Source organism: Cucurbita maxima, unplaced genomic scaffold (genome assembly GCF_002738345.1).
Source record: "Cucurbita maxima cultivar Rimu unplaced genomic scaffold, Cmax_1.0 Cma_Scf00026, whole genome shotgun sequence".
Taxonomy (NCBI): domain Eukaryota; kingdom Viridiplantae; phylum Streptophyta; class Magnoliopsida; order Cucurbitales; family Cucurbitaceae; genus Cucurbita; species Cucurbita maxima.
The window spans coordinates 3,384,501-3,456,589 of record NW_019272042.1 but is presented as its reverse complement, the minus strand read 5'-3'; the positions used below and the strand labels follow the sequence as shown (position 1 = coordinate 3,456,589).

Genomic DNA, 72,089 nt, shown 5'->3' with positions numbered 1-72,089 from the left:
CTTTTTGGCACTCCAAGAAACGAGATTGTTACCAAGATAAATAGAATAGTCGGCTGTAGAACGACGAGTATCGGGACAACCAGCCCAGTTAGCATCCGAATAAGCGACTGCGTACTAGGAACAGTGGATGGACGAAAGGTAAGACCAAAGTGGAGTGTTCCTTTGACATAGCAAAGAATACGTTTGACAGCAAGAAAGTGATCTACAGTAGGGGACAATATAGGCAATATCTAGGCGTGTAATAGTCAAGTACTGAAGGACGCCAACAAGAGATCTATAGAGAGTAGGATCAGAGAAAGGAGAACCATCAGCAGTCAGGGGTTGAGAAACAACCATGAGAGTGTGAACTGGTTTGCTATCGAGCAACTGAGCACGAGTAAGAATATCTCGAGCATATTTTAACTGACTAATAAAGAGACCATCAGAAGTGGGTGAAGCTTCAAGACCAAGAAAGTAACTGAGAGAACCCAAATCTTTGGTAGCAAACTCAGAATGAAGCTTGCGAGTAAAGCTGTCAATAAGAGATGAGTTGTTGCCGGTAACAATAATGTCATCAACATAAAGAAGAAAATAGATAAGGTTAGATTGCTGATAAAAGACAAAAAGGGACGTGTCAGCACAACTGCAAGAAAACCCAAGTGTGAGAAGAAATGAGCTAAAACGCTGAAACCAAGCACGAGGAGCTTGCTTTAAGCCATAGAGGGCTTTCTTTAATAGACAAACATGAATGAGAAATCGAGGATCAATATACCCAGGAGGTTGTTCCATATGAACACGTTCAATAAGAGTTCCAATGAGAAAAGCATTCTTGACATCAAGTTGTCGAAGAGGCCATTTATTTGTGACTGCAATAGAAAGCACAACACGGACAGTGGTAGCTTTGACAACCGGACTGAAAGTGTCAGTGTAGTCAAGACCAGGAACCTGAGTATAACCTTTGGCAACAAGACGAGACTTGAAACGCTCAACGGATTCATCAAGCAAATATTTAATACGAAACACCCATTTAGAGCCCACGATGTTGGTGTTGGGAGGGCGAGGAACCAAAGTCCAAGTATCATTTTGTTGTAACGCTCGAATTTCTTCATCCATGGCAGCCACCTAAGCAGGATTCTTAGCCGCAGATTTGAATCCTTTTGGCTCAATGGATGCAAGAAGAGCAGAAAGAAGTCCAGATGAGCCCAAAATACCAAGATTTTCTGGATGACGAGTCTTGAATATACCAGCTTTGGCTCGTGTGATCATAGGATGAGTGCCCAAAGAAGAGAAATCAACAGGAGGTTCAATAGAGGTCGAATTAGAAATCGAGGGTGGCAAAGTGGAACCTACAAGAGAAGTATCAATCTACACAGACTCATCTACAAGGTCAGAACAAATATCACATGGGGATGAACTGGATCGAAGAATGTGCGGTGGGGGGGGGGGGGGGGGGGATGAATCAATATGATGAAGATGTGGTTCCAAGAAATTTGAAATAGGAATAGAGGAAAGAGGTTGGGCCTAGGGATAGCAGGAAAGTGAGTTTCATCAAATTGAGCATGGCAAGTGATATATAGCTTAGTGGTGGCAGGATCAAGACAGTGGAACCCTTTATGAGCACGACTATAACCCAAAAAAATACAAGGAATTCTACGGGGAGAAAGCTTGTTAGGCTTATAATCACGCAAATAAGGATAAACACGACAACCAAAGGGATGAAAATTGTCATAATGTGGAGTGTAGCCATAAAGGAGTTCAAAGGGTGACTTACCTCCAAGAAGTGGAGTAGGCAACCGGTTGATAATATAAGCTGCAGTGCTGAAGGCGTCAACCCAAAAACGAGGAGAAAAATGAGAGTGAAAGAGAAGGGTCAAGCCAGTCTTAGTCACATGACGATGTTGTCTCTCAGCACGACCATTTTGAGTAGGTGTATATGGACAAGAGAGTTGATGGTGGATGCCAAAATTACGTAAATGAGTTTTAAAACAAGTACTAGTAAATTCGGTACCACCATCGATTTAAAATACCTTGATACGAGAAGAATATTGATTTTCCACAAATTTTTGAAATTGAAGAAAAATATCAAAAAAGCTAGATTTAAATTTTAAAGTGTAAAACCAAGTGAATCGAGAATAATCATCAATATAAATAGTATAATAAAGAAAACCCGAATTTGATTTGACGGGAGAAGGACCCCAAAGATCACAATGAATAAGATCTAACACATGAAACGACCTACGTTCATTGCGGGAATAAGGCAATCGATACCTTTTTGCAAGCTGACAAGTATTACATAATGATGGAGAAGGCAATAAAGACGTAAGAGAAAGATGACATTTTCTATTTAAAAAAGAAATAACAGAATGATTCACATGACCCAGACGAGCATGCCATAAATCATGTGAAGCACGTAAAGATTTGTTTCTAAGGGCTGAAATAAAAGTAGAGTTGCTGCGCTCCAACACATATAACCCTCCATCTCTTTTACCGGTTGCCACCACCCTTCCTGTTTGACGATTCTGGATAGTAATAAGATTATTAGTAAATGTAACGGAGAGAGGAAAATCAGACGTTAATTTACTTATGGAAAGAAGATTTTTAGTGAAGTTAGGGACAACCAAGACATCTAATAAGTCAACATTTGGAACAGGAGAAAGAGTACTAGTGTTGGTAATGGGTAGGGATGCACCGTTTCCTACGATCACAAAGTCCTTACCCGTGTATTTTTTAGACTGATCCAGAATAGATGGGTCGGCAGTCATATGGGCCGAAGCTCCAGTGTCTAGAAACCAATCAGCAGCATCGGGTCCAGCAATAGAACATGACGTGTTAAAGGCTCCAGCAAGGTGAGCATGAGAAGAATCAGGTTGAACATACCGTTGGTTGCAGCAGTCAGCATAATGGCCCTCTTTGCGGCATATTTGGCAGTGAGGTGGTCAATGACCCTGACTTGAGTGGGTTCGTCCTCGATTAGAAGAGTTGTTTTTGTGAGAATAAGAACGACCTCGCTGGTTGGTAAAGAAAGCAGGGTGGCTTCCATGGGTGCGATCACGATTAGTGGCTGTGAATGCTGTAGGAGTGAGTCAGAGGACTCAAGGGAGCGCTAGAACAACTCAAAACTTTCAGCTTTAGAGATTAAATCTGCAAAACAAGTGATAGGGGTGAGAGCCATCTGAGTAGTAGAAAAAACTAAAAATTCGGTGCCGAGTCCACGAAGGAACTAGTGCACTTTATCAATGTCCTCGATGGGTCTGTCAATGGCATGAAGTTGGTCACAATTTTTTTTTTGAAGGCACAAGCATACTCAGCACCAGGTTTGGTGCTACGTTTCATCAACTGCAAGTCATTCTTGAGTCTCAGTTCACGAGCTTTTGACTGATGGCTGAATGTAGTTTCCAACGCAAGCCAAACATCACGTGCAATAGAGAGACCAACGACAACAACCATGACTTCCTCAGTGAGAGAGGAGAGCAGGAGACAGAGAAGTCGTTGATCGGCTGCTCTCCATGCCAAATATTTGGGGTTGAGTGTTGAGGAGGTTTCTGGTTCAAAGCGAGGTGGTGGAACCATAGTTCCATCGACATAGCCCAGCATGTCTTGACTCTCAAGGAGAGGGAGAAGTTGGTTTTTCCAGAGAAGATAATTGGAGGAAGAAAGCTTGATGGTAATCATATGGATTAGAGTATTGAAAGGAAGAAGATGATAAGAAGATTTGGAAGCCATAGAGAAGAAAGGATCAGGGTTGTTAAACCGAAAGAGCTCTGATACCATGTGAATGTTTGCTGAATCCACCGCACCTAAATGGTGGTGAGAGTTCTCTTATTTATAATCATTTACCATATACAGAAATATGGTAAATTACAAATAATATAGAAATAACGATAAAAGGAAAAAATAATAAATGAATACAATATATTTGCCTTTAATAAAAGGGAAAATATGGTAACCCGTAATTAGATATTTGCCTTATAATGAACGGTCAACTATCCTTAACAACAGGTCATAGCATCACACAACATAATACATAGAGATTAAACAATCACCACAATCACAAAGTCCGACACGTGCAAGGGTCAAAAGGCACTATTCATACTTCAAGCAGTTCATCCGACCCATCCAATAGTAAAACCACTTGCTTAGCTAACCTATGTCAAAGTTGATAATCCACCATTGTGCTAGTCTAGATATGTGATTTATAATTCAATTCCACCCGTTTGACCCATGACATAACAGCTTAACTCACCTAAAGATATCGAATAATCCCAATTTTCTATTCAAAATAATTTAAATTGAGCAGTCAAAAGTCATACGGATCTCAAATGCTTCCAATAACCTCAAAATAGCTTTGAAATGGTCCAAAATGGGACGGGGTCCAAGAGTGAAACTTGAAACATTCAAATAAACCTTTTACATCATCAAAGTGAGAAAATTTACAACTTTGTCTCTGAACAAGTCTGGATGAACTACTAATTGTTTCTCATTTAAAGTGTCCGCTAGACCACATTCTTCAACATTCGGTGTCCAAGAAATACATTTATGCTCTTCCAAAACTCATATTTTGAGAGCTTGGTATAACGCTCACTATATAGAAACACCAAGTTGGCTTAAGGGTTCATTCTGCTACTCCTTTTAGACCTTGACTAAACTACTATGTTCAAGATACACTTTAAAACTAGTCTCAGAACCTCTTCGAAGATCTAGTTCATAAAAAGTATACTAGTCATAGGCATTAGTGAGTCAAAAGACTTCACGATCACTCATGTTGAAATTTAGAGGAAATCTTTGAAACATTGTCCCTCTTGACTCATATACTTAAGAGAACATTTATTTCTCGAAACACACCTTTTCATCATTACTACTTTAATCAGTTTCTAATATTCAAAAAATCGCCGCATGGGTCAATCAATTCCTATTAACGATCAAAACTAACACGTTCAATAGAAAATGCTGAGGTGTTTGAAGTCCTAGCTTAGTAGCTCTAGTATCTATAACTCGATATATCTTAACTTTACTCAATTATTCTATCTATAATCTTAAGAACTTAAAGTGGGTTCATGACTTAGGCACTTTATTGAAATCCACATCTTGTATTCGTATTTGATACTAATACTAGAAAACCTAAAATACTTATTCTTAATTTCCAACTTTCCCATTTCCTTCCGGATGACTTGTTCTCTTCTTTTTAACATGTTCTTTCTTGAGGGATAGCCCCCTTCTGTGCATGATTTTTGTACTGAGAACTTGGGTCTAGGGTTTTTAGATCTTAAGTTCTAAGAAAATCTCCTAAGAAAATTAGTGGATCGTATGTTCAGTGAACAACTCAATCTTGAACTATACCGGAGGCTTCCTGTGTCCCCTATGACATAGTATTAATCCCACATCTAAGGCTTTATGTGTTCCCTACGATGAGATCTACATACCTATGTCTAGGGCTTCATACATTTCTTGTGACATAGTCTGAATACCGACATCTAAGATTTTATGCGTTCTTTGCGACGTAGTCTATGTCATAGGAGCATGTTGCAATATACATCAGGATGTCTTTAAGGTATCTCACCTTCCAACTCTAAAAGATAAGGCTTCTTATAAAATATCACGTCACTTAAAGATCACTCGGATCATAGGCTAGTGAAACTTAACTACAAGGATATTAGGGTCATTTTACACTTATTCTTAATTTAGCCCTTAACATAATCAAATGACCACCAAATTTGTGGATAAGCTTTCTATTAAAATTTATATAAGAGTACAAAATGTGTAGTTTAATCTTACGCGGCTTTCTTGAATAGTCTATTTTTGAACCTTAGACCAAAATCGAATATTCAAACATCTTTTACCAGATTTATTCAAAATTAACTTCTGATGCAGAATGAATCAATCACCTAAAACACTATATTCAAATGAGCATACCTTTAGTTCTTTCTCGAGTCCAGTAATCCAAATGTCCTCATCTATCATGGATATCTAGAACCTTCTATGAAAAACACTCCCAAAAAATGTCTCCCATCGATTTTGAAGATTAGTTTTAAGATTAATTTTTAATTAGAATTTTACCACTGGAGTATTATTGGGAGTGAGTCCCACATTGGTTAATTTAGAGAATGATCATAGGTTTATAACTAAAGGAATACACAATTTCATACCATTGTGGAGAGTAGTGATTCTGAACAACTCCTCTTTCAGGTCATGGCCCTTAACAAAACCTAACCCAATAATACTAAGATAGAGGGCATTATATACAATAATAAGTCTTAAGCGTAGTTTCTGTGACTTTGGCTTCTGTGATCTAGTCATCTGGGTCAACCTTGTCTCTAATCTAGGCCAAAGTCATTCATATGCAACCTTGCATCTCGATATTCATTTTGATTCCCAATAATATGGTCCACACATCATGATGTCATCTCAAGTTCTGATTCCCAATGACATGTCTATCGAGAATCGATCCATCTATCAATCACATCGTTGGGCATCCCAAACATCAATTCATCTGAGTTCTATCGAGGCGTGAACCCTCTGATGTCTATGCAAAGTCATTTATGGGCTATGTACTGGATAATGGGTACGTATTCCAACCTCCGACACATGGGTTGGGGCGCAATGTCAACACATCCGTCCCGTCCAACACTGTCCTAAAAAAACTCATTAAAAAGAAGTTGTCTGAGATGCTCGTTCACACTGTGACACACGTATGTACCATGGAGTAGCTCACTTAGGCCACATGATCTAGGGGTGATGGAGAGATGATACCATGCCTCTCTTTGTTGTACATTTTGAGGCATATTTGATCTTTTTAGAGTAAAAGTGATTTTGGAGAGCGGTCATATAGCCCCGTGGAACGTCCATTAGGTGTCTAATTGACACCAAAATTGGTGAACTTTCATTTTTCATAGACAGGACTTAACTCCAGAGCTGCATGCGAAAACTTATATCGAAATCTCAACTTTTGAGGTAATGACTATGCACCCTACTCAACCCTCCTAGAGCTTGTCTTTGACATTGATGTTCCTATCATTCCCTCCAATCTTGCTTATACTTCAACTTGACTTTAATGCAGGCTCTTCTTTGTGTTGGATAATGCATCGTTCTCCTCTGTTGCATCAAGGCACTTATATATCTCAGCTCTCACGTAGCCAGATGGGCACCTCTTGAGGGTCGTTGCCTCTTGTCTCTCGGTAAGTGGGGGTCACAACCTACTATCTTCATGGTATGGTTATGACACTCAACAACTGCAGTTCCGTCTTTTGTTCCATTCTCAAGCCCCTAAACTTATGAAGTCTCATTTTGGTAGTAGACTTCAACAACCACTTTCCCTCAATGTCAACTTGGGATGAGATCGATTCCTTGCCGCTTCATTTAGATGGCTTGGGCAACTCAACCGGCTTCGTTCCAACTCCAATTCGACTTGGATTGGTTGTTTTGCTCCATTATGTTTGGTTTAGACCATTCTAGAAGCGTTTTCTTAACTTCCCTAAGGCTGAAAAATATCAGTTTGGCTAATGTTATAGTCAATTAAGACTATTTCTCACTATTTAGGGTTATTTTAGGATAAGTGGGTGATATTAGCCCATAAATAAGCTCTACGTTTCATATTTTGAATACATCAAATGATATAGGTGAAATTGAATCATGTTAAAAATGAATTTAGGTGAGGATCAACTTATAAAACTCAAAAACATGATTAATACCTACAATTATTGAGTAAAACTAGGTGAATCCAATAAATACATGTTCCTCTCAAGTATAAATACAGGTGGAAAATAACAAACAAAACAAGTTGAGTGATACATTCAATAATCCACCAAGTAAAATTACTAGAAGATCCCTTCTATAACATGACCTAGAGGGATACCATTGGAAAGACATAAAATAATATCAAAAGTTGATAGCGTGAGGAATTGATGGTGTAGATTGAAGAATTTTAGAGTCATCGTTGTTCAATCTTAGAATAATTTAGATATAATTTAGATTTAAAATACGTGTAGTCCAATGCTTTTTTCCTAGGTCGATGAATAGCTCCACCGCCTTATTTAAGCATTTACCAAATACTGGGCCCTCACCTCTCCATTTTTACGCACAATTTCTTATGATTTTGCTATTTATTTTACCACGGTTGTTTATTTATTTTAATTATAACTATAAATGTAATGTTAGTACTAAACTCATCTACTTTATTATTAAAAAAGAAGATATAAAAGACGTTGAGCCTAGTTGTGCATATAAAAAAAAGAGTTGCAATGGTGATGAAAATAAGGAAGGTAGGGAAAACATGAAATAAAGATTTGATTGACAACCACAAAAGTTGAAGGACACATCTTGATATGAGTATAGACATGTTCATGATATGCTATTGGTTGTTCCCCGCATTTGCTCTTCCTATTGACACCTACAAATTCCTTCCTATCCTTGGTAACTTTAGAACTTGTACATAAGTTTCAATCTGTCACAGTCAAGTCATATTCATCTAAATTTTGTGTTTTGAATTCTAAGAAAAATAAAAAGTTTTTGAGTAAATAGAAAAATCTAATATTTATAACGAACGTTGTGAGATCCTACATCGGTTGGAGAGGAGAACGAAATATTTCTTATAAGGGTGTGGAAACCTATTTCTAACCGACATAATAGGCCAAAAAGGATAATATTTGTTAGCGGTGGGCTTGAGTTGTTACAAATGATATCAGAGCCAGATACTGGGCAGTGTGCCAACGAAGACAGTAGGCTTACAACGAGGTTGATTTTTAAATATTATTTTTCCTCTTACACATGACACCCCTATTACAGTTATGGCTCATTTTTCTGTGCTATAAGTTAAAATTCTACTTTTGCCACTCCCAACTACTTTAACATAATCGACCAATCCCTGCTCCTCCATAAACTCGAGTAAGTCCACGGAGCTGCATCCCTACTCACCTGGTCCATGCACATCGCTCTCTCCAAGAGGTTGGCCGCCTATCCTAGATCTTCCCATTTTCAAGAGGATCCCGAGCTCGATCTGGTTTAGTATCAAGGTGATTCTCTTTCTCTTTCTATATATATGGGTCCGTGCAGCATTTCCACGATATCGTTATGATCAATTAATGGGACTTGGCCGGAAAGTGTTCTTGCCTCTGGCGCGACATCATTTGACATATATGGCCATTGTCAGTCGAGATAAAACTAATAATAGTAGTTCGTTGGTTGTCTCACTATTAGGAACCATATGTCACCAAGTCAAAATGGAATCGACCCTTGTGAACTTAAGGTCCCTAAAGACATCTCTAGACATTTAGATCTCGATTATCTTAGCCTACCTAAGGTTGTCCTAAGACATCTAAGATTTCAATCATCTTTGAAAACGACACTCTACCAACTCATCTCATTAGAAGTAACAATGTGGACCCATACCTATCTAGTTCACTTTCGAGCGCAATTTTGCTTCCTTAGTAATCCTTACATTATTACTCAAGTCTTAGATAGTGACCTTAAATGTACACTACACAGACCCTCATCGATTAGAATGAATTCGCGATTAATATTTATTTGGGGTTCTAATCGTCAATCCATAGTATACAAACAATCATATCTCTATAAGAGTACTCATAGTCATTCGTAAGGGCATGGTAAAATTTCCTGGCTATGCAATTTTAATCCTAAACGTACATGATATTTAGCCTTATTTATTTAGGTTCAAAGTACATGTTTATCCATCAATTCATGTTTTCAAGAAAATTCAACATAGATTTCATTGTAAAACAGCCCTACCCATCAAATATAGTGCAATTAGAGTCTTGTGCACTTAAATGAGTTCATCAAAATTCATATCGATCAATTAAGTGACGCTCCAACAACTCCCTTTATATTTAGATTATATTTGTTGTTTAATTTGTTTTATAAATAGTGTCATGGACTTAAATGTTTGCCGAATCCATTTAAAAGAAGAGTAAACAAAATGAATATGAAATAACAATAAGTTCAGAGTAATGAAAATGCTCTAATTTAACTTAAGGACTACAACTTAAATAGAAATAAAACTACCTTGGCTTCGATTCCATGGTCTTCACAACAACGTTATCATAAGTACATGGGTGTCTTAACTTTACCTGAAAAAGAAGTAGCATGTGGCTCAACTATTTAAAAATATTGAGTAAGTAGCCCCACCATTGGGGTCATGAAATACAATCACATATAATCATGCTAGGGCCTATCCTTTTATCATTATCATGACCTTGGCCTCATTTTCTAGTCCGGGCCGATTGGATGTGCATTACTTCTATACAAATGGCCCACGTACGTACACATGGACCCCCAAGCGGGCTCATATATGTACTCCCTAGACGTGGCCTTCAACAAACGTACACTCACGTTGCTGAAAAAACCATAGAGGGAAAGGAGAGCACATAATATCATAGTATACATAATCTCATAGTGTACATGTACATACTAATCATAATGGAGAAGTATCTTAATGCACATAACACACAAGATATATGAGGTCCCCATGGATTTAAATCATGGTGTATCTGTATTATGCAAGTCATACCTCCATCCTTTTATAAATAAACTTGAAGTGAACATGCTAACATAGCGTGCATAACATATGATATAAAGGCATCATGCATCATACAACATAACATAATATATCACAAGCATCTCATAGTCTAACTCACAACATAACATATCATATATCATATTTCATAGCATAACATAATAGACGTCCATTATTACAACTTTAAAAAAATTTAAAAAATATTCCACCATTAGTTTTAGATGGAAACAATTAGTATTTTGTTCAAAAAATACCTTTAAATTTTCAATAATATATAAAAAATGCCTTTGAATTTTAAAAAATTCGAGTTCAATAATACCCGTGTAGTTAGTACCATATTTAAGAATATTATCAAAATTTAAAAGTAATATTAACACCTTATACCTCCATACAAATCGTTTCTATTCAAAATTAATGGTATTAATATTTTTGAACTATTTTTTAAAATTTAAGGGTAGGGTGGGAATTTCTTAAAGTTAAAATATATCTATTTAGAAAAAATGGGATTTATTTAATTAATTAATTTAGGCTAAAATTAGGGGAAAAAAAACAAAAAACAAAAATTGAATTAGTTTAGTTTGTATTGTTTTAAGGTTTGAGGTTGAGAAAATGAAAAGGCATTAGAAGAAGAAAACGCACCAACAACTTGGTGTGTACACCTATTGATGCCTCTAATTATTGTCCTCCTCTTTTCCACATTCTTTCCTTTTGTAATTGAGAATTAATCTCACAATAATCTTCTTCCCAAATCAACAAACAACCTTTAAATTCAAATGGGTAGTGGCGAGGGAAGCCAAGGGAGCTTCAAGGGCGTCCCCAAGGGCTGTTTGGCTATCAAAGTTGGGCATGAACATGAAGAGAAGCAGCGATTTATAGTGCCTCTCTTCTATTTCAATCACCCTTTGTTCTTGCAGCTACTCAAGGAAGCTGAAGACGAATATGGGTTTCATCAAAAGGGAACCATCACTCTTCCTTGTCATGTCCACCAATTTAGGTTTGTTCAAGCCTTGATTGATCAAGAAACCTCCTTTCACCACCACAACCATCTCTACGGTCCTTGCTTTAGGGTTTGATTCGCAAAATTATTCAACGAGAATGTCACGTTATAATTCTTATCTCTCTAAACACGTCTGATTACTATCTATATCATGCCGTCAGTCTCTGTTTTGTTTCATTCAGTCTTTTCGAATAATTTCTCGTGTGTTTCTTTTTTGTTTTGTTTTATTTTTGGCTGGCTGGCTACGATCATCCCTTTCACCCTTTTTAAGGTTTGTATAAATTTGTGTTGTCATGAAAGAAAATGTGTGGCTAAATGTCAAAAAATGGAATGGTTTAATTATGTTTTTTTTTTTTTTAATGCTTGTCTAGACATGTTTTGAGACAGTGAACTGATTCGGTCGCTTTTCTTTCTTGTTTTGTCACTTTTTTGAGGAAAAATATGAAAATTGAATGTAAAAGGATGCTGGTTTTAAATTTTATTACCGTTGTGTACTTTGATCCAGCGGAATTACAAATACATGTGATTCGAGAAACATACCATCATTGAAAATAGTTATGGCTTCCTCGATTATAAGACGTACTTGATTGATGTGTGTGAAAAAGATAGATAAGTTGCTTTAACATTAATTCATGATATATAGAATGTAGTATATTTGACCAATCTACGTGAAAAAAGGTGAGTATGTCGCTTGAACATCAATTTTTAGCTCATTAGTAGACGAAGGTGTGGAATGCTCATGAATGAATGTTCCATGGTAAATACATACATATTAGAGATGGGATTTGTGTGACCCGCGGAATTTAGCTAAATTATAGTTTTCTTATCAATCTTACCTTACAAAAAGAGGTTGGTACGCCACCCGAAACTTAAATAAGTCGTGCATTTTACCTTTTACCCCATTAACGGTCTAAACTTTACTGAAAAATTAGATCACTAATATTTTCCTTAATTATTATTATTATTTGTTTGTGTATTTATTTGGTGAATGGAGACATCGTTTGGACTGCATTTAAGGAAGGGGAGACAAGAGGACAGAGACAACAAAGCTGTTGAGAGGACCAAAGATGGGTAATGAGTATCCAAAGATGGGTTTTGAGTATCCAAAGATGGGTATTGAGTGTGCATGAGCACTACGTTTAAGTTGGTTCCATTTATGTCGATGTATTTACAGAGTAATAATAACTGTCTTTAATGCATGGTTTCAGGCCATCCCTTGTGTTCTTATTACATGCATTATTTTTTTTCTGGCGTTAGCCTACTTTCACTTCTGTCATCATCATGTCCTTTTGTAATTTCCCTTTGATTTGGTCTATGAACTCATACAACGTCTATTTTAGTAGTAAATCTAAAACAAAAAAGGGTAGAAAATAATTATGAACAAACACCTTGTCACAGTTTGGTATTCTTTTATAAAGACTTATTTATATTTTATGAATGAAATTTTGAAATATAATAAATCTAACTTTATCATGATGGCATGAAAACTAAATTATGTTACCACAAAAAGTTGTGGCACAATGAGATAGAGAAATAGGAGAGTACAAGAATCTCCTCAAGATCGTTCAATAGGTCATGTGGACCCATTGGCAATACCATAGGGAAAGAGGAGCTTATGTGGACCCATTGGCAATACCATAGGGAAAGAGGAGCTTATGGTCGATCCTTTAATGTTGAGAACATTTTAAACTTTGGTATGTCAATTGTGGTCAATCAAGAAGCGTAGACAGGCCAAAACTCTAAAGGTGTTGTTAAATGTGGCACACGATCGAAATATGCCTAAACAAACAACTGAAAGCACGTAGAACTTGAAAAGAAAGGTTTTGAATAGAGAAACCTTGAGCATTTCAATTCTCTTTATTGTTGTGAAAAGATCATACATCTAATAAATATTTAGAGTCGAGAAAGCACTAATTAGTTTCCTAAACTTTCTCCTCAAGTTAAAAACCACTAACAATCTAGTTGCAACGTATTCTACTGATTCTATTAACCGTTCTCCTAAAGGTACCCATTAGTAATTTATTCAACTCAAACTTATTAGACAAGACAATGAGTGTAAAATTGGATGATAGATGACATAATGAGACAAAATTTTTCACTAAAACATCCGATTCTATACACATTTCCACCCCTCAAAAGAGGCAACAAAAAAAAAAAAAACAATCTACAGCAACCCTAAAATGTAGAACTTGCCAATTTAAAACTGAATATAGAATGAAGACCGTAAGAAAAGAAGAAAAAGAAGACTAATTATGTCTTGTATTTGAGCTACGTAGGGTGACACCATGTAAAAACTTTGTATACCCAAGAAAACTAAGCTTTCCATCTCCGCGAATCCACTCTTTAAGAATGGAGTATGCTGAAGAACCAAGGTTTAATTCCTGCATTTACACACACAACATTGTAACAACCATTTGACTTTAGAAAGCATGTTCACATCAGATTTATGTATGCATGATTTTAAAAGAGTAGCATTGAATGAACCCTTGCTAATTCTTCAACCGATATCACCCGGTTGCCCTCGCGCTCGAAATGCTCAAAGGCCACACAGGCTATCTGCTCCCACCGGTCAAGAGCTTCCAATTGATGCGTACTGATAGCAGCACCACAGAACTCCTCAAAGTCTATTCTTCTGAGGGCAAGGGGCTCAAGCTGGAAAAATAAATAAAAAAGCATCTTATTTCAACCATCAACAATTAAGCATCTTATTCCATTGTTATCCCTTATCAATCTTCTAGTTTTGCCTAAAATTCTGTGGTGGTCGGGTTTGATCTTTTGTAATGGCCTTGGATAGGTTACATGCAACTAATTAAATTATTAATTTAACAAAGACCTAGAATCTCAAAACTACCAGCAGACCCAAAAATACAAGCCATAAATGCATTTATCTATCTAGCACGAAAAAAATTATCAGGTGGAAAGAAGCATACCAAATTTACGATTTCCTGAACCCTCGACTCTCTCATAGCATCCGTTGCATTCCGCATTAGAGCCTAGAGCATAGGTATTTACGAGTCAAAACACATAGGGAAGGAGAGCAACGAATGTATGATCCTGCACTATAAAAACTAAAACAGGGTCAAGAGAAACACTGACCACTTTGAAGTTATCAAGCCCAACACGCCCATCTTGACTCGGTTCCAACAACGCAAACTGAGCTCTAAGATAAAAGAGTTCGTTTTCTGTCAAAGCTTTCGAGAGAGCCTGAGATGGAAGGATTTCATGATAGGAGGATTTTAAAACAATAGTTCCACATAGAAAACATCTACGTAATTGTTAAAAAGAATCACTTTGAACTTATTAAATTACAGAAAACAAATCTTTCCAAACCCATACAACAAGAGTGCGACCACAGAGGGCAAGCCAGACAGAAGTTTCATTATGAAAATAAGATATGATTGCGTAGACCTTAAGCTTATACAACGGATATCAATTTTTCAGCAACCAACAACTAAAAAACCAAAAGAGAAGAATTTTTTAACCTTCATAGCGGCACGTCTGAAAGGAGTAGCATGAAGGTATAACTTGACCAACTTATAGATCAATATATCTAAAGGTAGACGACGACTGCCATCCCGCAACCATGGGTGAGCTGCAAAGAGAAAAAGTCTGTTCAAGATTTCCAGAGCTTGGTATAGAAGTTCTAGATGTCATAATTCAAACGTGAAAAATATATATTTTAGTCTCTAATGTTTCAGTATTTTTTTCAATTACTCCCTTATATTTTAATATTTTTTCATTATTTAAACTTACATAGTCTAGTTGGCAGAAATTTAGAAGAATTAAACCACCTGAAAGAAGAAAAGTGAAAAGTTCTGCCAACTTATAAATTTAAAGAAGAATTTAGAAACCTTCTCTTAGAGGTCTACCTAAATTTGCCTCTAAATCCTGTCAAGTCACGAAGTCGGGTCATTTATTGTGTTTTTTGTTTTTTTGTTTTTTTGTTTTTTTGTTTTTTTTTTTTTTTGTGAGTTCCTTCTCTCTTTTGGTGCAATATATTGAAGCAACAATGGAAGTAAAATGATCATTTCTGTTTCAATGTGGTCCACCATCACAGGGAAAGTAAAGCAACAAAAGAAATCTTTAAACATACAGATATTATTCGAATTTTCAACCCATTGGTCTATCCTCCAATAGCCTCTAAGAAGCAAGGACATAAAAAATAAAAACTTACAGAGCGCCTGGACTGCAGTCATTCTCTTTCTATAATCTTTGTTGAGGAGCCTTTTAACAAAGTCTTTTGCCTCAGGAGACACTGTAGACCACGGTAAATCATCAAAACTAGGATCTGCTCTTAACACTGCACGGAAAATTCCTGATTCCGTCCTAGCCCAAAATGGCCGACTTCCACATAATAAAATATAGGTAATAACCCCAATGCTCCATATATCTGCTTCCAACGAGTAAGATCTATGAAGCACTTCAGGAGCAACATAATAAGCACTTCCAACAATATCGTTGAGTCTCCCATCTGCATGTGGATAACAAAAAGGAACGAAGTGAACCATCCGATACATAAATCAATCTAATGATGTAATAAAAATTCTTACTGTTCCTATGCATTCAGTACTGATGCAGTAGTCAAGCACAATAATTTATGGATTTCCTTGGTGCAGTTTTCTATTTTTTGAATTTACACTATAAAAATTGTTTAAATATCTGATAAGGAATTTCATCAAGAAAGAACATAAAAAATTTGATTATTTACCAAGTAATTTTCAGTTTCGAGGAGGAAATACTTTAACATTTGTTTCTTCTTTTCAAAAACAACTAAATTTCATAAATAAAGCATGGCAGAAGTGTTGCAGTGTAAGATTCTGTAATTAAAAATTAAAAATATGTAAAAAAGAAAACTTTCATGGAGAACAAATGATAGAATACAAAGGTATACAAAAAGAGAGCCTAAGTAATTCCTATCAAGTAAAAGGAGGTTTAATGGATAGTTTCAAAAAGGTTTTGGCAGAAGATCTCACAGCAAAACATAGAAAATGAAACACACTGTCGCTTGCCAGGAACGAACTTCCCTTCTAGCAAAAGGAAGGATGGAGAAAAAATTCCTCACTAATCTCTCCTTTTATTGTGAAAAGTATTTAGTGGGGCACAGGTAGTTGATTCTTCACTCCTTTTGATATAAACCAAAAGACATCAATCATACAATATGCTTCAATGAACATGTGAAGAAAATATTGTTGAAATTATCAAAAAAATATTTATTTCATTAATGTATTTTAAGACTTTTAATTTACTTTAGATTACAATTACATGATGGTTAATTAAGGCCATTAAGTATGAATGTTACAACTCTTGGAATGCCTTTAGTAGTTTCATTTTGAGGCTATATAAAGCCATGTGTGTTGTATTTGTAAGAGACTTGGAAAATATAGTAAAAAAAGCATTTGTGCTTTTCTTTAGCCAATGACTAAGTTTATTGCAATTCTATGTAGTTTAGGTTGCATGTAGAATCATTCAAGCTCGACATGATCAATCTTGCTTGTGGAGTGATTCGAATCTCAAAACAAGTGTTTGAGATATTTGATCAACAAGAATCATTCAAGCTAGACATGATCGATCTTGCTTGTGGAGTGATTCAAATCTCAAACAATGTTCTTGCCTTGAGATATTCGATCAACAAGGTAATCTGAATCCTACTCCCCTTGTAGTGGTTCCTTATCTTATCATTTGGTATCAAAGCTTCAGGCTCAAGATCGGATATATGTTTTCTTTGCCCTTTTTTTTTTCTCAATTTGATTTTTATTTATTTTTATCTTTTTAGTTTTTAATAGACCCAGAATTCAAAATCTTTGCTCTATTTCAAATTTTGAAAGGTGAGAATGAGAGCTTCATTTGTGTAACTGAGTGTAAAAAGAGTGACCTAAAATTCCTTGGGTGTATACTCGTGAGAGAGTGTTGTGAGGTCCTTCGTATTTCCATAACTTATTTCTTGCAGCAAAGTTTCACAAATAGATTCGAGGACGAATCCTCTTGAAGAAGTGGAGAATGATATGAACCAAGAGACATCAATCATACAATATGCTTCAATGAACATGTGAAGAAAATATTGTTGGAATTATCAAAAGATATTTAAATTCATGTCACATTGAGGAAGAATGAAGTTTCATGTTTTGAATTTTGAGTGGAGTACAATTTAGAGTAATTTAGAGTTGTTGTATTTCATTAATGTATTTTAAGACTTTTAATTTACTTTAGGTTACAATTACATGATGGTTTATTTTGAGGCTATATAAAGCCATGTGTGTTGTATTTGTAAGAGACTTGGAAAATATAGTAAAAAAAGCATTTGTGCTTTTCTTTAGCCAATGGCTAAGTTTATTTGCAATTCTATGTAGTTTAGGTTGCATGTAGAATCATTCAAGCTCGACATGATCAATCTTGCTTGTGGAGTGATTCGAATCTCAAACAAGTGTTTGAGATATTTGATCAACAAGAATCATTCAAGCTAGACATGATCGATCTTGCTTGTGGAGTGATTCAAATCTCAAACAATGTTCTTGCCTTGAGATATTCGATCAACAAGGTAATCCGAATCCAACTCCCCTTGTAGTGGTTCCTTATCTTATCATTTGGTATCAAAGCTTCAGGCTCAAGATCGGATATATGTTTTCTTTGCCTTTTTTTTTCTCAATTTGATTTTTATTTATTTTTATCTTTTTAGTTTTTAATAGACCCAGAATTCAAAATCTTCTATTTCAAATTTTGAAAGGTGAGAATGAGAGCTTCATTTGTGTAACTGAGTGTAAAAAGAGTGACTCTATTTCAAATTTTGAAAGGTGAGAATGAGAGCTTCATTTGTGTAACTGAGTGTAAAAAGAGTGACCTAAAATTCCTTGGGTGTATACTCGTGAGAGAGTGTTGTGAGGTCCTTCGTATTTCCATAACTTATTTCTTGCAGCAAAGTTTCACAAATAGATTCGAGGACGAATCCTCTTGAAGAAGTGGAGAATGATATGAACCAAGAGACATCAATCATACAATATGCTTCAATGAACATGTGAAGAAAATATTGTTGGAATTATCAAAAGATATTTAAATTCATGTCACATTGAGGAAGAATGAAGTTTCATGTTTTGAATTTTGAGTGGAGTACAATTTAGAGTAATTTAGAGTTGTTGTATTTCATTAATGTATTTTAAAACTTTTAATTTACTTTAGGTTACACTTACATGATGGTTTATTTTGAGGCTATATAAAGCCATGTGTGTTGTATTTGTAAGAGACTTGGAAAATATAGTAAAAGAAGCATTTATGCTTTTCTTTAGCCAATGGCTAAGTTTATTTGCAATTCTATGTAGTTTAGGTTGCATGTAGAATCATTCAAGCTCGACATGATCAATCTTGCTTGTGGAGTGATTCGAATCTCAAACAAGTGTTTGAGATATTTGATCAACAAGAATCATTCAAGCTAGACATGATCGATCTTGCTTGTGGAGTGATTCGAATCTCAAACAATGTTCTTGCTTTGAGATATTCGATCAACAAGATAATCCAAATCTTACTCCTCTTGTAGTGGTTCCTTATCTTATCACCTTTCGTGAGAAGGGGCATTTTTGTGGCTCGCAAGTATACGTGCGGCATTTCGCTGAGAGGACAAAAGAATTTTGGGAGTTGCCAAGTTGGTCTCTTGTGAGCTTTCATGTTTCTGTTTGGACATCCATGAATAAAGACTTTTCTTTTTATCTCTTAGATAGTTTTTTAAGCTTAGCTTCTCTTGTTCGACTGCCTTTTCGTCATTTTGTATGCCCATTAGTACTTTTTTCACTCTTTTTTCTCTAATAAATGCTTGTTTTCTATCCTTTTAAAAACAACAATAAAGAAAACTTTTCAACAATGTTGTTTACCAAGTTATAACTTGGTGTAAGCTATCTAATATTTTCACTTCCAATAGTTATCTCCTCCTTGCAAATTGGGAAGATCTTTTGTAAATCATGGATATTACCATCCCTTTCTGTAAACTTCAATCATCAAAGAAATTATCTCTTATAAAAAAAAAAAAAACAATAAACAATTAGATGATCTATTTGTTACCTGGTTTAACAAAGTCCGAAAGGCCAAAGTCAATGAGCTTCATGTCAGCATCTTCACGTTTAGAAGTAAATAGGAAATTCTGCAGAGCATTGAGAAAAGTGGAAACAACATATGAAACAAAGGGAAGGTACAATATGACTAGAACAAACAACCTTTTTCTTTTCTTTCGGGGAGGTAATCATCAAGAAGCTCTCTCTAAATTGCATGAAATAAAGTACGTTAAATTTATACGTAAAAGTAACACAGGAACACACACATATATGATTTCTTTCTTTGAAATGATGTCATATCAAGAGTTGTAAGCTAAGAACCTAGATCTTGCATGGAAAGTACCAACTCATCCTCGCAGCACAGAACCAGAAAGTGAGAGGAAAGGGTACTATGACGGAAGCTTTCTAGAATTAATTGCAAAAAAAAGATTGTTTGAAAAAAAAAAAGGTAGAAAATTAAAATTTTTATCAGAAAATCAAGACGCAAATCAACATAAAAAAGGAAAAGACCTCAGGCTTTAAGTCGCGGTGCACAACGCCTTGAAGATGACAAAATGCAACTACACTTAAAATCTGAACGACTATATTTTTGGCATCTTCCTCTGTGTATCTTCCTCCTCTACAATGAGGGAAATACTTTAGTATAAATCAAATCAGTCAATGATAACATAACGTGGTTGTACAAATAAAATACCTTGACAAGATTCTGTCCAGAAGTTCACCACCTTCACATAACCTAAAAGTAACGATATACAGGATAACTTCAAATTGAATTAAAATATCTGCAGAAACTGAACTCCAAAAAAAACCTGAAATGTTTTATGTTTTTATTTTTTATTTGGTAAGAAACCAAGCTTTCATCAAGAGGAATGAAAGAATGTAGAAGAACATACAAAAAAAACAAGCTCACAGAAAAGGAACCCAAACGCTAACTAAAGAAACAGACTCCAGACCAATAGGATTAAACTAAGCTCATAGTAACAAAAGGTAAGGTAATAGTCACTGATAATGACAAGTTATACATACTAACAACCTCTCATATCTTCTCTCAAGATCTCTCGACCATCCCAAAAATTGGGCTGCACTTCTCAAGCCAAATCCCCCACCCAAGAAAGAAACAATACTGCAACAAAACTCTTCCTTAATCCCAAAAGGGGGTATTCAAGAGCACCTCCTCGATTTGAAACTGCACTCCAGACCATGATCCAAACATCAGCCAAATGTACTCAACCATTTTCTCCAAAGGGAATGAGCAAACGGGCACCTCCACAGCAAATGATCAATATGATCGTTAAGCCTCCCACAAAAAATTCACACCATTGAGGGCTCAACACTACAGGACACCGGCTCTGAATCATATCCAAGGTATTAAATCTTTCATGCAAAACTTGCCAAAAGCATTTGTCCTACTTGCGGATTTTACTCTTCCTGGCACCAGGGGATCGAAATATGAAAGAAAGAACAATATGAGAAACTCCTCAAACGAGTAGGAATCTAGACTCTAACATCTCTTCTCCTCAGGCACGCCTGAAGGTTAAAAAGAACAAAAGGCTGGGCCGACACTTCCGTTAGTCTTTTTGTCAGACAAAAGCCCGTGAAAATCCACGTAATGCAAAGAAGGCCAAAGAACAACACAAAAGCCATTGAGCGAAACTTCTGGTCAGATAGGCGATGGAGACGAGGAAATAAAGCACAAAGAGAGACCCAAGCCCACTGATCCTCCAAAATATAAATGTTAGACCCGTCTCCAACAAGACATTTCATAAATCAATAGAAAGTTGAGAAACTAGCCAAAGGCTTTTACTCAACGCCCTTACAACCATGCACTGGACCCCTCAAAAGGATGAAAACAATATCTACTAAAAAATCCTAAGTATGGCTCCAAGAAAAAACACCACAACCATTTTGCCAATAACATCTCAATATCTCTCAGATTATTCCCAATAACTAAACCATCCAAGGCCAATGGTTTTGAGACCAATCCCAACAAACAGGATCAACCCCTCCCCACAAAATATACCTTTAACCTTACTAACCAAAACGGGTATCCAAAATAAAGACATGAAATAACTAGAGATGCCACTTAAGACCTCCAAGAACCCTAATCCTTTTTCACTTTTTCCACAGGATTCCAAAAAGATATACACTTCGGATTACCCCCGAAGGGAGAGCACTAGATAAGGAGAAGGCAGTCGGTTAACAGCCTTCCAAGGGTCACCAATTTTCTTTTACCCTTCGTTAGTCTTAAGACCTGGGATAGCTTCAAAGGACAAAAAGCCGTTAAGATTAACAAAGGAGCTTTCTTGACTTGAAGAAAAAGGGTAGCAAACTGAAGGTGAGAAAGCTGACAAGATTCCTTTCCCATATTAAATCCCTCAATCTTACCCTTGTTTTATCATTCTGTAGCTCATTTGCAATATAGGACGGTCCAAACTCATTCAATTCAGACTAAACTGTAACTAATAACAAAGAAAACGCTACATGATTCCTCCTTTATTGCACGTTGATAATCTAAATTCACAAATTTCAAGTTGAATTCATCAAGACCTGTGGTAGGAGAAAGCATGCAATGTTGTATAGCCAGATAGATCCAAGAACTTAAAATAAAAATTGTGACATTAATCACGTAGTGTATATGGTGAATTGTCATAGTGTCATTTTTCAGATCCAGGATAAAAGAAAAAGAAGAAAGAAGAAAGACATACTCCATGACTATGTAGACGTTATTGGCATCCTCACATGCATCAAGAAATGTTATAAGGTGATTATGCCCAGATAAAGACTTCAAAATTTTCACCTCTCTCCGAACATCTTCAATTGAAATTGCCGTTGTCATCTGCCAAATGTATCTTTTGAGACACAATTATAGGAAATGCAATCAATGAACCAGAAGAAAAAGTTGCATGCAGAGAAAGATTTGATAGATGAAGTAATATCCCCAATTTTGTAGCGTTCAGAGAGCTCTAGGTTCACTTTTAGACAGAATGAAAAGAATGGACCAGCTAGAAAAGATAAATATTAAAGGATGGACTTCTTCAATTAAAGGAAGATTCAATAGAGATAATAAAATATGGTGGTCAAATGCACCCTCCTCCCGGGAGAACTTGCACTAAGTAGCCAATTATGCATGTGGAAACTTCAGCACAAACAAACTTTGCAAATGAAAACGCATGTTAATTTAATATTCAAAAGGACTTTATCCAAACTAGCTATGCTGCAAATTAAGTTGAATATATAATTCTACCACCTATAAGCTGAATAAAATGATCCTAATGGCATATGGCGGTGATACCATGTTGAAAACTGTACAAACATTGGCTGTGGATGTTTCAATTTTTCAGTGGAAATATATGCAGGACTAATGGACTATGTAGGAGACTATTAAAGAGACTCAAAGACAATGGAAGAGCTTATGATCAGTGTACTCGAAGCAAAGTCAGACACTCAGTCTCTTACAGTGGACACTAAATACCTGCCCATGCAGTGCAATCGCTAATCATAAGAGAACATCAAGAATGAAACTCAGTCAAAAGAATTAACATAGAGGGAGGCAATCTCACCAACGCACCTAGCACGCCATCCACCTTCACTTAAGGGGTTGCGGTAATTGCCATAATGTCACCAAGAGAATATTTTTGTGGACACTCCGCAAGCACAAAACTATGATGACAGAATTTTTCGTGTCTTTTTTTAACTTTTTCTTTTCTTGATAAGCAACGAGGATTATATAAGAAAAGGCCAAGACGAGGGCCACCAAAGAACAACCTGGGACACTGGTAAAGAAAAACCCCATCTAGAAAAGCCAGTCTTTTATTCGACCCTTGTAGGGCCACCAATGAATAAGGTCCCTTCCAAACATTTAGGAAACTAACATTTTCTTTTATTCGACGTAACAAGCCTCATATTGTATTAACTGTCACAATTGGCACAAGAAACCCATCAACCTACGTGAAATGTGCAAACTCCCAAAATTCTCAAAATCGTACACTAATAATTTGATACACATTTGTATCTTTGGAGACTAAGAGGTAAAAATAAAGTCAAATAGAGAATAGGCAACTAAATTTGTCAATGCCCAGGTGAAACTTGATTTCTTTGAAATACGGGCACAGAATCAGTGGATTACTCACCATCTAAAAGATCCAGGACATAGCCTACCCATCAAGGAGTAGAGGAGATCATGTTTGGTCCAGAAAAGAAAATCTTAGCAAAAATATGCATGTCACATATGACAAATCCAAACTCCAATTTCATTTTTATCCATGTCTGTCTAAACAGCCCTGTACGCACCTTGACTATTCTGAACAGCCTTATGCGCACCTCGACAATTCTTAGAATACAACTGTTCGACTCTACTATATTTACTATATTTGGTTGTCAAGTAACTTGTACCATATTAAATTCTAGATAGGTCACAATGGCAATCCTCCACCCTCTCCAACACCACCAACCACAAAGCATAAAGAAATCAGAGAGAGAAAAACTTTCTGATTACAGAATTGAAAGTACATTTGGACCCAACACAAAAAAACTAAACACCATATAGGTATATATAATTGACGGAACCCATACCCAATTCAGAAACAGAAACAAGTGATACAGAAGTTGCTTAAAATTACTTCAAAATCAATCCTATAATGCAGAAAACAGCAGGAAAATCAAGGTAAGAAAGCAAATCAAAGTGAATGAAATAAGGAATTTAAAGAAAACATGTAACATCACTGTTAAATACCTTGGCTTTAGAGATGATCTTGACGGCCACAGGTTTATCTTTGAGCTCACCTTTCTTCCCCTTAGCAGAGCAAGTGTGACCAAAATGACCTTTCCCAACCTCCTTCCCCAACTCGTACTTGGACCTAAAATTCCTCCCATATCCAAAGCTTTTATCCAAAAACTGCTCCGTCTCCGTCCCCCTCTCCTCCGAAATTGGGCCCTCCTTGGGCTTCGTATACCCAAACCGCTTCGCCAACGAGGCCTTGATGTGCTTGGCTGGCGACGGCGGAGCAAACTTCCTCTTGAAAAACCTTCCCGGCGTCGAAGCCCTAGCCGGCGACGGCGAAACACCAACAGGCAGAGGACTACCACCAACTCCGTGAGGATACGGGCTCGGCCATGGACTGGGGTACGAAGTCCTCGCCGGTGTTGCCGGCGAAGTAGTGTTCACATTTACTATGCCATTGCCACCTGCACTCCCGGAGGTGAAATGCGACGGATCACCACCGTACCTAGTAGCAGAAGTCGGAGACGCTGTGGTGGTAATGGTGGTTGGAGCGACGTGATTGTCAGTAGTCGGAATAGTCTTGCCATAACACTGCCCCATCCGTAAATTCCCCCCAGTCGCTCACTCGATCACGGCCGAGTCAAAGCCCGCACATCCGACGGCCTGTAACCCCACACCGATCTGCTTCAAAACATTACACAGCCCAGAGAATGAATGAAAGAGAACAGAAGTTTGAAACAGAGAAATATATAGAAATAGAAAGAGAAACAACTGAAGCTCCAGTGAGAGAGAGAGAGAGAGAGAGAGAGAGAGAGAGAAACAGAAACGAAAGCGAAAGAGAAGGGATTACGATTACGTAAAATAACATCGATCAAGAATCAGCTATTCATTAATGGCGTCCTCTGGATCTTGATCCGCCAATTGTTGCCGTTGGATCGCCGACGGGTCTACTCCTGTGTATGGTAGTTTCCGTGGGCTATGGTCCACATTGATGCTCTCTCTCCGTTTTTTGTCTTTTCCCAGTTTTCTTGCGTTTTATATGCATTTTTTCTCTTTTTCTTAATTTGGTTTAAATGTAAATGTAATGAGTTCGGTTTTTGTAAGCTGCGGTGAGGAGTATTTGGATGCTGTGCAGCTTCTTTTTGTTCCACGTTGTATAGTCTCCACGTGTGGAATGTGATGCGTTGGAATTACGGGAGTACCCATGATATGCCACGTGGGCTGATGTGGAACGGGCTTTTGGTGATCACGATTGTACTGTAACTACACGCAAATTCGAAACTGAATTTGCTGCCATCAAAAGGACCGTACAACTCCGATTCTTTTTTTTTTAATATTGTAAATACTTTTATGAGTAAATTAGTAAAAATATTTTTGAAATTCGAACGTTTTCTTAAAAATAATTTAAACTTAGAAACAAATTTAAAAAAATACTTTCTTAAATTTGGATGAAAATATAGTATTTTTGTTAATACTATATTTAAAAAAAATACTCATAAAATTTTTAAAATAGCATTTCCATTCTCTAACTTTATTAAAAAAATAAAAAAAAAATTAATATCAATATATGGATGAAAAACGTAATAAATTATTTACAAACGTTTTAATGTTAGTTTGAAAAGTTTATGAGTATTTTTAAAACGTTATAATAGCATTAAAAGTATTTTTAAATTTTCTAAAAAAGTCTTAATTAAATTTTTGAAAAGTCAATAAGTATTTTTTAAACACTTTTGGAAGTTAAGGATATTTTTTCAGTGTATTATTGAAACTTTTGAAAATTTAGGATTCTTTTCACGTTCAAAATTATATTTATTAATTTAGTCTGCACTTATTTGATAAATTTATTTTTGTTATTATCATTAAGAAAAATGTATGTTCGTTCAATGTCTTGGATATGCTTGTTAAGACCATAAATTTTGTAGTCTCGTGCCTGAACTATTCTCAACGTTAGTTATTTTTATAACGGCTTTTATTTTTCATGTTATATTATTATTGTATGATTCCTTGTTTGTTTTAAAATATACTATAGGGGAGACGGAATAATCATCAAATATCTTCCAACCAATTGTTGTATGTTATTCGGAGTAGAAGCTTTCTTGCAACCGTCCATTTACAATGTCTTCTTTAATGTTGTTTTCAAAGTTTCTTTTCTTTTTCTCACGTCTATCCTAATTTTCTATTGAAATAGAGTCACTATTTTATGCATGAGGTAACTTTTTTATGCGGAAACATTCATTTAAAATCATTCTCGAAATGATGTCATGGACTTATAGGTTTGCATTAAAAAGGTTTAAAAAAAGCAACAAAATATAATCAATGTGAAATATAAATAAATAAATAAAAAAGATTGAAAACGATACTCTATTCTAAACTAAGTTCTAAACTAAGGTCTACGAAAATAAAATGCAACTACCCTAATACATGTTTCATGGTCTTCAACGCAAGGCTACCGTCAACCGTACACAGGTGTCTTCCCTTTGCCTGAAGTATAAAAATAGTATAAGGCTTCAGTATTTTAAAAAATATTTAGTAAGTGACTCCACTAGTTGGGGATGCAAACACATGCAACATGAATGAAACCTATAATTTAAAATCGTCTTCTCTTAGGCAGCTCTCCAGTCACACTACCCCATACGTGCGAGCATGAACCCACCAAGCGGGCTCGCACACCCCTTGGGTCTATTGCTCGTGCTAACTTCTCTGGTGTTGTTGCCAGACACCTGGAGAGAATAACGACCATTGTAGCATCATGATAAACATGATGATTATTTCCATTTCATAATGTATGCTTCCATACTCATCCTAAGGAGGAAGTATCCCAACACAAATGAATACAATTGTTCATTATCCTAAAAAAACTAAGTTCATATTTATAATTAGTCTAATAATCCATTTAGGCTTTAAACATTATTAAAATTTATTATTTAATAAATTTTTTAATCTTTCTATTTAGATTTAATATTTCTTGAAATATAAATATGTCTAATAAATATAATGTCTATTGACATATCATACTATGGCGAGGTGCCCAAGTATGAATAGAAAGCGTAGAGGCTAAGTGTTAAGGTCTTATTTGTTAGGTTGTGACACTATGCATGCAATCTCGTTGGCTATCCTTGACTACCCATAAACTTAAGTTCATGAATGCACGTTAGGGTAGTGAGCAGTTGTGACCCAAGGTTTGGACCTACAAAATCAAAGAATACATTTGAGGCGTTCGCTTAATTTCTAAGGGCTAGGTAATCCAAGGGGCGCCTCGAGATTTGTAAGAATAATATAGATATGAGGGATCTTTCAACATACACACAAGGGGCACAAAGACTAAACTACCACAAACAAATTCAAAAGTCTAAATTTCAACCGTGAATATAAGTTATACCAAAAGTGCAGCCTTGTCTAAATAGCCTGTGATTAGTAGACAATTAGAGGGCTCACAAGTCACTCTTAATCGTGAACTCGTGTATGTATAGTGATGATAGTCATGGAGGTCACCCCCCACAAGTTTTATGACGATGTGGGGACTAGTAATCAAACTAGTAGTTTCTATTAGTGAACCTATCATAAGGGTGAGAGTCTAGAATTGTTTATAGTAGTCCTTTAGGAGCTGTTGTAGTAGGGTCCTGCCCTGAAATATAGTGTGCCATAGATAGAAATCATGTGGGTACGATCAAAAAATCTCCAACTATTCCTTAGTCAAGAACTCACTCACCCACAGGGAGGTGAGTAGACGAGCATTATTCATCAAGAGTCGATGAGAGCTTAGATAAAGCAAATAAGAACAGGGAGTTACGGTCTTAAGAGGGAGCAATGCCTTACAAGCGCTCGTTTAGAATCATAGAACCATGTTAGTTGACTAAAACATGGTGACAGAGACACATGGTAACTTAACTTTTATAGAACTACTACGAATTCACTTCATTTTAAAACTTGATACGTTTGAAAAATAATTTTTTATCAAGTCTTTTACATAATAAATCTTAACGGTCCAATTTCAAAGAGGGAGGCGTTTATTCCAATTATGTTTTAACCATGTTTGGATATATTATATTATATTATATTATGTTATGGTTCGTGCACTATTAATTAATTAATTAATTAATTTTATAGTGATGTTTTTCTCTATGAAATTACTAAAATAACCCTTTTCATTTATTTTTATTCTGAAAAAAACAAACATATAAGTTGAAATTTAAATACTTGTTATTATAGTTGAAGGTTTCCCATTCATCTTAATTAGAATGCAAATAAAAGCGCCAAAAAATAAAAATAAAAAACATTATAAATATTATTTTTGTTGAATAAAATACATGCCTCATTGAGTTTATATATAAAATTTATGATTATATTGATAAAGATTTGGTTTTTCTATTTATAAAATAAATAATTTATTTTCGGGAAACTTTTTTTAATTTTTAATTTTGAAATTTGTACGTTAGTACAAGAATACCCAATATTATTATAAAATTTCAAATATTTTTTAAACTCAATTTACTAACTAATTCTATAAAATTTTTATTTATTAAAATTCAATCCAAAACGAATGAATTAAGTTGAGTTGATCCAATTTTTAGTTCATCGAGTTCAAATTTTCATATCTCGTTTATTATATTAAAAAAATAGAAAATAATTAAATCGAAATTAATATCTTACGAAGTTGAAATGGTGTTATATTACTAAACTAAATACATAATTTAAGTTAATGTATGTGGCACCAGAGTTAATATTATTAGCATAAACGAGCCTCAAACATTTAATGATACATCATTTCATACTTTAGTCATATTTGAACTTCTGAGCTTATATGTTCTTATCAAATTTTGGAACTTCTTGAAACTCTGATTTCTAGCTTGAATCTCCGCTAAGTTCCTCACAAGACTTATGTGGGATCTCTTGTAGGCCAACCTACCAAAATATGATTATGGATATGGATGGTTTTAATATCCCTAAAAAGTGGTATCAAAGACATGTCACTGACTTAGCTATGTCCGTGTGCATTGGTGACATAGTTATAGACTGGGGTGTGTTCTAGTGAAGAGAATGGACCTGGTTAAAAGTGATTACTCGAGAGTAAATACAAATGAATGGATATTTTGAGGAAACATTTGGTTGTCTTTTGTTGGGTAGAAAAATTAAAAAAGAGCGACCAAAGTCCAACATTTGGTTATGATAGAGAAGATCACGAATATATAGGTTAGGAATAATATGTCCATAAATATGAGGCAATTTGGATGATTTAAAAAATAAAATTAAGAGAGTTTGTATCTAAAGTAGACGATATCGTACTATTGTTTAGATATCTAGAGGGTCATTGTCCCTGCCCATTGGTATTAGAATCATGCTCCTAACTTAATTGTAATGATACCGCCGAGATGTGGTTGAGCTAATCAGACATGTGAAACATTCGTGGTCTCTAACATACTCTTTAACAAAAAAAAAAAAAAAAAATGTAATTTTAATTTTGGACATTAAATGAAGTAATATAATGTAGGATTAAGTAATATTATTAATTTTGTTTACCTGCATGAAGATGAAAGGGTTAAGGAATATGATGTAATTGTTTGAAGAGGCTACCTTTATGACAATACTAAAAAAAAAAAAAGAAGGATGAAAGATTAGAGACAAAATAGGTACACATAAACGCTTGTCGGGTATTTTCAATACACAACTTTTAGAAAAATATATTTAGGTAAGGAAAAACGCGTATAAAGATTGTGATGGAAGGGGTTGTTTATTGTCACGATAGACCGTCGACAAGTTTTATTTGTATTTCATCTTCCTAATAATTCATTATGAAGTTATCTAGACCTTTCTTATATCTGTTTGCAAATTCGGTACATTATTTATGAAGGTTTGACTGTCATACTTGAAATCTATGAGTTTGTGACATGCATATGGTGATGTCCTTGTACTTTAAAATGACATAAGCATATACGATCTAAGGCGGTAGAAATTTTACTTAGTTATATAATTTTTATAAGGTTTGAAAATTCATTAAATTTATCAATGTAAGCATTATTTATGATTTTCATTTGATCTCATATTCTATATAAATAGAATTAAAGACAAGACATAGAAACCTTTTAAGGTTATCAAGTTTATTAATCTATAATTTCAAGATTACAGTGGCATAGATGGGATGGACGAAGAAACCCTTGCAATACATCTTTTGTAGAGTTTTATAGGATTAGGCTTATAAAGTTCAAAAATTGGATAATTGTACCAACCGGCAAAGTTAAGAGTACACTTCTTTCCCATGACTTTGACGAAAACGCAACAATTCAAGTCCAATTCTTCTTTACTAAGATTGAAGTAATTATTATAGAGCTGCACTTGACATTTCGCACTCTTCATTAGATTCAAGCACGGTCTTAAATAGTAAGCTCTATCTTCGTCTAACCACCTATCCCATATCGGGGAATTGTAGTCATGATCTGCCCGTGTAACTCGAACAAAGCCTTGCAAATTTACTACTAACAAGAGGACCACCATTGATCCAAGTGTGCTAGTTTCTTTTGCCAGGGTTGAATTGAAAACTATTTTTGTAAGTAGCTATTTATAGAAACATTTCAATCAAGAAAATGTAAGTGTAACATAAATAATTTACAAAGAGCTTTGGATAAAGATTTAATTCTACATAGGAGAGAGGCTAAAATATAAATGTCATTACGTTTGTAACTTCCCTCTTACATTTGCATTTTTTTTTGTAATGCTTTAATATCAATTCAAAAAATTCAATATCCCATTCAAATAAATGAAAATTTTATAGATGGATGGGTTAATATGTTTTTCTAGAATTAGATTGGTAGAACTAAAATAATCCAAATTTATCGTTAATGATAAATGAAGTGAAGAAGTAATTCTAATGAAAATACATGAATAAAATATATCCATAGTAGAAGTTCGTGAATATTTATGAGGATTTTCATTCGTGAGAGTTTGTGAGCCAACATTAGAAAATAAATGTAGTGAATCCACTAGAGTTTTAAACCGTAACTTTCAGATTTTATGGAAATTTCTTTGATTAAATTTTTAATGTTTCTTGCTTGATTAGATTCGTTTTGATTAGTTTTATAGGTTTAGTTAAGGAATCATAAACAATCGTAGATGAGAACACATTCTTGATTTTGACGAGAAAACGGAGAGGAAGAAGTTTTCATTCCGTTTTTTGGAATTTCTCTCCAACAAATATAAGTGATGATATAAGACCTTCTACTTTATACGAATATTATTGGATTGTAATTAAATCGCACATTTGCTAGGAAAAAAGAAGATCATGGGTAAATAAGTGATGGACATTATCTCCGTTAGTATGAGATATTTTGGGTGAAACTAAAAGTAAAGCCAAATTTATGATTATGGATATGGATGGTTTTAGTGCCCCTAAAAAGTGATATTAAAGACATGTCCTTGAGTTAACCATGTACGTATGCCTCGATGACATAGTTATAGTGATTCATGGTTGAGCTAAATAGACAGGGGTGTGTTTTGATAAATGGAATTGACTTGGTTAAAAGTGATTACCCTAGAGCCAGCATAAATGAATGTGAAACGGTGCAAAGAAAAATATATGTGTAATCACCAGAAAACTCAAGAATTTCGGCAAGGCACCGAAGTTCTCTTATTTTCAACCAATCCATGACACCTACAAAGACCACGCTCCCTCAACCCTCCAACCAACTGAACGCCTTCTGCTATTTGAGAGTAATAGAGTATAGAGAGAAGGAAATTCGACGAAAACCTTTTTTGGAGCACAACATGGGCAAGACAGAGAGATTCGATCCAATACCGTAATGGACAACGCACACTGCTTAAGTGGAGATCGACGACTTGGAACAGACCACGGTAAAGCTAACGATGTCTTTCTATAATGATTTTCAGGGGTGAAGAGAAAACAAAGACGGAAGGCCTCAAGAAGAGAGAAAAGACCGATGTGAGATCTTACATGAAATCACAGATCTCCACAATGGTATGATATTGTCCACTTTGAGCATAAACTCTCATGGGTTTGGTTTGGACTTCCCTAAAAGGTTTCATACAAATGGAGATGTATTTCCTTACTTATAAATTCTTGATCATTTTCTAAATTAGCCAATATGGGACTCCCTCTCAACAATCCTCCCCTTGAACAAAGTATACTATACACTAAAGGATACACATAGCAGCATGGCGTGGACTACACAGAAGGGCTTTGCCCCTATAGCTTGTATGAATACTATACAATTGATACTTGCTCTAGCGGCTCAAAAGATGTGAATTGTGTTTCAATTGAATGTTAAATCAACATTTCTTCATGGAGAGTTGGATGAGGAGGTTTATGTGGCACAACCTCTTGGTTATGTGATCAAGAGAGAATAGAATAAAGTATATCACTTGAAAAAGGCTTTACTTGAAACGATGTACTTTCTTGAAAAGGGTTTGAAGAAAGCTCCACATGGGTGGTACAACCGTATTGAAACTTATTTTCTAAAGGAAGGCTTTGAAAAGTGTCTTTATGAACATACTCTGTTTTTCAAGAAGTCATTACAAGGTACTTTCTTGCTCGTATGTCTTTATGTAGATGACCTCATATTTACTTGAAACGATGAGGCTTTGTTGAGTTCTTTTAAGGAATCAATGATGAAGGCATTTGATATGACTAATCTTGGACGAATGCGATATTTTCTTGGCTTAGAAGTGTCACAACGAGCTTATGGTATTTTCATTTGTGAAAAGAAGTATGTCTTGGAGGTATTGGAACGATTTAATATGGGCAACTGCAATACTATACTTAACATCTTGTACATGCAAATGGTAGGAAGCTTAATGTACTTAACATCTACCAGACCTGACATCATGTTTTCTATTAGTTTTCTTTGTAGGTACTTGGCTAAGCCTACAAAAATCCATTTCAAGCCATTAAAAGGGTGTTTCGTTACATAAAAGAGACACTCACATATGAATTTTTTCTACAGGCAAGATGGTAATATTGAACTTACTACCTACACTAACAATGATTATGTAGGAGATTTAAAGGATAGAAAAAGTATATCAGGTTATTCATTTTTTTGCTAAGTTCAAGAGCTATTTCATGGTCATCAAAGAAGCAACTCGTAGTCACATTCTCCACTACTGAAGCTGAATTCATTGGTGCTGCAGCTTGTGCTTGTCAAGCCATATGGTTGAGAAGGATGCTGGAAAAACTCGATCATATCCCAGTTGAAGCTACAATAGTGTACTGTGATAATAGGTCCACTATTAAGCTGACCAGAAATCTAGTCTTGCATGGTCGAAACAAATACATTGATGTTCGTTTCCACTTCCTCCGTGATTTAAGTAAAGATGGAACTATGATATTTCAACACTATCACACTAAATAGCAAGTGGCTGATATCATGACAAAGTCTTTGACTCGAGTTGTGTTTGAGAAACTATGCATGTTGCTTGGTGTTTGTCAAGATCCTCAAGTTTAATTTAAAGACTACATCATCAGTTTAAGGGAGGGAATGTTGCAAAAGTTTTAGTTGCTATTTTTATGTTTTAGTAATCTTGAATATCAGGTCACTGCTACTGGTCTTATGCTGCAATCTTTGTTTTGGCATGATATTCTGCTTTCCGTTAGGATTTTATTTTTCTTTTTTTGTTAAGCATTGTACTAACTATAAATATAGTCATTTTTCACATAATAAAGAACTGAATTTCCTTTCTTCTACAAACTTTTCTTCTAATTCTGCATTAAATTTATCATTTAGTATCAGAGCCTTATCACTTTCAGCTGCAACTCATTGAAGCATGTTAGTGGAGAACTTTCTTCGCTCTAAAGAATATTGGCTAGTAGTTGAGTCTGGGATTTCTGGTGTAGCAGATGATGTTGATTACTCAGATGAAGAGAAGAAGGAGGTAGTAGATCAGAAATTGAATGACTTAAGAGCTTAGAACTACCTTTTCCAGGCCATCTATCACTCAATTCTGGAGACTATTTTGGATAAAGAAGCTTTGAAAGAAATTTGGGATTCAATGAAGAAAATATTTCAAGGAAATACAAAGTTGGAACGAGCGCAACTACATGCTTTCCTCAAGGATTTTGAGACCCTTTATATGAAGGAAGGTGAGGTTGTTTCTGATTTCTTTTCTCGTACTCTCAAAATTGCTAATAAAATGCATTTCATGCTGAAAAGATGAGTGATGTTAGAATTATTGAGAAAATCTTTCGCTCCATGACTTCAAAGTTTGATTACTTGGCTTGTTCCATTGAAGAATCTAACCATTTGGACATCATGACCTTTGATGAATTGCAGAGTAGTCTATTGGTTCATGAAAATCGTATGCAATGACATATTGTGGAAGAGTAGACATTGAAGATCGCTCTTGACAATAGTACAGGGAGAACAAATCGTGGAGGTGACACATCTCGAGGTAGGACGTGACACACCAAGTTTTAACAACATTCTTGTTGAGTGTTTTTATTGTCATGACCTTGGTCATTCTTAGTATGAATGTCTCAAGAAGAATGAGGGAAAGAAATCACAAGCTCATTTTGCTGAAAGAGTTATGAACCGCTCCGCTGCTTCTCATAGCATATGTTTAAGAGATTGTAGAACAAAAGGAGGACTCAACAAGTTGTTTGTCTACAAAAGTATTGCTTTTTATGGCATATGTTGAAAAAGCAATAGACCAAACTGCATGGTTCATAAATTCAGGTTGCAATAACCACATGTGCAGATATAAAAAATTCTTTTCAGAACTAGATGAAGACTTTCGTAAGTTTGTAAAGCTAGGTGACAACTTCAACATTCGTGTGACAAGAAAAGAATGCATTCAGATCCAAGTTATAACGTCTCCCAGGTTATCACAAAGGTATATTTATGTTCCTGAATTGAAAATAACCTCTTTGAGCATTGATTAACGGAAGGAGAAAGGCTTGACTATCATATTTCGTGAAAATAGGTGTAAGGTGTATCACCGTGAGAGAGGTCTTATCATTGAGACAAACATGTCTATAAAAAGGATGTTTATCCTTCTCGCCAAGATTCAATCTTAGAAGTATCAATGTTTTCACACGCACACAATTGGGAGAATCTCTGGCACTACCGGTATGGTCACCTCAGTTTTGAGGCCTCAAACCTCTAAAACAGAAGCAGATAGTTCATGGCTTTCCCGAACTTGTATGTTCTATTTTATTATGCTAAGATTGTTTGTTGGGAAAGCAAAATAGAAACCATTTCCACGAGAAAGTATGTGGAGAGCGTCAAAGCAACTTCAACTTCTTCTTTCAAACCTATGTGGTCCAATTTCACGTGTGTCAAACAGCCGCAAAAGGTATATTCCAACATTTATTGATGATTTTAGAAGAAAATTATGGGTGTTTTCTTAATAGAAAAATCAGAAGCCTTCAGAATGTTCCAACTCGTCGGGATCATGAACTTAGAATGATCCAACTCGTTCTAATTAGAGTGATCCTGAAGAGTTCTAAAGCCTTAAGAGAGGGAATGTTGCAAAAGTTTTAGTGTTTTATGGAGGAGCTTTGGAGGATAGAAAAATTATGGGTATTTTTACGTCACATGAACTGTTTCATGATCCGGATGACTTCAAGGGGGTGATGTGTATGAACGTTAAAGGCGTCTCATTAGGCATAAAGCACGTGACGCGTGTAATGATACCCAGAGCTACCTGCTGCATAATTTCGACGGCTAGCGTGGCAGGCGTTTCAGGAGGAATGGGTCCACACGCCTACACAATATCCAAACATGCCATTGTCGGCCTCATTAAGAACACTGCTTGCGAACTTGGCCGCTATGGTATACGTGTCAACTGCATTTTGCCGTTCAAAGTTGCCTCGTTGATGCTCGTTAACGCGTGGAGGGATGACGGAAATGAGTGCATGAACTTCGGGATTCCATCGCCGGATGAGGTGCACAAAAGGGAGGAGTTCCTGAGGGGTTTGACTGGTAAGGACCTCATAATAAATCCTTTTGGGGAAGCACAAAGCAAAGACATGAGAGGTTAGGTTCAGAGTGGACAATATCATAACATTGGTATGAAGATCTGTGATTCCTAATCGTTACAACATGTTAGAAAATTCATTAAATTTACTAATACAAGCATAGTGGTTAAAAGTTATTTAAAATTTTAATTTCATCTACAGTGAGTAAGATTGACCTATCATACTATATTTAAATACAAATAAAGAATAGAGATTAGATTGAAAAGTTAAAAAGGATAGAAACCTTTTAAGGTTATCAATTTTATTATTAATAGATCATAAAAATTCATCTATAATTTCAAGGTTAGAGTGGCATGGGTGGAATTGACGAAGAAAGCCTTCCCAACACATCTTTTGTAGAATTTCATAGAGTTTGACTTATAAACTTTAAAAACTGGATAATCGAACCAACCTGTAAAATTAAGAGTACACTTCTTTCTTATGACTTTGACGAAAACGCAACAACTCAAGCCAATTCCTCCTTACTAAGATTGAAGTAATCATTATAGAGTTGCACTTGGCATTTTGCACTCTTCATTAGATTCAAGCACGGTCTTAAATAGTAAACTCTATCTTCGTCTAGCCACCTGTCCCATATCGATGAATTGTAGTCATCATCTTCCCTTGTAACTTGAACAAAGCCTTGTAAATTTACTACTAACAAGAGGACCACAAGTGTGCTAGTTTCTTTTGCCATGGTTGAATTGAAAACTATTTACCTTACCAAAGTCAAGTATAGTAGCTATTTATCGAAACATTTCAATCAAGAAAATCTAGTGTAACATAAATAATTTACAAGGAGTTATTCATTTTGGGAGTTGGATAAAGAAGATTTAATTCTACCATAGGAGAGATTAAAATATAAATGGCATTAAGTTTGTAACCTCCCTCTTACCTTTGCACTTTTTGTAATGCTTTAATATATAGGAGTATTAAAATAAATTAAATAATTTAAATAAATGAAAATTTTATAGGTTGGATTAGTTGATTGATGTGTTTTTCTAAAATTAGATTAGTAAAACTAAACTAACTCAAACTTATTGTTAGTCGTAAATGAATTGAAGGAGTAATTCTAATGAAAATTCATGAATAAAAAACTTCTCCCCCGCTTAAATCATGAATATTTAGGACTTTCATTCAAGAGAGTTTGTGAGCCAATATTAGAAAATAAATGTAGTGAAAATATTTATGAAAATTTCTTTGGTTAAATTTTTCGTATCCGTAGTAGATGATAACACACTCTTGATTTTGGCTACCAAAACAGAAAGGGAGAAGTTTTCATTCCGTCTTTGAGAATTTCTCTATCTAACAAATATAAGTGATGGTATAAGGCCTTCTATGAATATTGTTGGAGTGTAATCAAACTGCACATTTGCTAGGTCAGAAGAAAGTCATGAGTAAATAAGTGATGGACATTATTTACATTAGTATGAGATATTTTAGGTGAAACTAAAAAGTAAAGTCAATTTTATGATTATAGATATGGATGGTTTTAGTACCCCTAAAAAGTGATATCAAAGGTGTGTTTCTGACTTAGCCTTGTATGTGTGCCTTGATGACATAGCTATAGTGATTCGTGGTTGAGATAATTAGATAGGAATGTTTTCTGATAAAGGGAATTTGACTTAGTTAAAATTGATTACTTGAGAGCAAGCATAAATGAATGTGAAACGGTATAAAGAAAAATATATATGTAATCGCCAGAAAACTCGAGAATTCTGGTGAGGCACCGAAATGGACAACGCACACTACTTAAGTGCGACTGACGACTCGAAACTCACCATAGAAGGCCTCATACCAATGGAGATGTATTTCCTTACTTATAAATCCATGATCATCCTTAAATTAGCCAATGTGAGACTCCCTCTCAACAATCCTCTCCTTGAACAAAGTATACTATACACTAAAAGGATACACATACCAGCATGTATGAACACTAAATGATTGATCCTTGCTCTAGTGGCTCAAAAGAGGTGGATTGTGTTTCAATTGGATGTTAAATCAGCATTTCTACGTGGAGAGTTGGATGATGAGGTTTATGTGGCACAACCTCTTGGTTATGTGATAAAGGCTTTATACGGTTTGAAGCAAGCTCCACGTGCGTGGTACAACAGTATTGAAACTTATTTTCTAAAGGGAGGCTTTGAAAAGTGTCCTTATGAACCTACTCTGTTTTTCAAAAAGTCATTACAAGGTACTTTCTTGCTTGTATGTCTTTATGTAGATGACCTCATATTTACTCGAAACGACGAGGCTTTGTTGAGTTCTGTTAAGGAATCCATGATGAAGACATTTTATATGACTGATCTTGGACGAATGCGATATTTTCTTGGCTTAGAAGTGTCACAATGAGCTTATGGGATTTTCATTTGTCAAAAGAAGTATACCTAGGATGTATTGGATAGATTTAATATGGCCCACAATGCTGCATATAATCCTTTTGTACTTGGATTAAAGTTTGTTACAGATTCTACTAGCTTGTCTGCCAACAACACCCTGTACATGCAAATGGTAGGAAGCTTAATGTACTTAACATCTACCAGACCTGACATCATGTTTTCTGTTAGTTTTCTTAGTATGTACTTGACTAAGCCTAAATAAATCCATTTACAAGCCATTAAAAGAGTGTTTCGTTACCTAAAAGAGACACTCACATATGATATTTTCTACAAGCAAGATGGTAATACTGAGCTTACTACCTACACTGACAATGATTATGTAGGAGATTTGAAGGATAGAAAAGGTACATAAGGTTATTCATTTTTTGCTAAGTTCAGGAGCTGTTTCATGGTCATAAAAGAAGCAACCCGTAGTCACACTCTCCACTACTAATGCTGAATTCATTGGCACTACAACTTGTGCTTGCCAAGCCATATGGTTGAGAAGGATGCTGGAAAAACTCGATCACATCCCAATTGGAGTTGCAGTGGTGTACTGTGATAATAGGTCCACTATTAAGCTGACTAGAAATCTAGTCTTGCACGGTCAAAGCAAATACATTGGTGTTCATTTCCACTTCCTCATGATTTAAGTAAAGATAGAACTGTGATATTACGACATTGACACACTAAAGAGCAAGTGGCTGATATCATGACAAAATCTTTGACTCTAGTTATGTAGTCTTGGTGTCTGTCAAGTTCCTGACTCGATCATCCGTTTAAGGGAGGAATGTTGCAAAAGTTTTAGTTGCTATTTTTATTTTTTTTTGTAATCCTAAATATCAGTCACTGCTATGGTCTTGCAATCTTTGTTTTGGCATGATATTCATCCTTTGTTAGGATTTTATTTTTCTTTTTTTTGTTAAGCATTGTACTATAAATATATTCATTTTTCACATAATATATGAGTTTCCTTCCTTCATCAAACTTATGTTCTAATAATGCATTAAATTTATCATTTGGTATCAAAGTCTTATCTTTATCAGATACAACTAAAGATGACTACTAAAAACAGGTTTGTTCAACCAGCAATTCCAAAATTTGTTCGTCACTACGATCATTGGAGCATGTTAATGGAGAACTTTCTTCGATCTAAAGTTAAATAGTTGAGTCTGGGATCTTTGCTGTAGCAGATGATGCTGATTACTGAGATGAAGAGGAGGTAGCAAATCGGAAATTGAAAGACTTAAGAGCTTAGAAATACATTTTCTCGGCCATCGATCGCTCAATTCTGGAGACTATTTTGGATAAAGAAAATTGGGATTCAATGAAGAAAAAATTTCAAGGAAATACAAAGTTGAAATGAGCACAACTACAGGCTCTCCGCAAGGACCTTGAGATCCTTCATATGAAGGAAGGTGAGGTTGTTTCTGACTTCCTTTCTCGTACTCTCACAATTGCTAATAAAATACATTTTCATGCTGAAAAGATGAGTGATGTTAGCATTATTGAGAAAATCCTTCGCTTCATGACTTCAAAGTTTGATTACGTGGCTTGCTCTATTGAAGAATCCAATGATTTGGAGATCATGACCATTGACGAATTGCAGAGTAGTCTACTAGTTCATGAAGAACGTATGCAATAACTTATTGTGGAAGAGCAGGCATTGAAGCTCGCTCTTGACAGTAGTACAAGGAGAACAAATTGTGAGGTGGCACATTTCAAGGTAGAGGACGAGGACGTGGGACATTAGGTAACAAAAGTTTTGTTGAGTGTTTTTATTGTCATGACCTTGGTCATTTTCAGTATGAATGTTCCAAGAAGTACGAGGGAAAGGAATCACAAGTTCATTTGACTGAAACTTCTGAACCGCTGCTTCTAATGACATATGTTGAAGTGATGGTAGAACAAAAGGAGGACTCAACAGGTTGTTTGTCTGAAATTGAAGCTCCAAAAGCTGTAATAACAAAAGAATGATTATTTATGATTCTTAGATTCAGACTGCAACAACCACACATGCGAATATAAAGAATTCTTTTCAAAACTAGATGAAGGCTTTCACAAGTTTGTAAAGCTAGGTGACAACTCCAACGTTGGTGTGACAGGAAAAGAATGCATTCATCTCCAAGTTAATAACATCTCCCACGTTATCACAGAGATATTTTATGTTAGATAAAAGATTGTTTTTTTCTTTTCCTTAGGTTATTCATGTTTTCATTAATTAGAGGGTTATTTGAATTAACGAAATACAGGTAGAGTGGGAGAGAGTATTTTTAGCTGGCCATTTCAGCATCTTTAGCCCCAAGATTTGTTGGCCAATTTGGCCATTTTTAGATGATAGGTTGTTTTAAATAGTCCCATCAATGAGAAACATTCTCAGTGTTTTTTCCAGCAGAATCAAATCTCAAAGTTTCTTCAGCTTTTCTGTTTTCCTTTCCTTCAAACAAAGTTTCTTGGTCAGTTTTTATTGATTTTTTCACGAGATGAATTGCTCAGTCAAAAGACAATCATTTTATGTTTCTCAATCGAAAATTAACCTCTTAATCATTGGTCAATTGAAGAAAGGCTTGACTACCCTTCACTGTGAGAGAGATCTTATCAAAGACAAGCATATCTATAAATAGGATGTTTATCCTTCTTACCAAGATTCAATCTTAGAGGATCAATGTTTTCACACTCCTGCACATAATTTGGAGAATCTTTGGCACTACCGGTATGGTCACCTAAATTTGGGAGGTCTCAAAACTCTAAAACAGATGTAGATGGTTCATGGCTTGTGAGAACTTGTATGTTCTAATTTATTATGTGAAGATTGTCCGTTGGGAAAGTAAAATAAAAGACAATTTCCACGAGAAAGTATGTGGAGAGCATCAAAGCCACTTCAACTATATATGTGGTTGAATTTCACCTATGTCAAACAACCACAAAAGGTATATTCCAACTTTATTGATGATTTCAGCAGAAAATTATGGGTGTTTTTCTTAATAAAAAAATTAGAAGCCTTCAGAATGTTCCAACTCGTCGGAATCATGAACTTAGAATGTTCCAACTCGTTCTGATTAGAGTGATCCTGATGAGTTCTGAAGCCTTAAGGGAGGGAATGTTGCAAAAGTTTTAGTGTTTTATGTAGGAGATTTGGAGGATAGAAAAATTATGGGTAGTTTTACGTCACAGGAGCTGTATCATGATCCCGACGACTTCAATCTGGTGATGTGTGTGAACGTCAAAGGCATCGCATTAGGCATAAAGCACGCGACGTGTGTGATGATACCCAAAGCTCCCAGTTGCATAATCTCGACTGCTAGCGTGGCAAGCGTTTCAGAAGGAATGGGTCCACACGCCTACACAACATCCAAACATGCCATTGTCGGCCTCACTAAGAACACTGTCTGCGAACTTGGCCGCTATGGTATACGTGTCAACTGCATTTCGCCGTTCGGAGTTGCCACGTTGATGCTTGTGAACGCGTGGAGGGATGACAAAAACGAGTTTATGAACTTCGGGATTCCGTCGCCGGCTGAGGTGGACCAAATAGAGGAGTTCATTAGGGGTTTGGACAATCTTAAGGACCCCAATGAAGCCTTTTGGGGAACCCAAAGCAAAGCCATGAGAATTTATGTTCGGAATGGACAATATCATAGCATTAGTGTGGAGATCTATAATTTCTAACCGTTACAACATGTTTGAAAATTCATTAAATTTACCAATATAAGCATCTAAAGTGGTTAAACGTTGTTATTTAAGATTTTAATTTTATCTTCCGTGAGTAAGATTGAGATCATATTCTATTTAAATATAAATAAAAACAAGAGATTAAATTGAAAAATTAAAAAGATAGAAACTTTTAAGGTTATCAAGTTTATTATTAATAAATCATAAGAATTAATCTATCATTTCAAGATTATAGTGGCACAGGTGGAATGGACGAAGAAAGCCTTGCAATACATCTTTTGTAGAGCTTCATAGGGTTAGGCTTATAAATTTCAAAAATTGGATAGTCAAACCAACCCACAAAGTTAAGAGTACACTTCTTTCCCATGACTTTGACGAAAACGCAACAATTCAAGTCCAATTCCTCTTTACTAAGATTGAAGTAATTATTATAGAGTTGCACTTGACATTTCGCACTCTTCATTAGATTCAAGCACGGTCTTAAATAGTAAGCTCTATCTTCGTCTAGCCACCTGTCCCATATCGGTGAATTGTAGTCATCATCTGCCCTTGTAACTCCAATAAAGCCCTGCAAATTGACTGCTAACAAAAGGACCACCATTGCTCCAAGTGTGCTAGCTTCTTTTGCCATGGTTGAATTTTAAACTATTTACCTTTGCGCTGTTTATTTATAGAACATTTCAATCAAAAAAGAACATTAGTGTAACATAAATAACTTACATCCATATTTATTAAAGGAGTTATTCATTTTGGGAGTTTGGTAAACAAGATTTAATTCTACCACAGGAAAGATGGTTAAAATATAAATGACATTAAGTTTGTAACCTCCATCTTACATTTGCACTTTTTGTAATGTTTTAATAAGCAGGGGTGTTAAAAAAATTAAATGATTATAAAAAAAAAAAAAAAACTCAAATCTAATCCTAAGATTCAAATGAATAAAAATTTTATAGATTAGATGGTTTATGTGTTTTTCTAAAATTAGATGGAATGGAACTGAAATAATTTTAAATGAATTGAATGACTAATCCTAATGAAAATTCATAAGTAAAATATATAATCACCAGATAAGTTTGAGCTAAATAGCTCAAATCATGAATATTTAGGAGTTGGTGAGAGTTCTTGAGGACTTTCATTTATTAGAGATTGTGAGCCAAATTTAGAAAAGAAAGGTTGTGAAAATTGATTTCAATCCCTAGAGTTTTAAATGGTAACTTTAGGATTTTATGGAAATTTCTTTGATTTTAGATGATTATTACTCCATTAGATTTGTCTGGATGAGTTTTATAACTTTGGTTAAGGAATCCTAAACCATTGTAGATGAGAACACACTCTTAATTTCGACAACAAAAACGGAAAGGGAGAAGTTTTCATTCCGTCTTTGAGAATTTTCTCTTCAACAAATATAAGTGATGATATAAGGCTTTCTACTTTGTATAAATATTGTTGGAATGTAATCAATTCGCACCTTTGATAGGACAAAAGAAGATCTTGGGTAAATAAGTGAAGCCAATTTTATGATTATGGATAAATAGTATGGGATATTTTCAACCAACCCACGATCCCTACGAAGACCACACTCCCTCAACCCGCCAACCAACTGAACACTAAACCTCTTGCTATTTGGGAGTTTGCTATTTGGGAGTAACACAACATAGAGAGAAGGAAATTCAACGAAAACCTTTCTCGGAGCACGACGTCGGCGAGACAGAGAGATTCAATCTTGCGCTGTAATGGACAACACCCGCTGCTTAATTGGAGAACGACGACTCGGAACACACCACAGTAAGCCTAACGTCTTTCTATAATGATTTTCCGTAGTCACATCACTGATGAGGAGTTTATTTTCAAATAAATGGTGATGTCGTGCTTCTCTATTAAGTTACACGAATGCACCCATTGCTTCGGGTGTGAAGGAGAATTGGATAGAGACTTAAGGTTGTGGGATCTTAAGCGAAGGGACGAGAAAATGAGACAAAAGGCCTAAGGAAGAGAGAAAAAATTGAAGAAGCAAACTGCGTAATTAAAAATTCATAATCATTCCCTAAATTTGCCAATGTGGGACTCCCTCTCAACAATCCTTCCGTCGAACAAAGTACACTATAGAGCCTCCCTTGAGGCCTATGGATCCCTCGAACAACGTCCCCTTAATCGAAGCTTTGTTCAACACTTTAGTCACTTTTGACTACACCATCAAGGCTTACAGTTGTTTGTTCGATATTAGAGGATTCTATTGACATGACTAAGTTTAAGGCATGACTCTGATACCATGTTAGAAATCACAGATTTCTCCAATTGTATAATATTGAACACTTTGAGCATAAGCTCCTCGTGGCTTTACTTTGTGCTTCCCCAAAAGGCCTCATACCAATGAAGATACACATAGCAGCATAGCGTGGACTTATAGACCCATGATCAATCCCTAAATTAGCCAATGTGGGACTCCCTCTCAACAATCCTCCCCTCGAACAAAGTATACTATACACTAAAGGATACACATAGCAGCATGGCGTGGACTACACAGAACACTTTGCCCCTATAGCTTGTATAAACACTATACGATTGATACTTGCTCTAGCAGTTCAAAAGAGGTGGATTGTGTTTCAATTGGATGCTAAATCAACATTTCTTCATGGAGAGTTGGATGAGGAGGTTTATGTGACACAACCTCTTGATTATGTGATCAAGGGAAGAGAATAGAGTACATGACTTGAAAAAGGCTTTATATGGTTTGAACACAGCTCCACGTGCGTGGTACAACCATATTGAAACATATTTTCTAAAGAAAGACTTTGAAAAGTGTCCTTACAAACACACTCTGTTTTTTCAAAAAGATTTAATTCTACCACACAGAAGAGGTTAAAATATAAATTACATTAAGTTTGTAACCTCCATCGTAAGTTTGCACTTTTTGTGATGTTTTAATACCTAGGGGTGTTAAAAAATGAATTAAAAAAACTCCCACCTAATCCTACTTTCATTAAAATAAAAAATAAAAAATTTATGGATTGTTGGTTAATGTGTATTTCTAGAACTAGATTGTGTGAAACTAAAGGATTTTATGGAAATTTCTTTGGTTAAATTTTTCCTGTATAATCAACTATTTTTTTATGATTCTTACTCTATTAGTTTGGTTGATGAGTTTTATAGCTTTAGTTAAGGAATCATAAACAATCATAGAAGAGAACACATTCTTGATTTTGATGGCAAAAAAATGGAAAGGGAATAGTTTTCATTCTGTCTTTGAGAATTTCTCTCTTCAACAAATATAAGTGATGATATAAGGTTTTCTACTTTGAATGAATATTGTTGGAGTGTAATCAAATAGCACATTTGCTAGGACAAAAGAAGATCATGGATAAATAAGTGATGGACATTATCTCCATTAGTATGAGATATTTTGGGTGAAACTAAAAATAAAACTAATTTTATGATTATGGATATGGATGGTTTTTGTGCCCCTAAAATGTGATATCAATAGCATGTCCCTGACTTAGCCATGTATATGTGCCTCGATGACATAGTTATAGTGACTTATGGTTGAACTAATTAGATCGGGGTGTGTTCTGGTAAAGGGAATTGACTTGGTTAAAAGTGATTACTCTAGAGCAAGCATAAATGAACGTGACTCATGGTGGAGATAATTAGACATGGAGTGCGTTCTTCTAAAGGAAATTGACCTGGCTAAAGTGATTATTCAAGAGTAAACACAAATGAATGACTATTTTGAGGAAAGATTTGGTGGTTTAGGTTCCGTAGAAAAATTACTATAGAGCTACAAAAGTCCAAGATTTGATTAGGAAACGAGAAAATCATGGGTATATAAGTTGGGAATAATATGTCCATAAATATGAAGCCATTTGGATGATTCAAAAAATAAAACTAGGAGAGCTTTTATTTAAAGTGGACAATATCATGTCATTATTGAGATCTGTAGAGGGTTATTTATCCCTACCAATTGATATTATAATCATGCTCCTAAATTAACTGTAAGGATATAGCCATAGTGAGATGTGGTCGAGCTAATTAGATAGCGAATATGATATGGTGAAAGGAAGATGGCCTAGTTAAAAGTGACTATTCTAAGGTAAGCATTGAAAGATGACTATTTGAGGGGTAACTTGGTGGTCCTTCATTAAGGTGAGAATTGTTGGTGTGTAAGACCAAGATTATAGTAAATTAAAGGGTGAAACAAAAAGTAAAGTTATAAGAACTTAAGTTAAAAAAAAATAATATAGTATCATTGTGGAGCCATCTGAAAGGTTCGATGTCTCTAACATATATCTTCGATAAAATGTTGAATGTTTTTTTTTTTTGGACCTTAAATGGAGTAAAGTAACATAGGATTAAGTAATAATACTAATCATTGTTTACTTACTAGAAGATGAAGCCCTAAAGAAATATGATGTCATTGTTTAAAGAGACTATATTTGTTACCGTACGAAAAAAAGAAGGTCGAACGAATAAGAGATAAAATTGGTACACTTGGTTATTTTCAATTTCACTCTTTAAAAAAGTGTTTTCAGCTAAGGGAAAAGGCGTGTAGAGACTCTGACAGAAGAGACTATTTGTTGTCACGAGAGACGGTCGACATGTTTTATTTATATTTCACATTATTCTAATAATTCATTCTTAAGTTACCTAGACCATTCTCGTAACTATTTGCAAACTCGGTACATTATTTATGATTTTTTTTAATTGAGTGTTCTTGTGATTGATTTTAAAGGTTACTGTACAAAATTTGACTGGTATATGTTAAAATGTATGAGTTTGCGAGATACATGTATTCATGTGATTTAAAATGATATAAATATATATAGTAACAAACTCGAATTTGTCCAGAATGGTAGAAATTCGAGCCGTTACTTCAGTTCCAAAATTCATTAAATTCACCGATATAAGCATCTACCATCCTTAAAGTGGTTAAAAGTTATTATTTAAGATTTAATTTTATTAATAGTGAGTAAGATTGAGATCATATTCTATTTAAATACAATTAAAGACAATAGATAGAAACCTTTTAAGGTTATTAAGTTTATTATAAATAGATCAGGTGAATTCATCTATAATTTCAAGGTATTGAAGAAAGTCTTGCAACACAACTTTTGTAGAGCTTCATAGGGTTAGGCTTATAAACTTCAAGTGATGGATATTCGAAACAACCTGCAAAGTGGCGTGCACACTTCTTTCCCATGACTTTGACGAAAACGCAGCAATTTAAGTCCACTTTTTTCTTTCTAATATTGAAGTAATTATTGTAGAGTTGCACTTGACATTTAGCACTCTTCATTAGATTCAAGCATGGTCTTAAATATGGAGCTCTACCTTCGTCTAGCCACCGGTCCCATATCGGTGAATTGTAGTCATTATCTGCTTTTGTAAGTCGAACAAAGCCTTGCAAATTTACTACTAACAAAAGGACCACCAATGCTCCGATGATGCAAGTTTCTTTTGCCATTGTTGAATTTAAAACTATTTACCTTACCAAAGTCTAGTACCTTGACTATTTATAACAATATTTCAATGAAGAAAGAACATTGGTCTATAAATAACTTACATGCATATTTATTAAAGGAGTTATTCATTTTGGGAGTTAAGTAAACAAGCTTTAATTCTACCTGTGAGAGATTAAAATTGAAATAAAATTGAAATGACTTTAAATTTGTAACCTCCCTCTTAAAAATACATGAATACATGAAGAAAATTAAACCAGCGTTAAAGAAAATTAATAGCGACCCAATTGGACTGCAGGTGATGAGAGGGAAGAAGATAAACGGTAATTCCCATATATTTATATGAGTAGGTTAGAATGTGGGAGACTAGTTTTACTATTGGAAATTGTTAGGGTAAGTACTTGTATTAGAAAAGTTGGTTTATCTAGGGTAGTGTCTTAAGAACATATGATATGAAGTGCCATCAGATTGCTATGCTGAGAATGTTTAGAGGATCACAACTACCTTTGTGAAATAAACTTGTTGAAGAGGATATGGCTCCAGTATCAATGGGCACAAAAGTTGCTCCACGTCATAATTGCACTTTTTTCCGTAGTGGACTAGCGATTGTGCAGTGGTTGTTCTAACCATGTGAATAAGTTAATCGTGTCAAAATCTAATTTCACGGATAATTCTTGTGTATGGTCGAGCCTCGAGCTAAGTTTTGAGAGACAATGTTTTAGAAAACGGAGGCGTGGAAAATCATTTAAAACATGTTGGAAGTAAGTACTGTGAAAGTCAATTGCATTGAAAACATGTAGGTAAGAGAGATTAGAATACTTGGTCGTGGGAGGTTTGATGAATACTTGGTCCACCTCTAGTACTTTTTGATTTCGGGGAATAGTCATACAACATAAATAAACTTAAGAAAGTAATACAATATGAAAGCAAGTAAAGGGGTTTGGCGTGTCATGGGCATGCACCATGGGTAACAAGTCCAAGACGAGCATGACCATAACATCCTCTCCCACCTAAATGGTTGATGTCCCTATCAATTGTCTATGTTCAAAATTTTCAATATGGGTCCTCGCCGAATTAAGATCTTTGGCACTTTACTAGCTAATTTCTTTTTTAGGAAGGTGTTTTCATTTGACCAAGAATTCTCAAACAATTGTCTTTAGATTTTCCTGACTCTTTCAACTAGGATAGTTTCGACTTCTTTGGTTTCCATTTGTTTGAGGTCGATTTGAGGTCTCGTGGCAATGTTGCGGCTGATATCATTCGAAATAGGGTGTTAAGGCTTCAGGTTGTTCACATGGATTACATGGTGAATTTTCATCCTTGTGGGCAGTGTTATCATGTAAGATGTAGCCTGACCTTTTAAAGGATTTCAAACGGTCCTTCATTTTTCTTGATGAGTTTTTGGTCTTTTTGGCTTCGGAATTGTTTGATGAGTACTTGATCTCCAACTCACAACTTGAGGGAACGACACTTTTTATTCGCCTACTTTTTCATATGTTTAGAAGCTTTCTCTAAATAAGCTTGGGTTATGTCTGTTGTTTGTTTCCATTCTTTCGTGAAGTTCTGGGATTACAGGTTCTTCACTACATGCGGTTGGTCAATAATGTGGGACAGGGATGGTTGCCATCCACTTACCATTTCAAAAGGATTCTTACCTGTAGAGGAGCTTATCTGGGAGTTGAAGTAGAATTAGGCGACATCAAGTAACTCTGCCCAATTTTTCTGATAGTAGTCGAAAAAGTGTCACAAGTACTCTTCTAGCAAGTAGTTGAATCTCTCAATTTGTTCATTTGCCTTGGATGGTAGCTCGATAAGATGTTCAGGGTTTTCACCAAGAATCCAAACAATTTTGTCCAAAAGGTTCCTATAAATCGACAGTATCTGTCACCAACAATACTCGTTTAAATGCCCCATAACTTCACCACGTGTCTGAAGAATAACTGGGTTGTCAGTTCGGCTAAGCATTGCTTGGGTGTGGCATACTTCAAAAATGGGTCAAAGATAACTAAGATTGCTTCATGTTCTCCTACATTGTGAATGTGTGATGAAATAAAGTGACACACTTTTCTAAGGCCTCGTTGATGTCGACAAGAGTTCGAGGAGTCATGAGACTTTGGTTTTCTCTACCTTATCTTGTTGGAAAATAAGGCACTTCTTGGTATATTGCATGATTTCATCTCTCATGTTCAGCCAAAAGTATCCCTTCTTTAACAAAGTGAACAATATCATAATATTGTGGAGATATGTATTGGCTCATTATCCAAACTAATTGGTATTACAATCATGCTCCTAACTTAACCATAATGATATAGGTATATTGAGATGCGGTTAAGCTAATCAGATAATGATTATGCTATGGTGAAATAAAGTTTATCTAGTTAAAAGTGACTACTCGAGGGTAAATATTGAAAGATGACTATTAGAGAGGAGACTTTGTGATCCTTCCTTCGAGGTGAGAATTGTTGTTGTGTGACCAAAGTTCTATATTGAATAAGAAAGGAGAGGATCATAGTAAAATAAGTGGTAGACATTATCTCCAATACTACGGACATTTTCAGTGGATTGAACCAAAAGTAAAGTCATAAGAGCTTATATCCAAAACAAAGAGACATATATCCAAAACAAAGAGACATGTGAAAGGTTAGTTATCTCTAACATTTATCTTTTTTTAAAAAAAAAAAATTGAATGTTATTTTTAGACTTTAAATAGAGTAAAGTATGGTAGGATTAAGTAATAATATTAACCATTGTTCGAAGATGAAGCCCTAAAGGAATATGATGTCATTGTTTAAAGAGACTCCATTTGTGACCTAATGAAAAAAGAAGTGGAAAGAATAAGAGATAAAATTGGTACACTTTGTTGGTTATTTTCAATATCCACTCTTAAAAAAAGTATTTTCAGCTAACGAAAAGACCGATAGAGATTGTGATAGAAGGGACCATTTGTTGTCCGGAGATTCTGTTGGGATGTTTTATATGTATATCACATCCGGCTAATAATTCATTCTTAAGTTACCTAAACCTTTCTTATACACTATTTATAATTTTCGTATACACTATTTATAATTTTTTTTATTTTTTATTTTTTTTGTCTTTTTAATTTGGTGTTCTAGTGATTGATTTTAAAGGATACGCGTACCACGTTTGATTGTCATATGTGAAAATGTATGAGTTTGCAATATTAATGCTTTTATTCTTCTGCTTTAAAATGACTTAAATATATACAGTAATGAATTCGAGTCGTCTAGCATTGTAGAAATTCGAGCCTTAAATAATGTTTGAAACTTCATTAAATTCACAGAGATAAGCCTCTAAAATTTTCAAGTGATTAAAAGTCATTATTTAAGATTTTAATTGTAACGACCCGAAATTTTCTACTTAATTTAAGGTCGCTACTGTATACGTACCATAAACATTGAATGAGAAATACTTCATTTAAATTCCATAAAACATAACATTTATCTTAAAATACAGCCATGGACTTACATGTTTCGAAAACATCTTTAAAACGATACAACCAAAGACTAAATAAAATGAATAAGAGTTTAAGTTAAAAAACATCCTAGTCTAGCCCAAGTAAGAAAATAAATGCCACTACCCTATGCATGTGTCGTGGTCTCGAGTTGTGATGTCGTCGTCAGCCGTACAGAAATGCCTTGCCTTAACCTGAAAAATGTAGCAGCACGTGACTTGAGTATTTAAAGAAATACTCAGTAAGTGACTCTACTATTGGGGTTAAATGCAACAATCAAATGCAATGAATTGATGGGACCTATCTTTCGTTTCATTTCGTTTTCCCTACGGTGTTGTCCTAACGGGTAATTGTGGACGTGTACCATATACTCTACACACAGCCCATATATGCGAGTATGGGCTCACCAGCTAGTTCGAACACCGCTGAGCCACTTTCCTTATCCGGTGGGCATACTCTAGGAGCCCTTTATGCTGGGACTCGTTAAAACTAGTAACCGTCACGGCAGCGCTATGCAAAGCATAACGATCATTGTCCTGCCATTGGATGTATGTGTCCGTACCCTCGTGATGGGATAAGGGTATCCCCCAGATGCATGAACACACATAATGCATGAGGTCCCCACTACTTCTACATTTATCATTAATGAACATAACCCCTCTGTCACGTTCCATGCTTCATGTCCTCATTTTAAATTTACATTTCATACATATTCCTATTGGGGTTATGATTCCAGACAGTTTATCGTATTTCATGTCATACAATTCATGTTGTTTACATTCAAACATTCCATACAATCATGTCATAATCATTCAAGAACAACATATCGTTACATGCATTACACATCACATCAGACTAAACAACATACATAGCATAAACAGTCACATATTTCATATATCATATAATCATATCACATAATAAAACATGGTGCATGCAGGGGCCACAGGGCACGCACCATCATATAACACGTAGTAAAATATCTCCAACAATAAGGTCACTTACCTCAATGGCTTTGGTTGAAGTCACTCACAACAAGTTAATCCCAACGGTTAAATACATCCTATAATAACCACATAAAAACTTAGGAACCTTTCATAACACACCCTAGCTAAATCTCATGTCATTTATCAAAATAAACCCCGACCCAATCTGTCTTTAATAGTTAGGAACCATACTGACCTTGGATGGTAAAACTAAGGGAACAAACGGTTTCAGAAGGGACAAAAACCTTGGAATTAATATATTATAGTGATATTGAGCCGATAAGCCGAGCTGTTGAGCCGACCAAGTAAGTCGCCAAGCCAAGCTGCTGGAATTGACGGAACCGAGCCGATTTCGTACACGTGCAAGCCGAGTCGCACTGTGTATGCGTGCGAAGCTACCGGAGCTGTTGGGCATGCATCTGCGGCTCGACCCAATTCCAAAAACCTTGCCTTCCTTACCCGACAAGCTATGAAATCCTAGTTTTCGCCTCCTCAATTCCGGCGACGCGCCAACAATCTCACATCCTCAACATCGATTTTTGACGGTCAGCCTTCTTTGACACAATGATCCCGACATCAATACCTTACTTCCACTTGATTCTTCCTCCGAAGAGCAATCCCAACGTTTCGGAAGAAAGTTTGGAGAGAAAATCGTTTTCTAGGGATGTAAAAGGTTTGGCATAGGAATATAAAAATAATCTCAAGACATTTTCCAATAAGACATTCTAGGGTTTTAGGATAAGAAAACTTAGAGAAATATTAATGTTTCTATTAGGTATTAAAAATCTGACAGGAAATCTCTCGATTTCCGGGGAGATTACATTTAATTATTTATTTTATTTTTATTTTATTTTATTTTATTCGAGAAACACGAATCGTTACAAAATGAATAAATAACCTTTTGAAACCACTTTAAAGACTTTTGTCTTTGTTAGGTTGAACTACCATTATGGAATTTTCATGTTATAAGCTTTATTTTATTCAATTTTCATTTAATAATTTTTAATACAATGTTTTTAATAGTTGAACTAACCATTTGGACCTTTTGATGTGCCTTATTTATTTATTTTTTTTTTAATTTTCATTTAATAGCTTTTAACACAATTGAATTACAATTTTGGCCTATTTAAAAGCTTTTATTCAACTTGGATAATCATTTTTTAATATGAGTTCTTGTGTTTCAAGCATGTTATCTTTTCTTTTCAAATTTTGTTTTAGGTTTGAAGTTAAACATGTTTATTGGGTTAGTCTCGATCAAGCTAATTCCTGGACGAATCATCTTTAAATCTAAGATTAATCATCATAAATTTAAGGTCGATCTAAGACTTGTAGTGTCACAATTGCACTTTTGATGGCAACGAACTTGTGATTGTGCTGCACTCGCTTCCTAGCAATAAGCGAGTTAAGTCAATTCGTTCTTACATTGCCTACGGCCAAGTGACGTATGCTCAAGCTTCTGTCCCTGATTCAAGAAAAAAGTTTTAGAAAACGGGGGTAGAGAGAGATTTTGAAAGAGACATTTTGAGAGCAAGATTTTAGAAATTGAAATTGGTGTTATATATGCAAGCAAAAGAACAACAACAATGATTCGGTATAATAACAATTAGTAGGGCAAAGTTGACAATTAGTCATATTCCCTATAGTACATACTCCCTTATAAATACCAAAGTAACATGTAAAAACATAAAGGGTTTGACTTGGTATAGGCATGCGGTCATGAACAACACGCTCTAGACGAGCATGACAGTGACACTATGCACGTGCCCTTGTTCTCACTAGTATTTGTGTTTTAAACAAAAAGAAAAAAAAACGACGAATTCAAATGTTTTCTTTAAGAAACATAAAACCCATCATAAACAACTGGTAAGAAAACAAACATAGTTTTAAAACACTAAATTCAGATATTATCGAATCAGCAATTCTTATAATTCAGATTAAACTACAAACAGATCCCATGTTCTTAAATCATTAAACAACAAGTACACTGTTATTTGAGTTCATTATCGATTCAATAAATTACAATCACATGAACACAAAACACTAACAAGAAACTTTACTTAGTTCTTCATCAAGCGCCTTTTGAAGCCAACCCTCAGCGTCTTCCATCATTCCTGGGCTAAGCCTCACCATCAAAATACAAAATTCCATTTCATTGAGAGCTCCATCTCCATCAAGGTCTCCTTCCCTCACCATCGACTCCGCTTCCTCCTTCTTCATCCCTTCCATTCCCAACAATGCCGAGTTTCGCCGTAAACTCTCCGCTGTTATCACCCCTTTCGATGCATCGGCCAGCAGCCGAAAACCACTGCAAAGCTCGGCCACAAACACCTCAACGTCCAGCTTCTGGGCCATCAGTGGCAACAAGTCTTCGTACTCTTCAACTACTCTACTTGAGGTATGTTGATTTTGATCCATTGCAGAAGGTGATAGAGATGGAGAAATGAAGAGGGAGTTATATTTAGAGCTTCGGTGATGGATTTGTTGAAATGGCAATTGTTGATGTCAAAGTTTCCCTCAAAATCATCCAATCTTACCTGTCTATGATACCCCCAATCTTTAAATACATAAAACGGAGGATATAGAAAATATTTCCCTATGAGTGGCTAACCATCCTTTAGTTTTCTACTCCACTAGTAGGAGAGAGAAAATGTACCAAATAAAATAGTTTGAATGAGATACAAAGTGGGAGTGTTAGGTTGGGTTCAAATAATAGAAAACTTTATAAATGAAATCAAATCAACCGATAAATATTCTTCAAATTAGATGAGATGGAACCTCATTCAAATTTTGTTGTTAAATTTAAATTATAAATTTCTACTTAATATACAATTATATATATATATATATATACATAATACGCTAAAATCTTTAAGTCAAGAAGGAAACAACCCAAAAAGAAAAAAAAAATCACAATCAAATTGGTATTTATTTTATTAATATTTAATTTCATAAGTATAATTTTTTATTTATTCATTCATTATTCTTAAAAAGATAATTTTTTAAAATATATTGAAATTGAGCGGTAAATTTTAATTAAATACTTATAAATAAGTAAATAGATATTTTACTAACGGTCTACTTCTATTAAAATAAAAAATTTGAAGGAAAAAAAAGACCCTAACCACTTGAATTAATTAAATCCTATTGTTAGATTGGATTAGGTTCATGATTTAATAAGAGTTGTTAGGGATGAAGAATTTACCATTCCAATAATTTGAATGGGTCCAAAAACTTCTCAATTCCATCTAATCAACCCACGATTTGAAAATTTGAGAAGTGAAAGAGAGGATCAATTTCCTTTAGTGATACTAAAGACATTTTTTAAACTAGATGTATTGTAGTAGTTTCATTCAGTAATTTTGGATCGTGCTGATAAGAACGTAGGAAGGGACACGTATACGGGTGAAAATAATTGGAATGAGAACTAGAAGGTTCGAGGAAGTTGCATGAGAAAGAGAAAATAGTGTGTATAGACGAAATCAAGAGAGAGATGGGAATGAGATGATTGTTGATGGGAGGGTTTGGAGTTTCTTAAGAAGTTTCTTAGGAGTTTCGTTGTTTGAATTTATATGGGATTTGGATTTTATCGAAGGAGAGACATTATTGGTGTCCATTTCTGATATACTTTTTGAAAGTGACCCCTCATGGTTGAAGGCCCCACTTTTGTTCCTTCTTTTCCTTTACATCCACATGTATATAACATAGAGAGAGAGACGAAAGGAATAAAATAATTCAATGGCTCTTGTGTAAAGAAGTTAGGTTGGTTTGTAATATTTTAGTTTTTAAAAACGTTTTCGGAATACTTTTAATTTAGTCCTTGTGTTTAAGTTTAATTTGACTTACGTTTCTTTCGGTTAAGTTTCTATAATTGTTTGAATTCCATATTTATCATTTCGTTAATCTCATCAATATCACAACTAAGAACGTACATCACAAGAAGTCGAGTTTAAGAAATCCTATTATAGAATTCTCAAACTATGTAGAACAACAAAAGAACGCATCATACCAAATACTAAATGAATGGTTTGAAAAGTCACCTTAGGGGTGGGCAATGTTGCCAAAGATGGTGGATAACACCACACCAGTCTACTAGCCAGATCTTTTGCAATCACCCCACAAGAATGGTTACCCACAAGAACACATTCTTCGAATATATGATTAAATGGGGAGTTAAAAAAATAAATGGTATTGAGACTCGATTCATTTTGCAAGCACCCCACAAGAATGGTCACCATCTAGTTCATCTAGATTCACCCAAATTTTTCAGCCCGAATTGGCGATTCACCGTATTTTGTGTTGGGTTTCCTTGTGTTTGAGCCTAATTAAGTAGTTTTTCTTAGGTTTTGAGTAGGTTCGCTAGTTCTTTAAGCTTTTTGAGTGGGATTATAAATTATATGAGTTGTACATGAGTGTAACGATAGTTGTTGGTGATATTGATTATGATTAATCCAAAGCTTCTATTTACTAAAAGAAGTTTAAAATGGTTAGATTTCACTATCAAAGTAGGTGCATGTAGTGTTAGAACCCTTTACGGTTTGGTTAGATGAACCGTTAGATGCAATGAATAACAATAACATGTAACATGATGATTAAAGATACGAGTTATAGAAATTGATGATTATGTATGCCTACGTGGTGCATGTGTTGTTGTTTGTTAATACGAGACATGTGGTCACTTAAGTTAAAGATTGAACCGTCATGTATGATTAATAGGTGGTTGATGTGGTTGTTGATCTCATGAAATGTTAAAATCGTGTTAGGTATGAAATTTGTCTTACGTTGCTCCATATTACTAAATTGATGTTTTGTATTGTGGGACCGTCTAATCACTCGTGAATGTATATAATAAAATGGTGTAAAATTCATACGAATAAGTGTTAAGTATACAATATCACAAGTAGTGATTTTATAGAGAATATATTGTTGAACATAACTCTCTGTGGAAAACACTTGCACACTTTACTAAGACCAATTGAGAAGAGAGTTACAAAACACTAGAAACTACTATTTATATTGCTTGGGATTTCTTAGGATGATGAACTAAGTAGGGTGGAGGAGTATTTATACTGGATGGTAGTCAATCTATTCCTAAAATTTCTAACGTTTTTCCTAAATACCTAATTTCTCGGGATGATAACTAAGTAAGGTGGGGGTATTTATACTAATGGTAGTTCATCTATTCCTAAAATTTCTAATGTTTTTCCTAAAATACTTAAATCATTTACGTAAATTTATTCCTAAAATCCTAAATTATTTTCTTACCATATTGGACTGGCGATGATATTTTAACATTCCCTTTAGCACTAGTCCTAATTCGCTGCACCATAGCGAAAGCTCTCATGTGTGCATGTATTCGGCTCTTTTGTAGACAAGTCTATCACTTGGTCATCCGTATTCTTCCTTTAAGACTTTGTCTTTAATAAAATGGCAGTGCACCTCCACATGTTTTGTTCTACCATGAAACATCGAATTTTCTACTAAACAAATCACAGATTGGTTGTCTCGAAGTGGTATCGAATAGTCAACTTTCTGGTGCCAATCTTTCATTAGAAGTTTCAGCCATGTATATTCCTAAGCTACTCCCGCCACTACTCTGTACTCTGCTAATCTAGTTCACCATGATACAGTTGGTTGTCTTTTATTACATTAAGAAATTGTTCTCGAACTGAGCTTGAACACATACCCAGTGATTGATATTCGGATATTGTGGTCTCCTGCATAATCGACATCACTATATCCAGCTAGCTTGTAGTCTTTGCTTCTTTTGTACAAACGATCATAATTGATTGTACCTTTGACATATCTCAAGATTCGTCGAGTCGCATCCAAATGAGGCTTCATCGGACTTTGCATATATTGACTAATGACTCCAACTTCATTTTTGAATTTCTTCGATTGGTCCATGTAGAACTCTCTATTTAACTCATTGTTTAGGAAATCATCCTTCATATCCATCTGCCATAATTTCCAATCTTTATTTACCACAAGTATTGAAGGAACCTGTATGATAGTTATCTTCGCCACTGGACTAAACGTTTCATCATAGTCTAGTCCATATTCTTGAGAGAACCCTCAAGCTACATATTGAGTCTTGTATCTTTCAATTGATCCATCCGAGAGACACATTATTTCGTAAGCCCACTTGCAAGAGATGGTTTCGGATCATGGTACTAGTTCCCAAGTTTGATTTTTCTCTAGGGCTATAATTTCTTCCTCCATCACTTTTTGCTAAGCTGAGTTTTGTGATGCTTCTTCATATGTCGTTTTGTGATGCTTCTTCATATGTCTCCAGCTCATTAACGTCGTATTCTACTACGTTGGCATAATCTGGATTTGACTTTAGGATTATTTTTTACTGCCTAAGTTGTTGAGGTGTCATTTCCCTTCCACCGAGTTCACGTGACTGAGTCGCTTCTTGTTCACTAACATCAGTGTCACTCAAATCTTCAGCCACATCAGCACTTAAGCAAATCTGTACAATTTGCTCCCTAGTCTTCTGTTGTAGAATTTCTTCAATTTTCTCCCCCATCTTCTATGAAAGAATTTCTTCAATTTGCTCAAGGCCGGGTAATACTTTCTTCTCTAAGGGCCACCCCACTTCCATTGCACCACTCTGATCGTCAATCATGTAGGTTGAGCATCCCTGAATCAACGATCTAATCATTCTCATAATCGATATGGTCTCCCATCATCGCCATGAGTGTTTGGTCATCTTCTTCTATGGCATACAGTACTTCTACATCCCATTCCTCCTCCATCTCCATGTTGGAAGATGCCACATTGCTTTCGATAGATTTTTTCTTGGACCAATAATCTCTAGACATGTGGCCCTTCTTCTCGCAATTGTAGCAAATGCCCTCAAATCTTTTCCCTTGAGAACTTTGGTTGTTGTTCTTTTGAGTTCTCCCAGCTTGTGCAGTTCCTTGGTGGCTTTTTTTTTTTTTTTTTTTTATCACCATTGTATCTACGTTTGGTAGACGACCTATTATTGCTCCGACTTTCACTTGTGTAGAGTGCTTCTTCTGTGATGCCTCCCATTTGTTTAGTCCTCGCTTTTTGTCTCGCTAACAAATTTTCAAACTCTACAAGTGATGTTTGAGTGGGCCATCCTTGTACAACAATAATAAAGCTTTTATATTTTGGTCGCAATCCGTGGATTATAATCATCTTCATTCGAGATTCTACAATGGTGGATTTCAGGTCTAGTTCAGTAATCTCCTGACAGACCGACTTGACCTTGTGGAAGTACTGAGTAATCGTCATGTCACGTTGTGAAATTGACAACAACTCATTCTCCAAAAGTTATAGCCTCATATCGTTCTTCTTTGAGAACAACATCACGAACGTGTCTCATGCTTCTTTCGGTGTCTTGTCATCCCAAATATGCTCTAATATCTCTTCTCCGATTGTGATCTTCGAGGAAAACATTGTTTTGCCCGCTTTGATTCTCTATTTACGCAAGGCACCATTAGAATCATCCTCTGGGGGCGTAGTTTCGCACCCACCAACGATCTCCCAAAGATTATGTTCTTGTAAATAGGACATCATACATGTTGCCCACGTGTTGTAGTTGTTGTTGAGTTTCTTGATTCCTCTAATGATTTAGAAATCACCCATCGTGTTGTCTATACCTCGGTAATACCAAACAAGTTGTTTCGACAAATCTCTTACCTGAAAGCCGGGGAATAAAGGCAACAACAAAGACGTTGGCCAAAATACTACTATTATACTAGATACTATTAGAAAGACTACTATTTTAAGATAAAGGAAAGCTAGAAGGTCAGGTCTAGTAGCCGTTGAGGAGATTGTTGATTCAGTAGCAGTTGAGCGCTAGTCACTATAGTCATTAGATTGACTTACGATCCTAACCGGTGAAATAGGTAACTAGACTGGAGTTAGAAGCAAGCTGCATTCTCCCGGGGCTTGCAGTTAGTGTTAAAGTTTCATTACCTTTGGTAGAGCTGCTAAAAAGCATCCTAAGATTGAGATGGCGAAGGTTCCGCAAAAAGACCAGCGCATCCTATTTTTGATTCTTATCCAGAGTTGCAAGCATTGGAAGAAATAAAACTAACAAGGTTTTAAACTGCCCTCTCGGACGAAGTAGCAGTGTGATTAAATGCCTGCCTATTGTGTAGTTTGGCTTTTATGTTTATCTTGAAGCGATAGAAGGGCTAGTCTAGTAGGTAAATTCCTAACTGAAGGGGAGAGTGAAAAGATTGATCATTCTATTTAGTTCTTACCACGCCCTTTGCTTCAGTCTAATCAATCTAGCGCAAGGGATGACATTACTAAACCCGACCATTAAACTCTAAAACAAGACAAAAAACAACATTCGGTCGAAAGATAAGACAGATCAGCCGAGGATCCTATTTCTCAATTGGTGAAGCCCTGACTTCCTAGGGAATAGAAAAAAAGGTCTTGCCCTAGGGTTATTTGCAGCTTTAGACTGAGACAGATTTGCAGCAGCTTCTTACATCTTTTCCTACCTTTAAAGACTAAAGCAAAGTCACAGACTACTTCACGACACAAAAAAAACTCACTCACTACTAATCTTAAGAAATCGTTTCTAATGTGGAAGATCAGACAGAGCTGCAACCACATAACATACTAAGAATTCCAAGAGATCAAATAACTTACACTCACACACTTTATTAAGACCAATCGAGAAGAGATTTACAAAACACACCGTAGAAACTACTACTTTGTATTGCTTGGGATTTCTCCTGATGATAAACTAAGTAGTGTGGAGGGTATTTATACTTGTAGTCAATCTATTTCTAAAATTTCTCAATATTTTTCTTAAAATACCTAAATCATTTTCCTAAATTTATTCCTAAATCTCTATCATTTTCTTACCATATTGGGCTAGTGATATATTTTAACATATATTTTATTGGTTACATTCCATTGCTGAAAATTAAGCGATTTTTTGGTATCATTCAAATAGTTGATGGTGAGTTTAAACTATTTAAAAAAACATTTATGTAGAGTGTCAACTACTATAAAAAAAATCAGAAAGCAATCAGAAAATCAACCAGAATGAGGAATGTTTGGTTAAAAGAAATGAGGTAGATAAGTTATTGAACTTTGGGATGGATTTTAGCTCATTCTAATAGATTTTCAAGCCTACTCTCCAGAGTCATGCATGGTGATTACTTTCATAATTATTTTGTAATTTCTATCAACAAGATTCTAAAAGAAAAATTATTTCTAGCCCTTTAATTACTTCATCCTTGCAATGGAACTAGAGTATTTAAACTGAATTTCATTGTTTTCTCTTTTTTCGAGTAAGAGAACAAGTATGTATGTAAAGTGACCAACTAAACAAATTTGTAAATCATTAATAACAACTCTTTAACGAACTAAAACCACACCATCAACATGTTTAAACTACATAAAACTCTCTTATCTACCTTATAAGGTTTAGTTTTACAGACAAACTGAATTTAACGGAGGAATTCACATCTTAATCATGTAAAATTGATAAAATAAGAAAAAAGAGTAAAGAAATAGAGTGTTATCGAGTTTTGTTGATGTTCTCCAATGAAAGTTTCCCTTTTGAGTGCTCTCGTCCACCTGTTTACCCTAATTTATCCTTCTTGATTTTCTTTTTCTTCTAATGTCAACTGCGGTTGAATTAGGATTCTCCTTCCTCCTACCCTCTGGTTTTACAGCAACCGATGCCTCTTTTGTGTCTTTTTCGTTTTCCACTTGTCTCTCTTCTTTTTATGTAACCCTCTGGTAGTAAGTCATCCACCTAGGATGTTCTTAATTGGATAGTCAATGACCCACATGGCTTGCCGATTTGGATTATAATTTTCATGTCATCCTCGAAAAATTTGCATTCCAAATTGCTTCAACATGAGGATTAGAAATTTGTTTCCAGATTTGCAGCGAGATTGTTTCAAAGTTTGCTAAAGCATCATGGTTAGGCATAAATATTTTGAAATTTTACCAAATAATTCAATTAAATGTACAATTAGACTCAGATTTATGCAAATTGATTTTTTTTTTTCATATTGAACCACAATGTACTATTACATGCTTACTAATTAGAATAAATGGTGCAATAAATGAGAAAATAGTGAGTATGAATACAAAATTAACTACGAAAGGCTTAGTATAACTTTACTTCCAGAGAGTTATCACATCCTCAAATTTAATAGATTACTCGTTCTTAGCAACCATTTTTATCTCATTAACAATTTTTTTCTATGTATATTTTTGTTTATAGAGTATTCATCAAAATCTTATTCATGTCACATTCCTTATATTTGTTTTTCAATCGATCTTTCCCACGATTCACCCCACATTTATAACCAAGTCCTACAAGAAAACTAACACATTCCATCACTTCCACCGTAATCTCCAAAATACTTCTAGGATGATTCTTAGTCATCTTACCTTTGCTTCTTTGACTTGACTTTATAATTTATTTTCATAACTTTCTATTGTCAAAACATTGTTTTTCCCAAGAATTTTTCCAGTCATTCCCTTATTCTCTTGTGCCTCTATTTGTGGTGCAGATCACGTAAGTTTTTACGGGATGACTATATATGTTAACATTCATTCTCCCTTAGCTTGACTTTCTTGCTAAGCATCCTCAAGTTTTCAATATGGTCACATTTGTGATGCAACTCATCTTAAAAATAAAGATATTTTTTAAGTAATTTTTTTACATCCCTATTACCTTCCATTCAGACACCTACAATGGTAATGCATGAGAAATTGAGACAATTGTTTGTTTATTTTTTTCTTTTTATCATTTTGCATGGGTGATAGAATTATTTTAATATTCCCAAACCTAAACTAGTCGTTGTTCTTAATGAGCATCGGTGTTGGTGTGAAATCATTCTTGAAAGTAGCTTGAGATGTAGAAACTTTTCTTTTTCTGGGGAAAATGGTTTAAGGTTGGGTAAATAATAGAAATTTTGGTGACTAAGATAAATTATAAAAGATTAGATCCTCTCCTAATGAATACTCCTTTCAATTTGAGCTTTAATTTCCTTAACTTTTTTCGAGTTTTTTCGAGTTATATATTATTATTATTCTTTTAAGAAAACAAATCTCTCACCTTATTGTTTTATTTATCATAATGAAGCATTTTATGTTGAATTACTAGTTCTTGCACAAAACATTCTTATTGCATATTCGAAAATGCATGCTATATTCCCCTCTCTAATAAAAATCATGCTGGGACATATTCAAAATAATATGAAAATAAAAAAAATAAAAACAAGCAAGAAAAATATGGATGCATGTTTCTACGTAAGACAGTAACACCTGCTGCTGTCTGTCCACTTTCGCTGACAGTTGTTACCTACGGGTGTGCTCAAAGTTAGCTACTGCATGTGATTTTTGATGTGTAGCAGCCCATTTCTTACCCCATTTGTTGTATATTCGAAAATGCATGCTTTATTCCCCTCTCTTATTGCATATTCGAAAATGCATGCTATATTCCCCTCTCTAATAAAAATCATGCTGGGACATATTCAAAATAAATTTGGCTTTATCCATCCTAAAAATTTTCTTCGTGGCAACATTATGATAACCATAATAATCGTTTCCCTGTCTCGTAGTATACGCGTTAGTACTATCGTGAAGGATAAGAGGTATCCCCCAATGCATGAGCACACAATAATGTAGAGGTCTCAATATTTTTCCATTTTCAATATCATTTAATACAACCCTGTTAGCGTCTTCATTCATATCATATCATTTCTCATATCCTTTATCATATGATTTATCATATATTTCATGTGTTTGTCGGGGTTGTATTTCATGCTAGTTCGTCATTTTGCATGTCAATCATATCATATCGTTCATATTACATACATATGTCATATCATAACGTTTCCATGCTTCCAGACATAACAATTCTCATCATGTACATATCATACCTTATACCTTATCATGCATCACAACAATCATATAACATAACCCATGTATATCTTCCACATATGACACCATAATGTATTGTATCACAATATATCTATCATATCATAAACATATCAATTTATCACATATTTCGTACCATAACATATATCATATCATTCTCATACCAGATCACAATCATATCATTTTGTAAACACTTCATAGTCACATCATTTCATATGCATATCCTAGTCATATCGTTTCCTAAACTTGCCATAACCTTATCGTTCTTATACATATCATAATTGTATCTTTCCTGAACATATCTTAGTCATATCATTTTTCGACGTATCCTAACCATATCCTTTTATGAACGTCTCCTACTCATATCGTTTCATGAATGTATCCTAGTCGTATCGTGCATGAACGTATTCGAGTCATATCGTTGCATGAACGTATTCTAGCCATACCGTTGCATGAACATATCCTAACCATACTGTTGCATGAACGTATCTTAGCCATACCATTGCATGAACGTATTATAACCATATCGTTTTATCAATCTATCATAATCATATCATTTTCCATACATAACCTAACCATATCGTTTCATGAACATATCCTAGTCATATCGTTACATTAGGTTTATCGTATCCTTTTCATATTATATCTCAAACATATCATTGAACATGTCATAACGTAAGAGTTATCATACAATTCACATATCATATCATAGTCATATCATATCATAAACAATTCACACCTATCAAATATATCACATGCAAAACCATGAGCAACGTGTCAACACACAACATCAAATATAACTACGATACTAAGGTCACTTATTTGGTTAACCTTAGTTGGTGTTCTCCATACACTTGATTACGTTTGGATTTTGTTTCCTCAAACCAAGTATTGTTGGAAGTTCTTTCCTATTCGAACATCCATCTTATTTACGTTAATAACTCACATTTCTAGCATAAATTAACTTGAATTTAGAAATAGGACCCTATCTAACCTTAATTGCCTTAATTAAGGTCAAATTCAGATCGAGGAGGGTAAAAAATGTGTAAAGAACGATATAAAGTAATGCAACCGGAGTTGAATAACCGAATTTTGAGTCGAGGAGTCGTCGAGCTACAGTTGGAGCCTAGCCGAGCTGATGAAGCCGCGTGAACAGAAGGAGTCGGCGTCTACATGCACGATACATGTCGTTGTAGAAAGGTGACGCTTCGCTGGTTGCTTCTCTGAGTTGAGATGTGGACTTCGGGTCGCTGACTCAGGCACGTAGGTCGTGAGGCTGGGCCGTGGATTGAGAGTTGGTTCATGGATTGTGTGGCTGGGCCGTCGCATGCTGTCGGGCCGATTCTGTAGGCATCAGGTCACTTGTTATAGATGGGCTTTGCGGCTTTTGGTCCACAACTATTGGGTTTTAGTTCGTGGGTCTAGGTTTCGGGTCGCAAACGCGTTGCATGGGTCGCGTGTGTTTTGTGTGGGCCTGGGTTGTGTTCGCCATTAGGCCGCGTGTCTGGCTGTGCACTTAGGCCGTTATTATACATCATAAGGTGATAAAATCTATCGAGGAGATAACATCGTCAATCCACATATCACAATATCTCATCCTCCCATGACGGAAAACATAAAAATGGACATGCATCATAATTCTCAATCTAGGGACACTTTAGTAATTTTTCTTAACATATGTAGTATTCTCATCAAAATAACCCTTCTAGACTCTTAAATATGCACATTCTAACATACGTAAGATATGCTCACATTCTAGCATGTTCTACCAATCCCTAGAGTGTTACTAGTTTTTCCACTCGTTAGAAGCTCCATAAATTTTGAAATTTCTCATGTAGTTTCTAATTCAAGTCATATCAAAATCAGGATGAAAAACAAGCAAATGGTGGTCAAATGGGCAAAAGGAAGCTAATTATGTGCCTCACGTGCAGGTTGGGGAGGCCCACATGCGTAGAACTACGCACGCTATTCGAAGTGTATGCGTGGGTCGTTTAGTGGTCCAGTCAATCATCTAGGTTGGGTGGATGCGGATGCGGACCAGCAAGACAGGTTGCAAGTCAGTTCACCCTTAGACATCGCAAAGCATGGTGCACTTTCCGTTAGAAATGTTTCCATCTTCGATAGCTAACGTGTGTCATGCTCGCTTATGACTGTTCCTCCACTCGCTAGTAAACATGTGTCCCTTCCGGATACCAACGTGTTCCATTCATCAAGTATTGAGATATAACATATATTATTTATGAAATATATCTTAGATATTATATCTTAATATTCTTTATTTATGATTTTATTTACAATATATTTTATATTTTTCTGATTGGTACGCATTAATTGCTAGCTTGTATTTATTTAAAGGATATCAATATCAATGAGAATACACATCTCCCCAATTCTATTTTTATTTTTATTTCTTATTCTTAACATAGTATCAGAGCACCGATCTTGGTGTTCTTAAATATCAAAATTTTCTCTATGACGAAATCAGCCAAATCTAGCTTCAAAATTTCGGAGGTTGATTTAACACATCCTTATTTCACTCTGATCAACTAGAATATTCACTTGTTCCAATCAAATTAAATGAAACAAATTATCAATCCTAGAGTAAATCAGTTATGCATGTTTTTATTGCCAAAAAGAAAATTGGCTCATTGATGGCACAATCTCAAGATGCAAATTCAATCGAATTTGAACTATGGAATCAGTGCAATAGTATGATAATATCTTGGTTAACTCATTCAGTTGAAGCAGATATCGCTGAGGGTATTATTCACGCCAAGACAACTCATCAAGTGTGGGTTGATCTTCATGATCAATTCTCACAAAAAAAATGCTCCAACAATTTTTCAGATACAAAAGTCTATAGCAATGATGTCACAGGGAACCATGACATTGTCAGTATATTTCACCAAGCTCAAAGCACTCTAGGATGAATTGGAAGCATACCGCACACCATTTACCTGTAATCAACGTCAAAGACATGTTGATCAACGCGAAGAAGACAAGTTGATGCAACTACTCATGGGACTCAATGAGTCTTATAAAACGGTAGATCTAACATATTGATGATGACTCCATTACCTAATGTGAGGCAAACCTATTCATTACTTGTACAAGAAGAGATGCAACATCAGGTAACTTCTGAACCTACTAAGAATTTCTCGATTGCATCAGCAGTGCAAGAAGAAAACAACATATTCAAAATTCGCCAAGGATAAATCATGTGAACACTGCAATAAAAGTGGTCATATAATTGATGAGTGTCGATTTCTTAAGTTTCACTGTAAATTTTGTGATAGAAGGGGACATACAGAAGATAAATGTCAACAGAAAAATAATTCTAGAAGGGCAGTACAAATCAATCAACGCAACAATCGAGGATATCAATCGTCTACAAATATGGTCGATGTTTCTCAGTTGAATGCAGAAGAACAATCACCTAATTCCATCCCAAATTTTTCTTGTGAGCAATTACAACAGATTGTACAAGCCTTATCTGCACTCAATCATCATCCTTTTGGTAATTATGATAATAACATTAATGTTGCAGGTTTGTCTGCAGTATCTGCATTATCTATTAACTCTATGAGTTCTAATCCATGGATTCTCGATAGTGGAGCTACGGATCATATAGTATCCAAAGCTTCTGTTATAACTGAACCTAATGGAGGGACAACATATCTAAATTAAACAATGTCTACAATAAATTTGCCTAATGGAGAGACAACACATGTGTCACATATCGGCTCATTTTTTCTTTTAATCCTTACCTTAAATTAAACAATGTTTTATGTGTGCCTTCATTCAATTTAAACTTAATGTCCATCAACAAACTTACCAATGACTTGAAATGTTATGTGACCTTTTATCCTGATTCTTGTGTTATGCAGAACTTGGCTACGGGGAAGATGATTGGCTCGGGTAAACAATTCGGAGGTCTCTATCATATTTCTTCATCTCCAATCAAATCTTCAGCAAATCAAGTATCTCAATCATATGATTTGTGGCATTTATGCCTAGGTCATCCTTCTCCTTCTCGTTTTAAATTTCTAACTAATCAATTGCATCTTAATATTGCTACTCTTTCTCATAATTGTAATATTTGCCCATTAGCAAAACAAACTAGGTTGTCTTTCCCAAAAGTTCAATAACAACTGCCTTTGATCAGTTACATTGTGATGTTTGGGGACTACATAAAATTCCAACTCATTCTGGTTTGCGTTTTATTCTCATTGTTGTTGATGATTTTACTCGATGTACTTTGGTTTTTCTTATGCAACACAAATCAGAAGTATACCATTTGTTAGTAAACTTTGTTAAATTCGTTCAAATTCAATTCCATACTAATATCAAGATAGTTAGATCAGAGAATGGGACTGAGTTTCTATCTTTGCAACCATTTTTTACTTCTTGTGGCATTGAATTTCAGCGAACGTGTCTATACTCCACAACAAAATAGAGTCGTAGAACGTAAGCATCGTCATATCCTAAATGTAGCTAGGTCTCTTCTTTTTCAGTCACAGGTTCCACTTAATTTTTGGGGAGAATGCATTTTAACTGTTGTTTATCTTATAAATAGAACACCATCATCATTGTTATCTAACAAGACACCCTTTGAAGCACTCTACAAACAACCACGTACATTTCACCATCTTAAAGTTTTTGGTTGTAAGTGTTATGCAACTGTAGTACATCCTAAGCAAAAATTTGAACCTCGGACAATTTCTTGTGTTTTCATAGGATATCCTTGTGGTCACAAAGGTTACAACTTGTATGACACGCAATCTAAAAAATTCTTTATCAGTCGTGATGTTAAATTTTGTGAAGATGATTTTCCTTTTTCATCAGCTTCACAAACTTTGACATTAGCTCCTTCAACTCCCATTTTACCATTTCATGATCCATTCTACTCAAACATCCATTCTAATCCTTCTATTCCTTCGTGGTCTCCTCCGCCTTCTATTCCTTCTCCAAATTCATCAATTCCAGATTCACCCACTAAATCTAATCTTATCACACCTGATACATCAGTTTCACTTCGACGTTCTACTCGTACCAAACAACCTCCAGCTTGTTATAATGATTATGAGATGTCTTCTGGAGCCAATCATTTAACCTCTAGCTCAAGTCCCAACACTGGCACCAGGTATCCCCTTCATCATTACTTTTCATTCTCTCGTTTTTTTTCCTACTCAACGTGCTTTTCTAGCTCTTACTATAGCCCAGAAAGAACATAAAACCTATGATGAGACAGTTGGCAACCCATTATGGCAGCAGGCTATGAATGATGAAATAGCAGCTTTGGAACGTAATCATACTTGGTCTCTCGTTCCTCTACCACCTGGCCATAAAGCTATTGGTTTTCGTTGGGTGTACAAGATTAAACACAACTCTAATGATTCTATTGAACGTTATAAAGCTCGACTGGTAGCAAAGGGATACACTTAAGTTGAAGGTGTTGATTACAAAGAGACATTTTCTCCTACAGCGAAACTTACTACACTTCGTTGCTTACTCACTATTGCCGCTGCTTGAAAATGGTTCATTCATCAGTTGTATGTTCAAAATTCTTTTCTCCACAGTAATCTAGCTTATGGACTCGTTGAGAATGATTCTGATCTAGTTCATGGCCTATTAGAAGTAGAAGGCGCTCTGTAAGTCTATATATCTTTACCACCAGGTATTCACCGACAGGGGGAGAATACAGTATGTCGGCTCCATAAGTCTTCTTATGGTTTAAAACAGGCTTTTTGCAATTGGTTCTCCATATTCTCTACCACTGTACGAAATGCAGGTTAAACTCAGTCCAAAACAGATTACTCTTTATTTACCAAGAGTAAAGATACTTATTTCACTACCGCTCTTATCTATGTTGATAATATTCTGTTGACAGGCAATGATCTCAAAGAAATTCAACATCTCAAGACTAGTTTACTGAGAAATTCCTTATCAAAGATTTAGGGAATTTGAAATATTTCCTAGGTATTGAATTTTCTAGGTCTAGAAAAGCAATCTTTATGTCTCAAAGAAAGTATGCTCTAGACATTCTTAAAGACATAGGTCTTACAGGAGCATCTTAGTCAATTTATGCATAAATCAAGAAAACCATATTGAGAGGCAGCTCTTCGAGTTTTGAGATACATCAAAGGTACTCCTGTTCAAAAACTTCTACTACCATCTAAAAATAACTTTTGATTACAAGCATATTGCGATTCAGACTGGGGTGGTTGTCGAACTTCCAGACGGTCTATTTCTGGGTTCTGCATTTTCCTTGGAAATTCAATTATTTCTTGGAAGTCAAAAAAACAAACCAATGTGTCCAGATCATCAGCAGAAGCCGAGTATCGAGCTATGACAAATACTTGTTTAGAGTTAACTTGGTTAAGATACAGTCTTCAAGACTTGAAAGTTCCACTGTCTGAACCAACATTATTATATTGTGATAATCAAGTAACATAACACATAGTAGTCAATCCAGTTTTTCACGAACGTACGAAACACATTAAAATAGATTGTCATATACTTCGAGAAAAATTACAAGCTGGAATCATCAAACCATGTTATGTTTCGACTAAAATGCAATTGACAGACATTTTCACTAAAGCTTCGGAAAGACATCAATTTAATTTTTTGAAAGATAAGTTGAGTGTGATTGACATACACTCTCTAACTTGAGCGGGAGTATTGAGATATAATATTTAGAGTATATATTATTTATGGAATATATCTTAGATATTATATCTTAATATTCTTATTTATGATTTGATTTACCATATATTTTATTTTATTATCACTACTCAATTATTATATATTTTCCTCATTTGTTCGCATGCATGAGTTATTAGCTTGTATTATATTTAAAAGATATCAATATCAATGAGAATACACAACTTCCCAATTCTATTTCTATTTCTATTTCTATATCTCATTAAGTGACATTTGGGCTCTTAGATTTTCATATTCATCTCGATTTCTAGTTCTTTCCCATTTTCTTCCAATTTTTATATCTTTTTTAGGTTTTTTTCTATAGAGTTTTAATCTACTTTCAACATAATTATTTTCGTTTTGTTTTATTAACTATGGAAAGAATATAATCGCATTCAGATTCGGTCCAAAACTAGATAATTTACCATTCTTTAGATTCGTCAAAACTCCACCTTTGATCAGATTAGAATCTGTCATTCCTCATGGAAGTGGTGTGAAATCCTTAAAAAAAAAAAAAAATCATAAACCAAATTACTCATGAATCTACTGGATCAAGAGAAAATCAAGAACGAAAACTTGAAAAGTTACTTCTCGTTCTTCCTTGATTCTTGATGGTTTTAGACAATTCAAATATCGAAACTTCCATCTCCACAAGATTTTGAGAAGATTTCTGGAAGAAAGTTTGGCTAAAATTCGACTCCTCGTGGCCGAATTGGAGTACGGCCGACGGTTTTCTTTTTCTCCATGCCCTCCTCCTCTCCTCTTTCTTTTTTTTCTTTCCTTGCCTTTCTTCTTTTTCTTTTATTCTCCACATATAAGTCTTCAAAAATTTTATCAAAATTTCAATAAGATAAATAAATCAAGGATGGATCTATTGTATAAGATCAACAAAGTAGAGGTGATCCAACATATAAGATAAACCATCGAAATCGAAAGATCAATCTAACATAGAAGATCAACAAACCAAACTTATTAAAAAACGAGCACTACTTTCATCGAGTCAAGCATACATACAAGAGAAAAAACCAGATGATATATATACATTAAAGATTGCACTCTACTACTTAGAGTTGAGATATGGAGTCTGCAATAGAAATATTATGTAGACATTTTGTAAAGAGATATATGGTCGATATTTCATATAGATTTGATAGATTATATTTCTGTTAAAACAATATTTAGTACACGGAAATCATATATATACACATTAGTCACCGCTCAAATTGTACTTTCTTTATATTTTCGATTGGGTACATAATATAAAATCATCAATAAAATCTTAAGTCAATATTTCTTCTTGAATTTTCTCTCCCTTGTTTTT

The 72,089-nt window shown here is 35.1% G+C and overlaps 2 protein-coding genes and 1 long non-coding RNA gene across 7 annotated transcripts; all 3 read right to left on the bottom strand.

Annotated features, from left to right (window-relative positions):
• Positions 1-13,581: 13,581 nt before the first annotated feature.
• LOC111499235 (CDPK-related kinase 3) lies at positions 13,582-25,570 on the bottom strand. Of its 4 annotated transcripts, none has more exons than XM_023150775.1 (12): positions 25,102-25,570; positions 24,264-24,932; positions 22,237-22,367; positions 20,226-20,267; positions 20,042-20,150; positions 19,542-19,620; positions 15,673-15,969; positions 14,981-15,090; positions 14,595-14,702; positions 14,429-14,491; positions 13,983-14,150; positions 13,582-13,879 (listed from the first exon to the last, which is right to left on the bottom strand). In XM_023150775.1, the coding sequence occupies exons 2-12, from the start codon at positions 24,849-24,851 to the stop codon at positions 13,745-13,747; spliced, it is 1,830 nt and encodes a 609-aa protein (XP_023006543.1). In that variant the 5' UTR covers positions 24,852-24,932; positions 25,102-25,570; the 3' UTR covers positions 13,582-13,744. The 4 variants fall into 4 exon arrangements, with proteins under 4 accessions (XP_023006543.1, XP_023006542.1, XP_023006544.1 ...); XM_023150774.1 differs by having other exon boundaries at positions 25,108-25,570; XM_023150776.1 differs by lacking the exon at positions 25,102-25,570 and having other exon boundaries at positions 22,237-22,380; positions 24,264-24,531.
• A 12,426-nt stretch (positions 25,571-37,996) lies between these two features.
• LOC111499343 lies at positions 37,997-44,743 on the bottom strand. 2 transcript variants are annotated; one of them, XR_002720926.1, is made up of 3 exons: positions 44,715-44,743; positions 43,172-43,177; positions 37,997-38,076 (listed from the first exon to the last, which is right to left on the bottom strand). It is a non-coding gene; the product is annotated as an uncharacterized LOC111499343 (long non-coding RNA). The 2 variants fall into 2 exon arrangements; XR_002720927.1 differs by lacking the exon at positions 43,172-43,177 and adding an exon at positions 41,860-41,865 and having other exon boundaries at positions 38,010-38,076.
• Positions 44,744-54,064: 9,321 nt separating this feature from the next.
• LOC111499333 (calcium-binding protein KIC) lies at positions 54,065-54,741 on the bottom strand. Its single transcript, XM_023150909.1, has one exon. The coding sequence runs from the start codon at positions 54,581-54,583 to the stop codon at positions 54,209-54,211; it is 375 nt and encodes a 124-aa protein (XP_023006677.1). The 5' UTR covers positions 54,584-54,741; the 3' UTR covers positions 54,065-54,208.
• Between the last annotated feature and the right edge of the window lie 17,348 nt (positions 54,742-72,089).

Excerpts from the sequence above, each read along its gene's own strand:
- LOC111499235 (XM_023150775.1), bottom strand. The coding sequence starts at position 24,851 with ATGGGGCAGTGTTATGGCAAGACTATTCCGACTACTGACAATCACGTC. Across the intron at positions 22,368-24,263 it reads AGATCATCTCTAAAGCCAAG|ATGACAACGGCAATTTCAAT; the intron begins GTATTTAACAGT and ends TACATTTGGCAG. Across the intron at positions 20,151-20,225 it reads CTGGACAGAATCTTGTCAAG|AGGAGGAAGATACACAGAGG; the intron begins GTATTTTATTTG and ends CCCTCATTGTAG.
- LOC111499333 (XM_023150909.1), bottom strand. The coding sequence starts at position 54,583 with ATGGATCAAAATCAACATACCTCAAGTAGAGTAGTTGAAGAGTACGAA.